Source organism: Platichthys flesus, chromosome 9 (assembly GCF_949316205.1).
Source record: "Platichthys flesus chromosome 9, fPlaFle2.1, whole genome shotgun sequence".
Classification (NCBI taxonomy): domain Eukaryota; kingdom Metazoa; phylum Chordata; class Actinopteri; order Pleuronectiformes; family Pleuronectidae; genus Platichthys; species Platichthys flesus.
This window is the reverse complement of record NC_084953.1, coordinates 218237-289945: the sequence shown is the minus strand read 5'-3', so window position 1 is coordinate 289945 and position 71709 is coordinate 218237. Positions and strand designations below refer to the sequence as shown.

Sequence of the window (71709 nt, the reverse complement as noted above, 5' to 3'; positions counted from 1 at the left end):
GTTCGACATGAAAACACTCAGAGTGAAGAATGATTCTCCTGTTGCTGGATGTGGACACATTCCTCACACAAACACACACGTGCGCACACACACACACACACACACACACACACACACACACACACAGTGATCTGAATGCCTGGACTTTGTTCCTCCATCAGTCGGCCCACCCAGGAACCAGGACTCTGTCTGCACACTTCTAGGAACTCCACCTGAACTCTGACAACGGAGGTGTGTGTGTGTGTGTGTGTGTGTGTGTGTGTGTGTGTGTGTGTGTGTGTGTGTGTGTGTGTGTGTGTTTGTGTGTGTGTGTGTGCCTGGCTCAGCTGATGGGATTCTAGGAAACCCTCTTGAGAGGAGCAGCAGTGTTTCTGCAGCAGTGGAGAAAAGTTACACATGCAAAGAGAATACATATTAACATACATCTCCAGACTCACTCGATGTATTTGTATTATTATTCAGCTGAAATGAACATGACATGTCTTCAACAAAAATCTAACAATAAAAACACAACAAACATGTGAAACCAGTCACACACACACACACACACTCTCTCTCTCTCTCTCTCCGGTTACCAGATGTGGCTGATGATGTCACTGTCTAAGGTCTTCTCCTTGATGAATCATCCCACACACACACACACACACACACACACACACACACACACACACACACACACACACACATTGGGGAAGCGACCATATAAACAACAACCTGTCATCAGCTGACTCATCTTTCTTCTTGTGTGTCCTGGTTTGTGTCGTCCTCTCGGTGTTTGGTGATGATCAGTGATCAAGTCTCTGTCGTTAACACTGATCAGTGATCAGCACCAGCTGGGGGGGGGGGGGGTCATTCAACCTTGATTTTAACTGAAACACTCGACCTGGTTCAGATCTGAGTTCAGAGAAAGAGAAAACTTGAGAGAGCTGCAGATTGTCGTCATGTTGCAGCTGCTGGTGAGAGAATGTGTGTTTGCTGAGCTCAGTGAAAACACACATTACCTGCAGAGTGATCATTAGTGTGTTGTTGGCTGAAGATCTGCACATCAACACAACCTCAGGTCATGTTGCAGCAACAGGAAGAGTGTGAGAAGCTGCTCTAACTGAAAATACACAACTTAAGCCTGAAACATGCTTCTGCGTTTTCACGGGCCCGTAAGCGCAAGAGCCCTTCCGGGTCCCTTACGTGCTTCTGTTTCCTTCCTTACGTGCTGACGGGCGTCGACCACCTTTTCTAAAATTCACGGCAAAGCAAGCTCACTCAGCCCGCAAGGCTGTGATTGGTCTGCTCTACATCCCGAGGAGCCGCAGTGGCTATGTAAATAAACAATCGACGAAGAAGAAAGAAGGCGTCTCTAAGGTCGTCTCGACCAAAAGCTCTACTCCGCCTAGTGTTGTGGCGCGGAATTGCTTTGTAAGACACACAACGGTTGGGGAAGCTTGAATGAAAACGAGTCTTGCGCCACAGCGGCGTGAAAAGACGTAGACTCAGTCGCAGAAGTATGTTTCAGGCTTAATAGTAGACGAGGCAGGTGTCCTGGTCTCAGGGACAAGGACCTGTCTCTGTCACATGACAGAGACAGGTGAAAACATAACTCAATAATAAATCAAGTCCTTTCCTGTGTCCCTCTGTGTCTCTGTGTCTCTGTCTGTCCCATCGGTCCAGGGAGAGTTGATTGGACAACTGGTCTCAGCTCAGCTCATCATCTCTCCCTGGTTCACCATCTGTCTGATTCCTCCACTGACTTTTTTCTTGGGCGTATTTTGATCCCCCCCCCCCCCCCCCCCCCCCCCACACTGACTCTAACTCTCCCCCTCAAGCTGCTTCAGACCTGAAGTCCTCAGTTCTCTGGAGCTTCTCTGGAGCTTCTCTGGATCTTCTCTGGATCTTCTCTGGATCTTCTCTGGAGGATCACGTGTGAACACAAAGAGTGAGACGCAGTTTCTCTTTCTCCTCCTGAGCTCCTTTATAAAGTCTAAAGAGAAGTGTGAACACAGCAGAAGACGACATGTCTGAAAACAGACACACACAAAGCTGTCAGTGTGTGTGTGCGTGTGTGAGTGTGTGTGTGTGTGAGTGTGTATTATAGTATTGAGGTTAACTGAGTCACATGGTCTCATGACTCGTCTTTGTTCTCGTGGTTCATGATTCTGATCTTTTTCTATGAATCACTTGTTTTCAAGTGTCCAACATGTTAATACAACACAAAACTCAACAACAACAACCTCACATCTGTTTTCAGTAGTGATATTCAGTCTCTTACTTCTAGATTCAGTCCTGAGATTTATTTTTATTATTGAAGAAAATGAAATAAGTTTTTTTATCCAATTTATTTCAGATGGAATCAATTTGATAAAGTATAAAAGAAACACAAAAAAATCAAGCGACAATAGAAAAGTGTGAAGACGTTTGTGCGTCTGGCTGCATCATGAAGACGTGAAGCTTCAGCTGATCACGAGACGAAGACACGAGACGAGGGACGAGTGGACGAGTCACAGGTCAGGAGCCAAAACAAGAAGACATGGACGTAACGTAATGCATGTGATTGGTTGGTCATGGTGTCACATGCAGCCTCATTGATGGCTCTGTGTGTGTGTGTGTGTGTGTGTGTGTGTGTGTGTGTGTGTGTGTGTGTGTGTGTGTGTGTGTGTGTGTTTCCCCTGCAGCAGTTTGTCAGCAGTCACAGGGTCAGGAGGAGATCTCACTGGGGCACAAACAGTCAACTGACACATGAACTGACCCACAGGCTGAAGACACACAGAACAATGAGGCTCAGTAATAAAGATCTGATCTGCTCCCAGCTCGGACCTCTTCATCTTCACAGGAACATGATGAACCAGAGAACATGCAGCTCCACAGACACACAATCATACAACACACACTATGTTTATATCACGATAATAATACAATTCAATCAAATACAGAACAACAGTGAACACATGAAATCATCACAGGGATTAAACCTTTTGTTTCAGGTTCTGATCTGAGATCTGAAGCTTCACGTCTTTGATCCATGTTTCCTTTGATCTGCTCTGGTTTCACGTTGTAACTTAGAGACTAAAGAACCAACGTCCTGTCGTCATCACCTGCGTGGGCGGAGCCTACCTGTACTCGACTCCGATTGGTTTGTAGACTGCATCTGACATGGGCATGTTGTCAGGTGTGTGTGTGTGTGTGGGGGGTTTTTCTGTTTGAATGGAGGAAAGGATCAGCATCTGCCCTTTTCAGGTGCAGTACTCCACAGTACTACAGTACTCCACAGTACTACAGTACTCCACAGTACTACAGTACTCCACAGTACTACAGTACTCCACAGTACTACAGTACTCCACAGTACTACAGTACTCCACAGTACTACAGTACTCCACAGTACTACAGTACTCCACACTAATTCAAATGCACCAAATGAACGTCCTCGTGGTTCAAACAATATATTACATTATATTACATGTCAATTAGTAGACTCTACATTCATGAGGGGCCACTTAGGGGTTCAGTATCTTGCCAAGGACACTTTGGCATACAGATGGGGAAGAGTGGGGATTGAACCGTCAACCTTATTGTTGGAAAACAACCACTCTACCCCCTAGGCCACACTGCCTCGTCGGAGGTGAAGCTGCAGCTGCTTCTTCTTCTTCTTCTTCTTCTTCTTCTTCTACTGTTTAATTCTGTCTCTACTTCCTGTGATTGGTCCAAAAGTCCAAACTGTCCGACAAAGTGTTTCCACTGCAAACCAACAGAACCAGGTTCAGTTTGATCCAGACCCAGAACTCCTCTTCTGCTCTGAGGAACCGTTCCAGGTGTGAAGGTTCCTGAGAGTTTGTCTCAGTTATGATTCTGATTCATTGAGAGACTTTAAAGCTCAAAGACGGAAAGAGACAGAAGTCAGATAAAAACTAAAAACTATAAATATTAGTTACAGAGAAAATCTGCTGATCTGAAAACGTGTGTTTTGAAGGTTTGACATTTGAGTGTAAACATTCTGATGTTGTCACACAAACATATAACAACATGACCTTTGACCTGTGTGCAGAGCGTTGATGGTTTCACTTTAATCTGAGGTACAATCTGAAAACAGTTGTTCTGCAGACGCATCTCGTCAAGTGGAATAATGAGTTAGCGTTAGCGTCCCTCAGCGAGCGTGTGTGTGTTAATCCGCTCAGACATCTGGTGTGTGTCTGCCCTGACAGCAGTGTGTTCAGACTGTTTGGCTTCACACACTTGTTCACTTCACGCCTCATTAAGTGTTCAATGAGGAAAACAGATTTCTCTGTTTGGTCATTTAAAACGTTTTCACATTTTAAATCAGATTTAAAGAGTTCGTCAGTCGTCAGGAGAAGTTTCTTTTACAGAACTTTTATATCTGCTACACAGGAGCAGACGAGTGTGAACAGTGGCAGTTCTCTCCATGACTCAGCACCCCCCCCCCCCTCCCCCCCCCATACACACACTGAGGGATTCTGGGTCACTCACTCTTGTTGCCGTGCCAACTGACAGCCACAGCTCTCTAATTGTCCCGTAAATATAAAACCCTCACAGCTCTTATTTTGGCGACTTTCTTATTTTCTTATCATTTGGGGTCTTTACAGAAAGTTATATAACGTTATTAACATAAATATTAACCTGTTTTTTCATCTTTATAAAAAAAAAAAAATGTTGTTCTCATTTCCAGATGATGCTGTCACTACAGGAGCCATTTTGTTTCAGGGTTAAAGGTCAAAGCAGAAACAAAGAGGTTTAATCAGTGACTGTTCAACTTCCAGTGACCAAATAAGGAAACTGTTGGCTCAGTGTGTGTGTGTGTGTGTGTGTGTGTGTGTGTGTGTGTGTGTGTGAGGAATGTTAGGAATGAACTGGACGATTCTCTGGAATCAGAACTTCCCATAACTCTCCCTCCTCCTCTCTCTCTCTCGCTCTCTCTCTCTCTCTCTCTCTCTCGCTCTACCACTCACTGTGAAGCTGCAGTCTGTGGACAGATTCGTCTTCAGCTTAATAGATCGAATTATTTGAACCTTAACTTAAAAGAATGTTTTGTACATGAACACAGGTACATCGTTTTGAGGTATTTGTACTTTACCTGAGTATATTACATTTATTTTGTTAACTTTAAAGCCCCTCTGCTGTGGAACCATCTCTCACTTTCAGTTCGGGAGGCAGACACCATCTGTTCGTTTGAGAGTCGGCTTCAAACCTTCCTTTTTGATAAAGCTTGTAGTCAGAGCTGGTCCAGTCTCAGACCTGCTCGTAGTTCTGCTGCTGTAGGTCCAGAAGGTCGAGAACCTCAAACTGGCGCTATGCATTGATTAGTGCGGCAGGACGTTACTACGATTTGTGGATCGTGTATCAGAGGTCGCGGTGGTGGATCCAGTTTGATCCAGTTTGATCCAGTTTGATCCAGTTTGGTGGATTCTGTATCGTGCTGGCTGATCGTAGTGGTAATGGTGGATCCTGTGTCGTTGGCGTCAGATAATGGTGGTGGACCAGGACCGAGGTGGCAGCTGGTTATGGATCCTTACTGGTGGCAGTGGACAATGACTGTGGACTATAGTGGATCTGGTCTGGATGGTGGATCATGGTCTTGCTGGTTGCTGACCACAGACTATGATGCATCAGGATTGATTGACATATAGTATTGAAGTTATCCTTCAAGATGTCTACCCTCATCAATGCTGCTAACAACTTTAATCCTGATGATGTTTCCTTCACTTGACATCTGTTGACTTGTGTCAATGACAGAGGACGTCTCACCATGTTAAAGCCCTATGAGACGAATTGTGATTTGTGAATATGGGCTATACAAATACAATTTGATTGATTCTAAGTTGAGACTTTATTAATGGCAGATGTGTGCCGTGTCGTTTTAAATGACTGAATGCATCTCAAGCAACCTGAATGCACCTGAATGCACCTTCATCAGTAAGTGTGTGTCCATGTGAAGACGTGAAGACAATGAACTGATGGAGTCGTTCAGAAGCAGCAGGACAACTTGACCTGATCCAACAGCTTCGTGACCACGAGTCCAACACAGTTACTGAAACTGTGGAGGATTACTGTCAGTGACACACACACACACACACACACACACACACACACACACTCCTCCATGACAGTTTCCTCTTCCTGCCTCTGCAGCTCGGAGTTCCTGTGAAACACTGATCTGACGACTGTTTGTCCAGGAAATCCATCAAGTCATCTCACAGGAATGCAGCAGACACGACTCCTGCAGCAGGAGACGACCTCCAGATGTCCTCCACCCTTGGACACTGTGGCATGAGGAGGAGTTACCCATGATGCACATGGCCTCATCATGCAGACAGCGTTTTCCTGAACTTTAACCAAAAACAGGAAGTCTAAAGAATCTCAAATCAACCGGAGACCAGGAGCTGAACAGCTTCTCTTCAAACACGAGAACTGAAACATTAGAATAAAACACTATCTGAGTTCATGAGGAAGAGACATGTTGTCAATAATATCTGTGTGTGTGTGTGTCTGTGCTTCTGTTGTGTGTTTTTGTAAACATGTCTCTCATGTGTTCTTATTGTGTTTGAGCTCCTGGACCAAAGACACAAAGATAAATGACACACAACAGAACAAAGTTATAAACAGTCATCACAGTCTCCAGGGAAACTTCCCCATGTGTTCAGGCTGTGGGTCTCAAACCGCCGGCAGCTGCACCAGAGGCCCAGCGGACGACGGTGGGGGGTGGGGGGGGGGGGGGGGGGGGGGTGAAGGCACCAATTAGCAGCTGATGGTCTGTTGTTAGAGAAGCAGCTTGGAGCAGAGACGGCAGGTTGCAGAACTCAGGAAGCTGCTCAGAGTTTCATCTTTAAATCCTGTTCATTTCATTTCCCTGCTCCTCGATGGAAACGAAGCATCTGTCTTCTGATTGGTTCTCTGAGCTCCTCATCTTCAGCCTTTCACTGCTCCTCATGCTGTCAGGTCCAGGATCAGCTCGTCACGTGAACACACAGAATAAAACAACACAGCGTTTAGTCTTCAAACATCAGATAATACAGTGTCAGGTTTTTCTCTTTGTTTTAAAGAAAACTGATCATTTGAAACAATTCACAATTTTAAAATGTATCTCTTAACAATGTGATAAAATGTCATCATGTTCGAACTTGTTTGATAAAACTAAAACTTTTTTCTGACATGAAATATTTTAATTTAAAGTTAGTTTCAGGCTTAATAAAAAAAATATAAGAACTTGAACAGAAAAATGATGATTCATTAAAGCAAACAGTACGAAAACACATTTATTAACTATAATATTCTGATAATAATACAGCTTGATTTATTAAACACTGACTCTGTCAAATAAAACTAGAAACTGTTTCCTTGTTATGATAAATCCAGCTCATAAATATTCTACTTTTATTCCCATGATGATCAAAACGAGCTCCAAATGAAACTGAAACAAATATAAAAACTGTTTTCTACAAAGAAAAGATTTTGTTGCTGTGGTCGTTTCCTGTTTTAAATGAGATTCATTATCGTTTGTAGAATTTAAAATATCTGCAGACTTTTCATTTGTTTCCCTGAAGTTGTCGTCTGAGGCTGAAACAGGAAAGTTGTTTGAGTTCGAGTTCGTCTCAGGATCTTCTCATTTCTCATCTTCTCGTGTGTTTGTTGGATTTATCCTCCAGGAGAAGTTGCTCCTGTGGTTTCTCCTGGTCGATGAACGGGATCGTGACCCAGGAAGAGGTTCACCGTCCAAACATCTCAGACCAGCAGGTCCTGTGTCTGATTCCTACAGATCCATTATTCTATATTCATATAGACACACATACATATATTTAATCTCTCACAATGTCATTCATTTACACATTAAGGTTGTAATCAAAATATTTTAGGAGCAATGCAATAGAATATGTATATTTTTAAGTCTTTAACCCGTTTGTTATCGATATTCTGAAGTCCACACGCTGCAGCTGAACCCAGCGTCTTTATTAACCTTTGAACTGTTTTAGCTGCTTCGAAGTTTTTTATAGTGACTGTTGCTCTTCAACCCACAGAAGTGATCTGCTATGTAAATGTAGATTTACTCTGTACTGTCATTTAATGTTGTTCTGCTGAGTTGAAAGAATATAAATAAAAGTGTAACTACAGAGAATAAATAAAGAGTAAACATCACAAATCAGTTTTAAGGTCAGAGTGGTTTCGATAGGAAGAGTCCTTTCATTCATAACCCTCATTTCAAATGTTAAAATCAAGAAGTCTTGATTTGTCAGGATGAAGACGAGTCCGAGTCACGAGGTGATGAAGAACCTCCGATCCTGCACGACTCCCCTGTCAACCAACCAGCCACACCCAGCTCCCCTAACCCCCATCACCACACTCCTCTCATGGTTTGGTAGAACGCTGAGGGGGGTGGGGGTTGGGGGGGCTATAAATAGACTGAAACCGACCCCTGACCCCCACCACAGCAGCCCCCACCCTCATTCAAGACCCTCCTCCAACCACCAGAGCAAAACCACAGCGGCCAGGCCACAGGCCCCGCCCTGCACCAAGAGGGAGGAGCTGCGACCACAGCACATCCAGAGAAGCCCCAGCCCCACCCTAACCCCCCCCCCCCCCCACCACCACCACCACACAGCAGCACAGGCATGTACTGCAGATAGATAGATATACTAATCACATATATATAGATATAATATATACATTTGATCACAGCTGGAATCAGGTGATCATGAGCTGATCAGGTCAGGTGATCAGGTCTGATCAGGTCAGGTGATCAGGTCAGGTGATCGTCAGGTGATCACAGTTGGAACCAGGTGATCAGGTCTGAAGAGGAGGTCAGAGGTGAAGTGGGTTTGACGCTTCAGGGTTTTCAGTTTCTCCTGCTCTGAAAGGCTCGAGGTGTGAAACTGCCTCCAGCTGTTGACCTCCATGGGTGGGGAGGGGGGGGGGGCACAGGGACAGTCAGCTGATCCTCTGGTTTCTGCCACATGGCTGTGTCACATCCACAGAGGAGACAAAACCCAGTCACAGAAAACTAGAACATGTGAGATGTTCAGAGACTGAACTGAGGACAGAACAGGACAGATGCCTCTTGTTCATGAGGACACAACGTCTCCTCGTCTCCTCGTCTCCTCGTCTCCTCGTCTCCTCGTCTCCTCGTCTCCTCGTCTCCTCGTCTCCTCGTCTCCTTGTCTCAGTGGCTCAAGTGACAAACACCCTTTCCATCGAGCCGGTTCCAGGACCAGTTTAGAGCCGGTTCCAGATGTGGAGCCAGTTCTTTGTGTTTCTGATCCAAACAGAAAATCTTTTTCCAAAGTTGCACCAACTTGTTCTGGTCTAACAGTAAGAGCTGTAAGCGGCTGGGGGCGGAGTTATCCTGACCAACAAGGCCAATCACAACTTTTTGTTTCCTCTTGTGATTGGACGTCACTGCTCCGTGTGTACAACACCACATTCGTGCTGGTGAACATCAGACTTCCCTTATCAAAGGAAACAGTTACTGTAACTAAAAGTAGTGACAAGCATAAAGTAGTAAAGTGTGTCGGTCTGTGTGTGTGTGTGTGTGTGTGTGTGTGTGTGACGTGTGTTGAGCAGCGGCTCTGTGAGGACACACACCTTCACAGCTCTGTGCACACAGAGCACCAGTCTGGTGCATCGAGCTCCGACGCCTGAATCACTGTCTGCACATGAAGAGTGGGAGTCAGACTGTGACTCGTGTGGTCCCTCCGCAGATTAAACTCTTCACCACACGTCTGGAACACGGCGGCTCAGACGGGTGGAGTCAGGGTGGGACAACCGTCTGAGCCGCCGACACACGGCTTCATGAGGACCTGGAATCTGCAGCTGTGGTTGATCCAGGACCTTCTGTGAAGAACCAGAAGAGACAGAGTCCTGATGTGTGAACATCTGACTTCACAAAGAGTCTTCAGGTTCAAAGTCAGCGCTGAGTCAAGAGAGAATAACAGATTTAGGACTCAAAGTGGGTTGCAGAGTTCTGTAGTACTGTAATACTGTGGAGTACTGTAGTACTGTAATACTGTGGGGGTATTGTGGAGTACTGTAGTACTGTAGAGTACTGTGGAGTACTGTAGTATAGTAGAGTACTGTAGAGTACTGTGTAGTGCTGTATTGTCTCAAAGCTTTTAGAACTGAGATCCAATCTGAGGACGCTTCAGAGAGGAGACACAACACGAATGTCTTCTTACATGAGGATCTTGTTGTGTATCTAAACACAAGTCCAACCTGGTTGTGTGTCAGAGGCTGGTGACGGGGCTGATGGGAGACGGAGTCCTGCTCGGACTCGTCTCAAGCTGCTCGTCTGCATGACGTTTGGTCTCATTTGCAAACAGACACATTCCAGCTCAGAGTCACTCTGCTGCTGCATGGAGCTCCGGGGAGCGCGGGGGGGGGGGGGGGTTACAGTGTGAAGATAATGAAGCTTCATCTGTGGTTCATCGCTGCAGCAGAGGAACCTGCAGGGATCAGAGGCTTCATCACAGAACATGTTCCTGAAGGAGCAGGGACACAAACACAAGAATCAGGTCAGAGTTAAAACACCTGCTCACCTGATTGGCCGGCTGCTCCACTCTGTTGTGATTGGTCAAGCTGCATGTTGTCATTTGCATATAACACATATCTTGTGACATCTGATGCCCCATATTTGCATAATTCAGACCGAGCAGATAACAGGTAACCCACACAAACACACACTCACACAAACACACACTCACACAAACACACACTCACACAAACAGACACTCACACAAACGTACACTGACACAGACACACTAACACAAACACACACCGACACACAGACACACACACACACACCGACACACAGACACACACACACACACATCTCATTCAGTCAAAGACAAAGATGGGACGAGATTTGAATCTAATAATGAAATCAAACGATGGAGAGAAGTGACCACAGAGAAATGAACAGAGAAGGTTTCTTCTGCTGTGATCAGCCCAGCACAAAGAAAAGAAACACACTGAGGCACTGACAGTGGTTATGGACTTACACACAATCTATACATCTATATACATATAACCACATCTGATCCCAGAGGGTCGTTAGAAACACGTCTCTGTGGGTTCTTCATCGTAACGAGCTGTCAATCAAACATGTGGTTTGATATCTCTGAAGCTCATAAAGCCCTTTGATGCTCAGACTCTAACGTGGGTCCAGGTCTGGACTCAGACTGCTCCGGGTTGTGGTCTGCAGACAAACAGCAGCAGGGCAGAGGAGGGAGGGGACGCTGGGTTTCTTCATCACAGTGTGGTGGGTGGGTGGGGTCACACTCGGAGGTTCACACCACAAACAGTCTGTAATTCAGTCTGTGCTGCTGATGAAGAGCTCTGATTGGATAATACAAGTTTTTAACTTAACTAACCTCTGACATCACGGTATGAGCGTCAGGTGAACTTTTTTTCTGGACTTTATGAAAAGAAACAAAAAAGAAAGTAATTTATCACTATCATGTGTGTTTTATAAATAGCCAGTAATGTCTGATTTCTTTAATTCAAATTCTCTTTCATTTCTTTTTCATTAGTTTGACAGAAAGTTCACTTTGTTGTTTCCTGGTTCACGTCACACAATCGAATAAGAACTGATTCTAAAGGAAACGAGGTCAGAGGTCATGGATCAATGCTTGAGTTTCAATGTTTCTGCTGTTTGACCTGCTTTGAGAGTGAAAGCAGCTTCATGTCTAAACTCTCTACTGTTCAGAGAGGGAGGAGGAGGAGGGGTCAGAGGAGGAGAGGAGGCGGGGCCTGTTCTGTGGCAGGACAGATGCCCAGTGATGTAAATTTAGCCGAAGCCAGGATAAAAATAGCCGCGGTGGTTCAGAGCAGATATTAATAGATCAGAAAGCGCTGCAGCTCCATCATGGAACAGGAGTTTTCTGGAGTTCAGCTTCGTCTGATCACAGAATCTAGACGACTGACTCAGGACAAAGTGACTTCATGTTCTAAATCAATCTACAGAGGAAGTTGTGTCTCTGTCCACCAGGCTGTGATCCAAACCTCCTCTCTGCTGCAGCTCCCTGTCTCACAGACGATCACACAGGACGGACTTTCATAACCGGATGATTAATGTGTTGCTTCAGAGAGAGAGAGAGAGTGTGTGTGTCGACCGCCCAAAGAGAGACAAAAAGAGTTAGTGAGCAAGCGAGCATGAAGCTTCATAGAGAGAGAGAGAGATTCAGTCACTGCTGTTATCAGTGAGAAGAACAAAGACTGAAGGAGGATTTCTTCTCCCTCCTCCTCATCCTCTTCCTCCTCTCATCCTTATATGGTCAGAGGGATTCTCCTCCGCCACACGTTTCCACGTCGTGATCAAACCGCCGCTCTGTTTCCATGGTAACGTGACTAGCCCCCCCGTGGATCAGATATCAGCTGTAGTGACTCTGAGCTGCTGCTCAACCCTCAGAGTCCAGAAATAAAGAGCAGTCACGTCTCTGAATCAGATGTCAGATCAGTTTCATCAGCGTCCTGTCACTGTTTGTGTTTTACACTGAGTCAAAGTGTCGTAGACACACACACAGGTTCTGCTTGTTGGGATCAAAACATTGAGTTGATGGTCATGATGGTTGTGATGGTTGTGGTGGTTGTGGTGGTTGTGATGGTTGTGATGGTCGTCGCCTCTGGTCCTCGGTCCGTCACAAAGATCCTTTAAAACACACAAACGTTTCCTCGAGCAGAAAATATCCAAAATCAAATCCACTCAACACACTGGGCTCACTGTTTCCATTGCAATATGCACACAACCTCCTCCTCCTCCTCCTCCCCCCCGATGAAGCACTCGTAATCGATCGTTTCTGCTTCTATCATTTATTGATCATTAATCAACAGTTGAATTGAACTTTGAACATCTGACATCATCACGTCACTTATAATAACACATGACATCACACTCTCTGACAGGTGAGCAGAACTCCTGCAGCTCAGGTGAGCTCCGCCCCCCCTCAGTCATTGGTCAGTTCAGTCACTTGACAGCCAGGTGCTGCCAATCTGCATGTGACGTTAACTCTCCCGTCTTCTCTGGACCCGAACCCTTCTGGTCCACTTCCGGGACATCATGTGCACCCGGGACCAACTTATCCACCAATCGGGAAGCAGGAGGTCCCCCCCCCCCTCCCTGTCCTCTCCCCGGGGCTCGTCCTGTTCGGTCCGTGACGTCACTCTAACAACGGTGTTCCTCTTGTAGATGAGGCCGGTTGTGGGACTGGTTCCTGTGTCTCACCGCTGGGCAGCGGTCTGGTCTGGTCTGGTCCGGCTCGGCTCAGCGCTCCTGCAGGGCCACGTACGGGACCCACTGGTTCCTGCAGCGACTCTCGTCACAGAAGCTGCTGACGTCCTGCAGGGCCGCACACTGCAGCGGCTGCACCGGGGGGTTCTGCACAGGACACAGGGGGAGGAGGTCGGTTACACCGTGCACCGTCATCACAACATCACAGGGACATCAAAGGAACATCAAAGGGACATCACAACGACCCAGCTGGGGACTCAGTGGCACAAGGACTTACCGTGACCAGGATGCAGTGCAGGTCCCGGGGCTCGTTCCCGTTACCGTCCTCGGTGTCCTCCTCCAGCACGTGAGCGAGCCTCCTGACGCCGGACACGCGCATGATGTTGATGTCGTTGTCGCAGCAGAACGCCTGAAGCAGCGTGAAGTGGATCTGCAGCGCGATGTCATCTTCATCCTCCTCATCGGTGGCGAGCACGCAAAGGACCACGCTGTCTGGGTCCCTGTGGGGCACGAGCGGGGGGGGGGGTCAGTTCACGTATCATCACACTGCTGTTCAAGGTGCTAATAATAATAAATAATAAAGTGATGCATTGTGGGTCTTTGAGGAGAAGTATAGATACTTACACATTCATGAGCTTGGCGGACTCGTACACGCCCACAGTGAGACAGTTCTGCCGCTGGGCCGCGACCAGCAGCTTCTCCAGGGCCGCGCGCACCGTCTCCATCCTGCACGCACACAAACACACACAGGGGTTAGACACGTGACCCACACCGGTCGTGACACCTGAAACATGCACCCGCACGGGACGAGGACCGGGTCCCCCCCACCCGGAGGGGTCGTGCGTCACGAGCTGAAGTCACGAACCTTTTCTCGGAGCAGTTCGGTGCGACCTCTTCCTCCAGAGTCATGCTGACGTCAGACAGATAATCCACCAGGTCCAGAGTAAAGATCATGAAGATCCGGTTCAGTTCCGGTAAAGTTCCGGTGACCGTTAATCCAGTTCGTCCAAATCCGGGGGAATGCAGAGTAAAGTTCCGTGTGTTCGATGCCTGAGCGGAGTGCAAGCGGAGTGTGAGTCCAGCCTGCGGAACCCGGAGCTTTATCTTGTCCGTCACCGACACCCCGCGCCCTCATTGGTCTGCTGGCAGCACGTCCCCCGGACTCTGCGCTCATTGGCTGAACGAGCTGCAGACGGAGGAGAACCCACGTGGGGAATCCCCTCTCGCTCTGCACCCCCCCCCCCTCTCTCTCTGCCCCCCCGCCCCCGTCTGTTACAGCAGCAGGTCCAAATGAACACAAGAGAATAAAGACATTTAACGACCTGTGGATAAAGTGTTATAGAAGCGCTGATTGAAACCTCCTGTTCTCTGTGGTGCTTTGTGTCCAGGACGAGATCACGTGTCAGCTGGTTTCAGGGGTTTGAACATATTTTTTCTCTAATTAAATCACCTCACTTTCATTTGGTTCTCAAAAAGGATCTTTAAAAATTCCAGATCTAATTTTCAAACTTCAATCTTACTTCCCTTAAATACCTGAACTGAACCTATAACTGATTTCACTTTGAAGCAGGTCAGCTCAATATTTAATGAGAGAATCAGTAATTAAATAATATTTCAGATTTCACATAGTTGATCTTAAAGTTAAAGACTTTAAGTCACTGACGTCACAGATGTTTACATCAAGTTTCATTGAGCTGACGCTTTTATCCAAAGTGAAACAAACTCAGAACAACAAAAATCAAGAAAGTAGAATTTGACCCTTATCTTAACATAAACAGATCCTTATATCTTAAGTAGAAGTTTAAGGGTCATTTTGACATTAGGATAAATGTTAAACATAATATGTTGGAATAAATTGTGCAAATAATATTAAACTATGAGACTATATTTAAACAAACTATATAACAATATTAAGCAAACTATTTAATATATCTAACAATATGAAAACATATTTCAACAAACTGTGGATTTGTATTTAATCAAAGTGTTAAATCGTTTAAAATGTTAACGATTGAAAGTTTCAGCTGGTGTCGGATTCTTTGTAGTCTTGTGGCGCCTCCTGCTGGTCATGGTTACGTCCTACAGGAGAAAGATTTGCTTCTGTTCATTTTAATTCATCGTCGTTTGTTTAAACAAATTACTTCCAACTGACAAATGAAGGAACGGATCGATTCATTGATTTGATGATTGTTTATTTGTGTGTGTCTGTGTGTAGGTTAAACCATCTCTAATCGCACAATGTGTCAATAACATGAACATTTAAAAGCTTTGATTTGTGTAAATATCAAGTTTCTGCAGATTAAAGTTTCTAAGTTGTTGCTGCTTTGTCTGTGTTGAATCTGATCATAAATTGATGACGTGATGGTATGACTTGACGTCACTGATCACTGAATGAAACGTTCTTCATCAGCAGCAGATTGAAGATGAAGAGGAAGTTGCATGTGACAGAAACCTGACGAACTAAGACAGGATCACAGGATCGATCAAAGGGCTCAGGATCAGCCAATCACAGCTGCTGCTGTCAACAGGTGATCAACTGCAGTTTTGATCAGATCAGTGTGTGAAAGCTCCGGTCACATGACGTCATCGGTTTCATGGATCGTTGTTTGTTAAAGTTCAGAACAAAAGAAACAGAAACTTCACACGTTTTTATTCAGGATTAAAACGCTCAATTTGAAATCTTTCAAATCAAATGTACATTTTAAACTTGAGCCTATTATGTGTCAATATTACGTTTGTGTGTCTTTACAGGATGAAGTCTTTTTTTTAACGTTTTTGTAATTTAAACTCAATAAATGTAAGATTTATGCGACAATTCAGAGAAAACAATCAAAGCTCCAGGGATTTGAACTGTGAGATAAGTTCCATGGGTGAACTATTGACTGTAATATTAAGGTTCATGTTAAAAAACTAACAATATGGGCTTTACAAATACAATGTGATTGATTGATTGAAGAACTTTTCATAAGTTTTTTTTATTAAAAGAACATTTTGATTAATTAAAAGGAATAAAACAAAGGTTCTTGAATTTAATGTCGATGTTAAAGTAAAATATTAGTTAAAATGTGTTAAACTGAAGTTTGACTGTTTATTTTCATTTACATTAGGTTTATTTAATTTAAACTACTAATATCCAAGTCTTTTAAAGTTTTTATATGCAATATTAAAGTGTTATATGTGAAACAAGTTTGTATTGTGCAGCAGCCTCAAACTGAGAAGTGGGATCCTCGCTGAGCTTTAATGTGTTTGTGTTTCTGTGTTAGCAGGTTAAAGACCTGCTGATCGGAATGAATAGAGGAAGACGAAAAAGATTTGACCAAAGGAAACCAGAGAGATGGGATGTCATCGCCTCGTGCCTGAGACTGCACGTTACTGCCCCCATGTGGCTGAACCTAGAAACAGCTCTGATCACTAGCGTGGTTCTGGATCAACTTGATAGAAGGTGTGTGTATGTATGTGTGTGTGTGTGTGTGTGTGTGTGTGTGTGAGTGAGTGTGTGTGAGTGTGTGTGTGTGTGTGTGTGAGTGTGTGTGTGTGTGTGTGTGAGTGTGTGTGAGTGTGTGTGTGTGTGTGTGTGTGTGTGTGAGTGTGTGAGTGAGTCTATGTGTGTGTGTGTGGGTGTGTGGGAGTGTGAGTGTGAGTGTGTGTGTGTGTGTGTGTGTGTGTGTGTGTTTGTGTGTCATCACACTGAACAACACAGTGACGACAGAGCTAATCACGTATCCCCTCACTTCTGACTCTGCCTCAGTACCCAGAGGACGGTCTGACGTGTCCCTCCACCCGGTCCGAGTCCTCCAGCACGTTGGTCAGTGGCAGGATGCTGCTGCTGAGCGCCTCCTGCTGGCTGCTGTCGGGAGCTGTGAGGAGCTGAGAGAGGAGCGACCACATGAGGACGACGCCTCCAAGATTCAGGAGGAGAAAGAACTGGTGAGTTAGAACTGAATGTCTCACATTTATCCACACAGCTGATCATTATGGAATTGTTTAAGGGACAGTTCTGATATATATGATATGATTTATATATATATATATTCATACTATAAAATAAAGGTTTTCATAGCAACACTGAGTATGGCCAACTGATTTGTTGGTCGGACTCGATTTCTCAGCTCCCGACTCATTGAGGAACATCTGTAGATGTTTTGAGGAGCAGGGGAAGATAGAGACTCAGAACTTTGATTTGACTTAAATCTTTTAAATCCATTTCGCCCACAGGTTGAAGCTCTACAGGAAGTTCTGGAGAAGTTGAAGAGCAAACAGCTACCGGAGAAGAAGCTCGGCTGGCCTCCTTCAGTGAGAACCTTTTGTTTCTTATATGATGACGTTAAGGAAATGAAAGGTTCAGTTCACTCAAATTCAAACGTCGTCAGAAATGACAATTTATTCAACAGGAACAAACTAAAATACACATTTTTATGTTTTCCGTCTTCCCTCTGAATAAAGGCAGGTTTTTAAAAACTCCACTCGTCTTCATGTTTATGTTCTTTTACTGTGAAAGTGTTCTGGTGCTGCAGCGACGACACACACACACACACACACACACACACATTTCTTCATGTTTAACAGTTTCCTGCTGAGTATTGGAGATAAACTCTATTTGTTAATAACTTGTGAGTGTTTTTAGCTGATCTCAGTTCAGCTTCACTCTTCAGCTGCAGCTGGTTGTGTCTGTGACTCTCAGTCAGTTGTTCTCACAGGAGATGGAACCCACTCAGCAGCTATGGGGTTCCGTTTGTAAAGCAGCTCACGTTGAAAATAACAGCAACATTTTGTCACATTTAGCTTCAAACCATGTTTAAAAAACTGGTGTGAATTTTTGAGAGTCACTTTTTAGCACATTTACAACAATATTTGTCAACTTATTATTTTAGGATATTTTAAATATTTAGATCCAAATGTTAAATGTTACACTTTAATGTTAAATGTTAAATGTTAAATCTAAATGCTAAATCTAAATCTAAATCTAAATCTAAATGTTAAATTTAAATCTAAATCTAAATGTGAAATCTAAATGTTTAATCTAAATCTAAATCTAAATGTTAAATCTAAATCTAAATCTAAATGTTAAATCTAAATCTAAATCTAAATGTTAAATTTAAATTTAAATCTAAATGTTAAATTTAAATCTAAATATTAAATCTAAATGTTAAATCTAAATGTTAAATCTAAATGTTAAATCTAAATGTTAAATCTAAATGTTAAATCTAAATGTTAAATCTAAATGTTAAATCTAAAAGACTGGGTGAAACTAAATATTTAAGTAATATGCAAATTCAAATGAAATTCAGATAAAATGTTGCTGTTATTTTCAGTGTGAGTTGCTTTACAAACGGCACCCCATAGCAGAGTAACACAGAAACGACGCTCGGGGAGAGAAGAGGAAACTTTCTCTTGTTCACACTAGACATCAGAATCACTTTCATCCAGCTGCTGCTTTCAGGTAGAAAAGTTTAAATAAAGTTGATTTATATCAGGTTCGTGAAATGTAGCAAAGAAAACACTCGACATAACAAACTCATCAGGTTTATTCATATGAATGACATCAATCCCACAAACAAAAGTATATTCCCAACCAGCATCAGATAAAGTAAAAAGCCGAGTCATTCTTCAGCTGCAGTGACGAAGCTTCAAGCTGCGAGTTTTCATTTGTTAAACATCATAAAAAGCACAGAAACAAAGTCGAATCTGAATTCCTCTCACACTCACTGCTGAGATATGAATCAGCGACTTGGTAAAACCAGGTTTACTCTTTAAAAATCCTCCATCAGGTTTTAGATTCACTTCATCACAGACGTCATCACAGCAACGACAGGTTTGATTCAGTTTCCTCTGAAGCCGATCAATAATGATTGAGTGTTGATCGATTCGCCACCTCTGCTCTCAGGAGACAGAGGACTGGTCAGTGGGCGGAGCTTCATACGGTTTGATAGGAGGTGACTGGTCAGTGGGCGGAGCTTCCCTCCACAGGAGCCGAGGATGGACACGATATGTTACTGAACGTTGTGATGAACTTGGTGATTGACAGTAAGGATCTGAAGTCGTTTAAAAACTGATGCAGGACTGAACAGACTAAAGCATCAGGAAGCCAGCAGGAAGTAGAAACCAGCAGCAGGAAGTAGAAACCAGCAGCAGGAAGTGGAAACCAGCAGGAGGATGTGGAAACCAGCAGCAGGGAGTAGAAACCAGCAGCAGGAAGTGGAAACCAGCAGCAGGATGTGGAAACCAGCAGCAGGATGTAGAAACCAGCAGCAGGATGTTGAAACCAGCAGCAGGAAGTAGAACCCAGCAGCAGGAAGTGGAAACCAGCAGCAGGAAGTGGAAACCATCAGCGGTACGTTGAAACCAGCAGCAGGATGTGGTAACCAGCAGCAAGAAGTGGTAACCAGCAGCAAGAAGTGGTAACCAGCAGCAGGATGTGGTAACCAGCAGCAGGAAGTGGTAACCAGCAGCAGGAAGTGGTAACCAGCAGCAGGAAGTGGTAACCAGCAGCAGGATGTGGTAACCAGCAGCAGGAAGTGGTAACCAGCAGCAGGAAGTGGTAACCAGCAGCAGGAAGTAGAAACCGAGATCTCTGTGAAACGTTAATAATTCATAAACGCGAACGTCGCAGCTTTTCCACTTGAAGTAAAGTTTGTGTCCAGTCAGCGTGATGTCATCGTTTCCATAGCATCTGTTAGTTGTGTAGGAAGTTTGTACAGCAGTCATTAGGTTGGTCCAGGCTCCGCCCCCTTTTGTCCTGGACCACAGTACTCTCAGACTCAGAAAACACACAGCTCCTGAAAACACACAAACACACAAACACCCCCCCCCACACACACACACACACAGTTCAACGTGGTCTCATGAAATGGTTCGTAAGATATCGTACTAAAGTTATGTCTCTCTGGGATTCATGTGGTTTTCATCTGGATGTGATTCAGATTCATGTGTGAGGGATCATCAGACTCTGAGACACTCACAGGTTCTCAGCTGCAGAGCGAAGAAGAAGAGCAGCGCCGGGGCGCCAGCGAGGGGGGGGGCAGCCGACTTCAAAGAGGTCCGCTGCGCCGGCGTCGTCTGCTGAGGAGGCTGAGAGTCACCAGCTTTACACTTGTGACTGGAGAGAGAGAGAGAGAGAGAGAGAGAGAGAGAGAGAGAGAGAGAGAGAGAGAGAGACAGAGAGAGAGAGAGACAGAGAGAGAGACAGAGAGAGAGACAGAGAGAGACAGAGAGAGAGAGAGAGAGAGAGAGAGAGAGAGAGAGAGAGACAGAGAGAGAGAGAGACAGAGAGAGAGACAGAGAGAGAGACAGAGAGAGAGACAGAGCGCTGTGAGTGACTGTCCAATCACAGGGCTGCAGATTTGAACTGCTGATTCTGGCCCCCCCCATTAACCCTGACTCTGTTCCATGATCAAACAGCGGGTGGCGCTGTTGCCTCACTCACAGCTGTCTCTGCAGATACTGCTGCTTGGACTCGCAGGCTCTGGTCTGGATCTGAGCTGCCTCCATCTGACTCTGAGCGGCGTCCTTCAGACTGAAGCAGGACTCGGTCTGATGAGAAGTCTGAGTCAGGTTCTGCTGCAGGGCGTCGATGAGATCTGAAAAACACACACAGGCCTCAACATCTGGACCCAGCTGCAGGTCAGAGATACTGAACATCTGGACCCAGCTGCAGGATAGAGATACTGAACATCTGGACCCAGCTGCAGGTCAGAGATACTGAACATCTGGACCCAGCTGCAGGATAGAGATACTGAACATCTGGACCCAGCTGCAGGATAGAGCCACTGAACATCTGGACCCAGCTGCAGGTCAGAGATACTGAACATCTGGACCCAGCTGCAGGATAGAGATACTGAACATCTGGACCCAGCTGCAGGATAGAGATACTGAACATCTGGACCCAGCTGCAGGATAGAGGGCACCCTGGGGCACCACGTGCTGCTCTACAGAACCCTGGGCACCACGCCCTGCTCTACAGAACCCAGTGGCACCACGTGCTGCTCTACAGAACCCAGTGGCACCACGCCCTGCTCTACAGAACCCAGTGGCACCACGTGCTGCTCTACAGAACCCAGTGGCACCACGCCCTGCTCTACAGAACCCAGTGGCACCACGTGCTGCTCTACAGAACCCTGGGCACCACGCCCTGCTCTACAGAACCCAGTGGCACCACGTCCTGCTCTACAGAACCCAGTGGCACCACGTGCTGCTCTACAGAACCCTGGGCACCACGCCCTGCTCTACAGAACCCAGTGGCACCACGTGCTGCTCTACAGAACCCTGGGCACCACGCCCTGCTCTACAGAACCCAGTGGCACCACATGCTGCTCTACAGAGCCCAGTGGCACCACGTGCTGCTCTACAGAACCCAGTGGCACCACGTCCTGCTCTAAAGAACCCTGGGCACCACGCCCTGCTCTACAGAACCCAGTGGCACCACGTGCTGCTCTACAGAGCCCAGTGGCACCACACCCTGTCCTACAGAACCCAGTGGCACCACGTGCTGCTCTACAGAACCCAGTGGCACCACGTCCTGCTCTACAGAACCCTGGGCACCACGCCCTGCTCTACAGAACCCAGTGGCACCACGCCCTGCTCTACAGAACCCAGTGGCACCACGTGCTGCTCTACAGAACCCAGTGGCACCACGCCCTGCTCTCCAGAACCCAGTGGCACCACGTGCTGCTCTACAGAACCCAGTGGCACCACGTCCTGCTCTACAGAACCCTGGGCACCACGCCCTGCTCTACAGAACCCTGGGCACCACGTGCTGCTCTACAGAACCCAGTGGCACCACGTGCTGCTCTACAGAACCCAGTGGCACCACGCCCTGCTCTCCAGAACCCAGTGGCACCACGTGCTGCTCTACAGAACCCAGTGGCACCACGCCCTGCTCTCCAGAACCCAGTGGCACCACGTGCTGCTCTACAGAACCCAGTGGCACCACGTCCTGCTCTACAGAACCCTGGGCACCACGCCCTGCTCTACAGAACCCTGGGCACCACGCCCTGCTCTACAGAACCCAGTGGCACCACGTGCTGCTCTACAGACTGTGAACAGGCTGCAGCTGCTTTGACTTATAAGGAGACTCAATGTTATCTGTGAGATATGTGAGGAATGGACTCCGCTGCCAGCATCAACCTTTTACCCTCCTCAGCTGCTTCATGAGCTGATTCTGGATCAGAATCAACCAATAACGAAACATTCTGCATCTGAAGCAGAACTACGTACTGTCGACTTATTAGAACCAGTGAAGAGCTGAGAGCCTCTGAGAACGATTTTACTTCCACAAACACAAACTGATCAGTGTCTCTGATGCTTCACGCCTCAAATCAAACAGATTTTTAAATGTTTCTGTGTTTTAGTGACAACTGAAATATTTTATTTGTTCTATTTTGTGTTTCTATCATCAGAAAATAACCTCAGGTTTCAAACAGTGCCTCAGTTTAAAAAGGTCTTAAACTTCTCTGCTGAATGTTTCCTCTGTTTCAAAGTGTTTCTGTTTGCAGTCAGACGAGTTCACACTGAACGTTCATATCTGCTCCAACCAGGATCCAATCGTTTCCCCCCCACTGTTCACAGCAGGAAGTCACCTTCATTAAAGGGCCGGCCCACTTCCCATCGGGCCCCTGTTCGAGCTCCGGCTGCTGCTGGACGATTTCATCAAAACGGAAAATATCTTTTTGTCTTTAACGAAGAGCCTGAGTTCAACAAACACTGCAGCAATAAAAACACACAACAGCTCATTACTTCCCTGAAAGACTCCGATGGGAAAAAATGATTTGATTTTTAATAAGAAAGTGAATTCATCAGATTTTCTCTGTGATCAAAGATCATTTAAAATCCCCCAGAGTTCTGTGATCCTACAGGACAGTTCAGCTCGTGTGAACTCTGAGCTGTTAGCGTTAGCGTAGCTCAGTGACATCATCACAGGGAACTCTCTGGACTGACTTACACATTATTAACTTTCAAACTTTCATTTGTAAGAAATCAACTTTATTTTCAACTTTTTTCTTCCATTTCTTTCTTCCTGATTCTCCTTCAGTCTCTCCACCTTCTTCCTTCTGTTTTTATTTCATACCTCCTCTCCTTTGTTTGTGAATGGACTTGCCCATTCCTCTTCTCTTTTCATCAACCTTCACTATCCTTCTTTCATAATCCCTCCTTTTATTTTCATCTTTTTCTGTCACTTCTCTTTTCTTCCTGTATCTTTCTTCATTTCATTCCATCATATTTTCTTTGAGGAAAGTTTAGTAATAGTTTTCATTGTTTGTTTATTAACCCTCTTTCTTTTCTTCCTTTTTTCTGTAACTGTGTATTCCTTCTTTTATCTTTGTTGTTTCCGTTATTCTTTAACTCTTTTATAATTTTTGTTTTTCTTATTTCTGTCCCTCATATGTTTTTCATTTGTTATTTTCTTCCTCTTCCTTTTGACTTGGTTTTTATTTAAACTTAAATCGAATTTGTGGTTTTGATTTTTGACATGAGACTCTTTTCTCTTTGAACATAACAACTCTGCTGTTTGTTCATTTTTTGAATCCGTCCAATCGGGTGTGTTTATTTACTATGAGTCACAGTGGTCATGGTAACGGTAGGAGGGGATGGGGGGTGCAGCGGTTAAGAATGCGGCTGTGGAGAAAGTCTCCTTTCATGGCAGCGATGGAGGTTTTCCTCTCGTTACCTTCCTTCAGGCCGAGCTGGGTGGTGAGGTTGCTCTCGGTCAGCAGCAGCCGCTCCACCTCGTCCTGACGGAGGCTGAGGTTCCACTGCAGGACGCCCTGCAACACAAATCAAACGCACACAAGCACAAAGTCGTCACCATCATCTGCTTTAGGCTGACAGAAAAAATCAATCACTGTAAGTTAATATCAATTATGGAACGTGTCTCATTGCATCATCGTGACGTCACATGACATCAGGAGGCCAGCCACATTGGGCTGACACGCCCCCTAACAAGAGCAGAGGCCGATCTGACCAATCACAGCAGACTGGGCCTTAAAGAGATAGGAGCTAAAACCAAGTGGTCACCTGCTCAGGGGGTGTTGCCCCTTCCTTCTGACCACACCTTATTATTACTACAACTGTATCCAGTATTTGTACCTGAGTAATGGTAACTAGAAGAGTACCCTGCTCTACATGACCCTCAGATGAGCCGTGCCAGGCCGTGCCAGGCCGTGCCAGGCCGTGCCAGGCCGTGCCAGGCCGTGCCAGGACTCCTGACACGGCTGTCAGAGCTGATTGAAAACAGGAACACTCCAGATCGACTTCTAGAAACATTCCTTCGGTTGGATCATCAGCTCTTAAAGGAACATCCCAACAAATATCTGACGTACGGTACACTGTGTACTTGTACTGTTATAATAGTAATACTGACAACACATCATGAAAACCTGCTGCAATATCCTGAAGAAACTCTGGAAATGTGTCTGGGACCATGAGAAGTTGATGAAGAACTAAAAAAGTGGACTGAACTGAACATGAAATCATCTTTGACCTGAAAGCAGCAGCTGGATGAAAGGTCACTGTGATGTTGAGTGTGAACAGGAGAACGTTTCCTCTTCTCTCCCTGAGCGTCTGTTCTCTGTGACTCTGCTGAGTGGGTTCATCTCCTAGAGAACAACTGACTGAGAGTCACAGACACAACCAGCTGCAGCTGAAGAGTGAAGCTGAACTGAGATCAGCTCAAAACACTCTGAAGTTATTAACAAACAGAGTTTATCTCCAATATTCACCTGGAAACTGAACTCTGAACAGTTTAGTGGATTTGTTTCAGTTTCTATCTTCAAGGTTCAATAACACGATCAACAACTTCTTCAATGTTTTAAAGTTCTGGAACAGACAGTAGTTTGTAGATGCTCTCATCAGTCGGCTCAGACTCTCAAATCCACAGAGAAAAGTGTTGAACTTTAAACTTCCTGTTGTTTACAGGTTTGAACAGGTGTGAACACGATGGATGACAAGAGGAGTGTCCCCATCCAATTAGATCACAGCTGGACCTGAGCGACGACTCGCATGATGTGTGTGTGTGTGTGTGTGTGTGTGTGTGTGTGTGTGTGTGTGTGTGTGTGTGGAGGATCTGCGTCGGGTTCAGGTTGCAGCAGCGTGTCACACGTCAGATCCAAATATCACACGAGCTTCAGAAGATTCACAGCTGAGGTGTCACCACGGAGACGTCCGTCGTAGCTTCTACAACAACACGTTTTTAAAACGTCTTCCCAGCATGCAGCGGTGTAACGTGCGACGTCAGGTGACCTGCAGGTGGAGTCTCCCACAATGCACTGGGCTGCTTTTCTTCATCTCCCCCTGTAGTCGAGACCCGTCGTCTTCCTGTCGGTCACTGGTGGGGGTGGTGGTGGTGGTGGTGGTGTTGGTGGTGGGGGGGAGGGGGGGGGGGGACTCTTCAGTGTTTGTTATCAACAGCTGGTCACTCAGGAAAACTCTTTTCAGATATGAACTCTGTGTATCCTGACATGTTGTGTAGTCAGTGTTTGTGAAGCAGCAGCAGGTTGTCGGGTCCGACTCGTTCAAACAGGAACTCGGGGAACATCCAGGTGAGGGGCGGAGCCTGTAGAGCAGCAGGAGGCGGAGCCTGTAGAGCAGCAGGGGCGGAGCCTGTAGAGCAGGACATGATGTGTAAACTCTGCTGTGGAAGGATCAGTGTTGTTGTTTCCAGCTCGTCCACACCGGCGTCGGCCCTCATCACCAGAAGATCTGGAACCTCCTCGTGTCTCCAAGAGGACGTCTTCGTCTTCAGCGTGTCCAGCTCCTCTTCTTCTGTGAGAAATCCTCCTTCATCACAACATCATCCAGCGTGAGCGTCCTTGCAGACAGACAGACTGCAGAGGTGTGTCTCTGATATGTAACACAACGTTTTTGTGGAGATTTGAGATCCAACACTTGAGACGATCGGATCGAGTCCCTCTGCTGTGATTCGTCGACAGCTTCCGCACACAGGAAGTGTCGGCCTCTCTCTTCACTGGGATTGTTCAGGGGGCGTGTCAGACCAGCCGACAAGGGCTCCTGGTGTCGTCATGTGACATCACAACTTTGTGCTTTTTAACTTTGCAGAACCTTTATAAATTTAACATGTTTCCTTTAACCACCTGATTCTTTTTAAGACCTCTCATTCGATGAGCTGCTCTCACGCAGGGGATTCTGGGTAATTAACGGTCGTCTGTGAGCTGCAAAAAGAAACGTCTCCAACATTCACACACTTTCTGCTTCTATAAATAAAAGTAGCGTTCGAGATCGTCCACAATCCACAGGCATGATGTGAGAGTTTCCCTCCTGAGGAGGAGGAGGAAACGCCAGAGGAGGAAAAAATAAGGAGGGAGGGAAGGAAAGAGGGGTGGGGCCGGGGGGAGGGAGAGCAAACACTCACTTTTTCCAACTCTGAGAATATGAAGCTGGAAACTGAACTGTGCAGAGAGGAGAACGAGGGAGGAGAACCAGGGAGGAGGTGAAGCCAGGTCACACGAGAACAGAAAGTGAACTGATCCAGATTCAGATCATCAGTGTGACGAGGAAACGAGCGGTCGGTCACGTGACTCATTTTCCTGAGGTTGTGTTAAACTGGCGGTTTTGGTGAGGAGGGCGGGGCTACTTAGGTTTCTATTCTCAGTAATGTCACACTGTAAAAAAACGAGGAGGTAGAAGTTCACACATCCGTTACTCCTGTTGTAGTACAGATACTTGTGTTTAAGTACAAGTACTTTTAACCTCTTTACTGCTGCATCAGTGAAACCTTTCCCTCTGAAGTAATTTCTATCGACTGTATCTGAGACTTCTATTTAGTTTAAAGATGATTTTCTTTCTTCCAGCTTGTTTCTCTTCATCACAGAGAGACGCTCCTCTTCATCACAGAGAGACGCTCCTCTTCATCACAGAGAGACGCTCCTCTTCATCACAGAGAGACGCTCCTCTTCATCACAGAGAGACGCTCCTCTTCATCACAGAGAGACGCTCCTCCTCGTCACAGAGAGACGCTCCTCTTCATCACAGAGAGACGCTCCTCTTCATCACAGAGAGACGCTCCTCTTCATCACAGAGAGACGCTCCTCCTCATCACAGCGAGACGCTCCTCTTCATCACAGAGAGACGCTCCTCCTCATCACAGAGAGACGCTCCTCTTCATCACAGAGAGAAGCTCCTCTTCATCACAGAGAGACGCTCCTCCTCATCACAGAGAGACGCTCCTCCTCATCACAGAGAGACGCTCCTCTTCATCACAGAGAGACGCTCCTCTTCATCACAGAGAGACGCTCCTCCTCATCACAGAGAGACGCTCCTCTTCATCACAGAGAGACGCTCCTCCTCATCACAGAGAGACGCTCCTCTTCATCACAGAGAGAAGCTCCTCTTCATCACAGAGAGACGCTCCTCTTCATCACAGAGAGACGCTCCTCCTCATCACAGAGAGACGCTCCTCTTCATCACAGAGAGACGCTCCTCTTCGATCTGTCTGAACGAGTCACATCAGAGAGTCGTCCTCTCTGTGTCTGTCTTCATGTTGGGACGGTGACGCTCGATGATGCAAATTGAAAAATGAAACCGATGTTTCTTCTCAAGTAGAACAAAAGTATCGAGGAACAGAAAGTTCAGATAAAGTGTAAAAATAAAAGACAAAGAAAAGAAAAACGAAACCAACACGTCTACACAGCCGTTACCATGGCAACAGTCCTGACACCGACACAGGGAAACAAACCGTTGATTCACTTTAGATCTATTCAAAAGAAAAACTTACTGTAAAAATAAAAGTGGATCTGACTCAGTATGTTTTTACAGTGTGACTCACGTTCTCCTGCAGACACGCCTCCAGCGAGGCGTTGGTGGCGTTCAGGCGTCCCAGCAGCAGCAGGTGGTCGGCCGTGAGGCGAGCCTGCCGCTCCCTCTCCTCCTCCACCTTCTCCTCCAGCGCCACCCGGTCCTGCCCCCACACCACCTTGGCGCCCTCCAGCTTCTCCCTGGTGTCCTGCAGCTCGAGCCGACACTGAGCCGAGCTCTTCAGGTCCGGAGACGTCGCCCACACCACGATGACGACCAGGGACACGATGGACCACAGCGCCAGCAGGGCGATGGCCACATTCTTGGCCTTCTGGGAGGACTTGGAGGGGGCCGCCATGAGGGGGAGAGCTGAGAGGGAGGAGGACGATGAAGACCGTGAAGATGATGAAGATGATGAAGACGATGAAGACGCTAAAGACACTGAAGACGAGCTGCTGCTCTCAAACTCTCAGGATGGAGTGAGCTGGACTTTCCCTTCAGTTGAGTTCAGGAGGGAGAGGCTCCTCCAGCCACACCCCCTGCCCCACCCCCTGCTCCACCTCCCAAAACCTCCCCTGTCTCCTCCTCCTCCTCCCCTTCCTCCTCCCCCCCTCCTCCTCATGTTAGTGTTGAGAAGACGAGAGAGAAACTCTAACATGGTGTGTGTGTTCTGAAGACACTTCAAAGCATTTGTGAGGACATTCTGTGTGGTCCTCACTTCTTCAGAGGACTGTTTGGGTTAGAGTTCAGGTTTAAGTTAAATTAAAGTTTAGGTTTAAGTTAAATTAGAGTTCAGGTTTAAGTTAAATTAGAGTTTAGGTTCAAGTTAAATTAGAGTTCAGGTTTAAGTTAAATTAAAGTTTTGGTTTAAGTTAAATTAGAGTTTAGGTTCAAGTTAAATTAGAGTTCAGGTTTAAGTTTAATTAAAGTTTAGGTTTAAGTTAGAGTTCAGGTTTAAGTTAAATTAGAGTTCAGGTTTAAGTTTAATTAGAGTTTAGGTTCAAGTTAAATTAGAGTTCAGGTTTAAGTTAAATTAAAGTTTAGGTTTAAGTTAAATTAGAGTTCAGGTTTAAGTTAAATTAGAGTTCAGGTTTAAGTTAAATTAGAGTTCAGGTTTAAGTTAGAGTTCAGGTTTAAGTCAAATTAGAGTTCAGGTTTAAGTTTAATTAGAGTTAAAGTTAAGGTTAAGGTAAGGGGGTAAGAAGGTGTGTGTGGGTGTATCTCTTCAGCTGAAAGGAAGTGATGACCTCATTTCCTCCAGACACAGGAAGTGCTGTGAAGTCAGATGAGTTCACAGACGGCCATTAAGCATTAGCTTCAGGCTCTAACATCAGATCAGAATCAGTGCTGACAGGAGGCAGCGCCACCATGAGGCTGGAACACATCATCACATCCTCCACACGGACCTCAGAGCAGTGGTTCAGCTGCATCACAGCGCCCCCTGCTGACAGGTTACTGCAGCTCAGTATCACCTAAAATAAAACACTTCATTATAGATTCATTATAGATTGATGATGATGATGAAGATGATGATGATGATGATGATGAAGATGATGAAGATGATGATGATGAAGATGAAGATGAAGATGATGATGATGATGATGATGATGATGATGATGATGAAGATGATGATGATGAAGTTGATGTTGATGATGATGAAGATGAATATGAAGATGAAGATGAAGATGATGACGATGAAGTTGATGTTGATGATGATGATGAAGATGAAGATGAAGATGAAGATGAAGATGATGAAGTTGACAGGCAAGCTCCTTCAAATTAAAACGTCCTGTCATCAGTCTGTGCTGAGACAAACAAACTGAAGTGAACTTGATATTATTGATTATTGATTATTAATCTGCACTGATCGATTCAGCGGATGTTGAGTTTACAGGAAACTATCAACAGAAACAGGAATTTATGAATTTATTAGTAAATTGAATATAACATCTGTTGATTGCGGCAGAACGTTACTTGTTCTATTTTATGACACATGACACACGGAGCTTCTCTTTCCAGCTTCTCCTTCCTCTTCTCCATCCCTATCCCCCTTCCCCGGAATCCCTTTGCTTCATCACCCGCAGATCCAGGGCCTCTGTGGCTGCACCATGGATTGCAGTTTGTGGATCGTGCACCGGGGGTTGCGGTGTTGGATCCAGTGTGGCGGATTCTGAGTCATGTGGGCTGATCGTGGTGCTGGTGGCGGACCCTGTGTCACGTTGGCATTGGGTACAGGAGATGGACCAGGACCGCGGTGGTGCTAGAGACTTTGATTATTGATGATGTTCTCCTACACGTGGCATCTATTGCACTTCTGTTCCGTCCTGGGAGACGGGTCCTCACATGTGTCTCTGAGGTTTCTATGTATTTGTACCTGTTAAAAGGTTTTTAGTAGTTTGTCCTGACTCTTGCTGAGGGTGAAGGACAGAGGATGTCTCACCATGTTGAAGCTCTATGAGACGGATTGTAATTTGTGAATATGGGCTATACAAATAAAATTCGATTGATTTATTGATTGATTGATCGATTGATTGATTGACTCTTTAAACAACATTTTATTTCACGTTTACATTTTCGTTTTCTACAAACTGTATTAATACTGTTCATCAGTATAAACACGTGTGAACAGCCTCAGTGGAAAGTGTCTGGTTCCAGCAGTTGAATCAGTTTCCTGTTTTTCTGTTTTTCTCAGACTCAGTCAATCCACAGGAGGATCCGTTTCTGTCCCACATGAAAAACTGACTGATGCTGAAGAGACAAACTCACTGAGCAGGTAAAGGCTTTTATTTATTCAAAGTAAAAACAACTGATGATCAAACCTTTAATATATAAATTCTTCTAAATACAGTAAATATAATCAAGACTTTAAACGAAATACAATATATCGTCTTTTAAAGAATATTACGTGATTCAAACTGATCTTAACCATCATTGTGAAGATTTCTATTTAGGATTAAATCACAATCAGTTTAATTCAAGGTACAAATACACATCAAAACAAATATAATACAAATTATATTGAGGTTAAAGAATAAGATGATTTCCTAAGAAGATATTATTTAGATAGAAAACCTGAATTTAAAAGAGATAAAGTCATCCATACAAGTGACTATTTATAATAAAAATAAAAAGATTGTAAACTTGGTGGTTTTAATTAATCTTTGACAGAATAATAATGCCAAGACCTCATGATGATGGATTAATCAACACTAGAGGGCGCCATTCTAAAACCATCTCAGATCTGGTAGATTATAGATTTGTTAAAACTTTATAACAATTTTTTTTATTCTAAATTAAATGTCTGAATTTAATTGTATTCAACAACAAATTCAGTTTTTTATGAATAAGATATTTATGTGCTTTTAACATAACTGTGATGACGTCATCATCATCATCACTTGAGTAAACGTTTAATTTTCATTTTGATCAGGATGAACTCGTCGCTGACCTTCATCTTCATCATCATCATCCTGAGGTGAGACACAACAAAGTTTGTGTTTGTGTAGTTCTCTGTGTGTGTGTGTGTGTTTGTGTGTTTGTGAAGTTGTCTCTGTGTGTGTCTGTTAGTGTGTGGTTCTGTGTGCGTGTGGTTCTGTCTGTGTGTTGATCTGTGTGGGTGCATTTGTGGTTCTCTATGTATGTGTTTGTGGTTCTGTGTGTGTGGTTCTGTGTATGTGTGTGTGTGTGTGTTGATCTGTATGGGTGTATGTGTGGTTGCCGGAGAGGCGGTGGTCTAGTGGCAGAAACTTGGACTATGGGCAGAGAAGGTCTCTGGTTCGACTCCACGGAGAGACAACAAAAGACGAACCTGGATTGATCTGTCCAAAAATCCAAGAGTCTCCCTACCCTGTCTAGTGCCCCTGAGCAAGGCACCTTACTCCCCCAACATCTGCTCCCCGGGCGCCGTACATGGTCGCTCACTGCTCAGTGTGTCCTGAACCAGATGGGTTAAAAGCAGAGGATAAATTTACCTACCTGCATGTGTCTGGGACAAATAAATGCATCTTATTCTTAATCTTGTCTATGTATGTGTGTGTGTGTGTGTGTTGATCTGTGTGGGTGTATGTGTGGTTGTCTATGTATGTGTGTGTGGTTGTGTGTATGATGCTCTGTCTGTGTTCTTCAGTGGAGGAACTCAGCTGTCGTTTCTCTACAATGAACAATCATGTGACTGTGAGGAAGATCATCATCATCATCATCATCATCACATCACTGCAGGTTTGATTCCTTTTCTAAATCTTTGTCTGAAGATATTTGAAATGTTTGTGAGGACGGAGCTGAAACACTTGAACGAATGAATGGATTGAAAATCACTTTCTATGTATAGATATACGAATCTTGTTGCTCTAGATGATGACATCATCTACAGCCAGAGTCTGTTGATCAAGGGGTGGAGCTGTGGTGTTGAGGTCCCGCCCATACTCATCCTCGACCAATCCAGAGTCAGTCTCGGCTGTCGTTCATGACAGAAACATCTTTACAAACATTTGCTTAGTCTACTTAGATTTTTTTGTTCGGTTCATGTCCCATCTGCTAACATGGAGGTTTATACCTATACTGCCGCCGGCCACCAGGGGACGATAGAGATGATTTAGCTTCCGTGTTTTAGAGCCACATTCTGTGGGTCAAACATTCTCTCAGAGTCGATCTTCTTCGTCCTCAGCTCCTTTCATTCAGATCTTCAGTTTCTCGGCGTCTCAGTATGCAGGACGCCACCTCCTGATCTGTCTTGTCTCTGGACTGAGATCACCTCCGCATGACGTCCTGTGGTGGGTCGACGACACCTTGGGGACATCAGCTAGCACGTCTCTGTCAGAGGAGGAGGGCGGAGCCTACCGTGCCACCTCAGTGTGGGAGGTGCCGGCAGCCGACTGGAGGAGCGAGTCTGTGTTTTGTTGTGGGACGGTCCAGGAGGGACGGGTCTACAGACGGAGACTGTGTCCACAGGACCGACATGGATCAGACAGTCTGGTATAATTTAGTATGAGGTTTCAGATGGCGCCCCCTACTGACTCAATACTGAGTCCAGTGTCTAAACTTGTGATGATTTAAATAAACATTGTTTAGACCGATGTCCTCTGAGCGTTGTGTTCCTATTCGTTGGACCAGGTCACCTGTGCGAGTAAATATACAGAGGATCCTAAAATATGTTATGTTATTTATTATATTGATAATAAAGTCAGCCTTGGAGATTACGTTACACTGTAAAAAGTTTAAACTTCAAATTAGTGATTTTTCTCCAGTTGTTTTAACTCATGAAACAGGAATAAACTAAAGTTCATTTGAGTGAAGTGAACTTTAGTTGTTGGATGTTTTATGTTGGTTGGATGTTGGAAATGGTTGGATGTGTGATTGTATGTTTGGTTGGATGTGTTCGGCTGGATGTGGTTGGATGTTGAGCTAACCCTGGTGGATAAGATGAAGTGAAACTGAACTCAGATCAGTTCAACCTGCTTTAATCTGATTGGATCAACAAAATTAAATAATACATGCAATGACAGTTTATAGGTCATCCTTCAAAATAAAAGAGCTACAGGTTTCATCCTTCAAAATAAAAGAGCTACAGGTTTCTCAAACACAAGACGATACGTTTACAGGCAAGGCCCCGCCCACCCCAACCACGCCCCCACAGGCAGATTAATATAAGTAAAATATTCATGTTTGTACAGAAGAGTAAAGATTCGCCCGAGTTTCTCACCTGAGGAACACACACCTCTGTCAGAGCTCCTCGACCAATCAGAGCCCCTCAGCCTCAGGTCAGAGGTCGAGAGCTTTGTGTGTTCACTTCCTCTTTAAAGGGACCAACATGTTTGTACGGTGGCTGAGACAGAACAACACACAGCGATCACCACCACAGCTCGACAGCTCCGCCCCCTTAAACTGGTTCAAACTGGTGTAAACTGGTGTTAACTGGTCTTGTTTCAGTCTGAACAGAAACTGGGACTTTAGTTAACGATGACGCAGACGTTCTCTTCCTGATTGGTTCTGATCAGTCACATGACTCGACTAAGCTTCGCTGTGCAGGTTGAAGTGTCCCAGCCACCGTTGGTTTGTTTCCTCTATTGGAAGCCCCTGTAGAAAAAGAGGTAGAACGTGTGGTTTCAGATCAGATGAGAAGTTTGAATCTGTAATGTTGGAATCACACTGAACGAGTCTCAGTCCTTTTCAAACCAGCTCTGTACAAACACCAGGTTTCAATAGAAGCTCACGAACACAACATGTCACTGAGGCTAAAACTACGACATCTACTCAGTCAACAAGAGTAGAAAGGATAAAAAAGTCCAAGTCGATTTTTCTCTGTGAAAAGCAGAAATCTGTTATTTTCACACTCATGCTCCGAACAGAGACAAGAAGAAGGAGGAGGAGGAGAAGAAGAGGAAGAAGAAGAAGAAGAAGAAGAAGAAGAAGAAGAAGAAGAAGAAGAAGAAGAAGAAGAAGAAGAAGAAGAAGAAGAAGAAGAAGAAGCTCTCACTCCTTCATATCACTGTCCACATTTTCCATGTTAATAAAGTTTAATAAAATACAATCACTCATCTCCGTCATGAACGTCTGAGGAAGAATTCATCTTCTGAACCAGAAGAAGAAGAAGAAGAAGAACTCGGACTCGTTCACACCTGGTTGGCTTCAGAGCTTCTGGACTTGAGCATCAGGTGTGAACGGTTCTTCAGAGCAGAGGAGGAGTTCTGGGTCTGGATCAAACTGAACCAGGTTCTGTTGGTTTGCAGTGGAAACACTTTGTTGGACAGTTTGGACTTTTGGACCAATCACAGGAAGTAGAGACAGAATGAAACAGTAGAAGAAGAAGAGGAAGCAGCTGCAGTCTTCACCTCCGACAATATAATGTTTGAACCACGAGGACGTTCGTTTGGTGCATTTGAACTAGTGGAGTACTGTAGTACTGTGGAGTACTGGGGAGTACTGGGCGAGGGGTAGAGCGGTCGTCCTCCAACCAGAAGATTCAATCCCCAATCGTCCCCATCTGCATGCCGAAGTGTCCTTGGGCAAAATGCTGATCCCCAACTGCCCGTCATAGAACAAGAAGTGCTGCTAATTGATGCTCTGTTTGAATGTGTGTGTGAATGGATAACTACTGTCAAGACATTGAGTGTCATCAAGGCTAGAAAAGTGTTTATAAATACAAACCATTTAACATTCAGAGTACTCTGGAGTACTGTAGTACTGTGGAGTACTGCGCCTGGAGGGGCTGATGCTGCTAGTCACACCATCATGATGTTACCATGGCAAACAGATGAAGCTTCACTCCTTTCCTCCATTCAAACAGAAAGACTACCCCCCCCACCCCCAGCTGACAACAGGAACATGTCAGACGCTGTCAGACGAACCATCAGAGTCGAGTACAGGTAGGCTCCGCCCACGCAGGTGATGACGACAGGATGTTCGTTCTTTAGTCTCTAAGTTACAACGTGAAACCAGAACAGATCAAAGGAAACATGGATCAAAGACATGAGGCTTCAGATCTCAGATCAGAACCTGAGATCTGCTCCCAGCAACATAACGTTATGAACCTGAGTTAACAGGAAGTGGATTCCACACGTCTCCAGAACCGTTCACTTCACTGGTTCACATTCAGTTGTTAAACGTTTCTTAATTTGGTAAGAACCAAACTCCGAGACTTAGTTTGATCTGAGCCTGAAGAGTCTGAGGGTCTCATGTTCATGATGATGTGCTCATGTCGTATGGTTCAACCCGTGAGTTTACGTAACCAGCCTCCGTCTTCTTACATTTTGTGGCAATTGTTATTAATGGAAGATAAACCACCAATAAAATCCAACATTTACAATATAATTATATGTTCAGAGACAAATTTAAATCTCTTGACTCAATCAGCAATGTTTTACACATAACTGGAAAATTATCATTTATGATAATATCACAACTGTATTCAACAAGAGGTCAGAGTTTAGCAGAAAAGTTTCCTTACTATTGATATGATGTGAGCAGTCTATGTGAATGCTGCCCTCTGGTGGTTGTCACCGCCACAGAAACAGAGACTATGAACACTGACTCGTTTCCATGGAAGTTCACTTTTCATTGATAACAAAATGACATTTTGTAAAGTTTCTTGATTTTCATTTGGCTTTGACTCTTCTCCGGGTCAATGAGTCATTTTTGATTTCCTGCAGCGTGTTAGCCCTAAACCTAAAAGGAAGGTCATTTTAGCATCCATGTTGCTGTTGCCTAGCAGCATTCTGCTCATACTTGACCACTCCCACTAACGTTAACACTACTTCTCACGTCATAACCACGAGAAACCGGGTTTCACCCGAAGGCTGCGTTTAGAGGATGTTTGGGAGGTTTCCGGTTCAGTTAGCCTTTAGCCTCAGCAGCTCCTGTTAGCTTAGTTTGTGACGTGTGCTAGCTGCTCTGGGGTTTTTCTTACCACAGTAAAACAAACAGCTCGTATGATTCCTGACTCCTGAAACTGGACAAACCTCGAAAAACCAGCAGCTCAACCGCAGGTAGAAAACAACTGTGAGGGTATAGCTGTTAGCATGTTAGCAACAGCTGATGGCGTAGCTTTGGAAGAGGTGGCTACAGGAAAAATGTTTTAAATGAATGACGTTGGAACCTCATGATTGTTGTGATAGTATGAAACTGGGGCCACTCTGTCAGGTGATCACTGGCCGTGGGGCATCTTACTGACTGGTTCCACCACTGGCGTGAAGCCATTGGTGAGGCTGCCGGGACTCGAGGGCGTGGCCTCAACTCTGGAGGTGGGCTCTACCATGGAGCAGCTCTTTTGCGGCAGTCGGGGTTGGACCAGCACAGTTTTAGGACAGACGGACGCCTGCCGCAGCCCGTCAGCCCGCAGCGGCGGCCTAGTGGGGGGGGCCTCAGTGGCCGTGACATCAGAGCTGGGGGGTTTGAGAACACGTGGAGACGAGGGGCTACGAGCACTTTTGTCGGTGGGCTGTGATTCGGCGTCTTGTGGCTGTTGATCTGAGGGCGGGGCTTCATGGTCTGAAGGGGCGCCGTCTGTGGAATCAGAAGGCTGGTCCTGCTGCATGCTGCTCTGCCTTGAAGCCCCTGAGCCTGGAATCTCACAGCTGTCGGTACGACGCCGCGTTCCCTCGTGCATGCGGCTGGTGGCTACGACGGCCTTCATGGCAGCCTGTCCACACACAAACAGTAATCATCTGGTTTATGAGGTTGTTGGTGGTTTTACTGTTTGGTTTCTAACTCTTCTAATGGAACTGACTCAGTGGACAACAAACAGAAACTGGTGGATTTGATGTGTTGTATGAACTTTGACCTCTAGATATGGTCGTCTCACCTTGAGCTTACGCCGAGCATTGAACTCCTGTAGTTTCCTCTGAGTGGTGTCCATGTGTGAGAAGCGGGCGGCCTTCCCCAGCACCCAGGGATGGTGCAGAGCCTCCCGGACACTGAGGCGCTTGTGAGGGTCCAGAACGATCAGCTTGCTCACCTGATAAGTGCAGATTGAGTCTCAAATCAATATAAACTAAAAGGTTCTGACGTCATTACAGACAAGCTCTGGTCCACTAATGTCTCAAGTCACTCCAGAAATGTTTAGTTTGAATTCTTTACAAGTTCATGTCCAGGACCACACTATTTAACCAACAATGTTAAATCACAAGTTGTTCCAAACGTGTCCAGGACTCGTCTAGTACAAGTTCATGTCAGGTCAGAGGTTGTTCCAAAAATAATCAGAAGAACCAGATCAAGTTCTGATTCAAGTTCAATTCAAGTTCAATCAAGGCAAGTCTCAAGTTGGTCCAAATAGAATCCAAGTCCCTGCTGAACCAGGTCTGAAATCCTTCTGAAACATGGTCTCACATCAGGTCTCGGGTCACTGAGATAAGACCAAAGATTTGGATTCAAAGAATCAGTATGAAGCTCACATCATTTACACAAGTCTGAGTCGTTTGAGACAAATTAAGTATCAAGTCGCTCCAGCGACGTCCAAGTCATCTCGAGTCCTTTCACAAAAATCTAAAGCCGTTTCCAGACACTGTAGTGGGAACTTTCTCCTGAGTTTGAGTTTCTCTGGAGACATTCATCCAGGAAACGTAGAAATTCTGCTGTGGAAAGATCCGTGTTTTTGTTTTCAGCTCATCCACAACTATTTGTATTCTTTCAGTTTCACGTCCGTCACGTGTTAGAAAACTCCCCGGCACGTCCACTCGTCCCCTGACGTGTTCTCACATTGACTCGTTCAGACATTATCCTGAGTTTGTACTTGGGTTAGGGTTAACCCTTACCTGGAGGAAGAAACTGCAGAGAAGGTCTGCAGATGACTCCACCAGAGAAGCTCAGGACTTTACCCAGAGTTCAGTGCAGGTCTGAAAGCAGCTTATGTCATGTCTGAAGTCTTTTAAGACCGGCACCAGTCAAGTCCAAGGGCACATCAAGTCTCAAGTATATCTAGATTCTAGACAAATGTAATTTAAAGGAAGAGGAGGCAGGACACACTGGTGTCCCTCAAAACACTGGTGATCATGAGAGGAAAAATGTGAGGATAACTTATGTCCAATAATAATGACGTGAAGAATGGGCTGGTCAGAAAATGGGTTCAGGTTCATTGGAATACTTTTTTTTTCTCCATTTTTCCACATGACATTAGTTTTGCACATAGGTTTTCCTCAAATTCTTTGAAGCGTAGTTGAAGTTTCCAAATCGAATCACCTCAGACCTGGATGTAACAGTCGCACGTTATTAACCTTCATCAACTAAGAATGCATGTGTGTCCTGGACGAAGGCGGTAGGTGACTAAAGTTAGAAAACATGTGTTAAACATATGTAATATTTTGGCTAAGACACATCTTGGACTATTGAGTGAGATAAGATGCGTTAAACTTCATGTTGAGATGAAACTCACCAGGTCCTTTGCATTGAGGGAAACCTCGTCCCACCACGGAGACACAAACTCGTAGTCACAGTTGAGGATTCTGCTGTACATGTACTGATCGCCCCTCGGGTCGAAGAAGGGCTCGAACCCACACAGTCTGTAGACAGGAAGTTTAGATTATCTAAGTACTTAGAATATCTCTCACATGGTTATCGCACCACTGTACATCCGGAAGGATATGGAAAAAAAACAATATTTACACAAAGGTCAATTTCTATTTAACGCCAACAACCATAGTTTTATGGTGATGGGGGCGGAGCCAAAAAACACTGATTTAAATCTGGAGTGAGACATGTTTGACTCGATTCAGATTCAGTTAAAAGCTTCAGTGACGGAGGTTAAACATGTTTTTAACACGTGTGTGTGTGTGTGCTCTTGTAAAGCGATCAGTTTGAATAAACAACCTACAGAGTGAGGACATTTCAATCCACTTTAATGGACTGTTAGGGGTTAAGACTTGGTTTTAGGTTTAGGCATTTAGTTTGGATGTTAGGGTGGGGGGCTAGGGAATGCATTATACCAATAAGTGTCCTCACTAAGAAGCTGTAAACCATGTGTGTGTGTGTCTGTGAGTGTGTATGTGTATGGGGGGGTCTGTCTATGTGTCTGTCTGTCTGTCTGTCTGTCTGTGTGTGTGTGTGATTGTGTGTGTGTGTGTGTGTGTGTGTTTGTGTGTGTGTGTGTGTGATTGTGTGTGTGTGTGTGTGTGTGTGTGTGTGTCTGACTCACAGGATGTAGAGGATGACGCCCACTGACCACATGTCCACTTCAGGTCCGTAGGCGTTTCCCCTCAGAATCTCTGGAGCTGAAGACGGAGCAGAGGGACGGAACTGAGAAATCCCACAGAGCAGCACCTGCCTGAACGCAACACTGCCTGATACCACATGACTACTACTGATCTAGTACTAATACTACACCATATACTACATCTGGTACTGATACTACACCATCTACTACATGTACAACTGATAATACACCATCTGCATGTATTACTGTGTGTACTGTCAATGGTGGAGCACTAACCGCAGTATCCCGGGGTACCACAGACCGTCTTCATGGTGACTTGGTCATCAATGATTTTGGAGAGACCAAAGTCGGCTGAGAGAGGAAGAGAAAGTTCAATTGTCAGATCTGAACGAGTAATAACGAGTCATGATAACTACTCTGTCATCGGTTCTAACAAGTTCCTGAGTTCTGCTCCTTTTCCTTCTCAAGTCCGAAGAAACCAGGACGCTGCTGAGTTGTGACAGTGACGGTGAAACCAAACTGCAAATGGCTCTCGTCATATTTGCGAAGCTTTGTCTTCTTCGCATCGGTTGCGTGACTTTTACGAATCAGAAACTTGTCCATAGTTGTGTTTGTTTGCTGATACAGTGTGTGTGATGTTAATAAAGTTCTAATTGCAACGTCGTGGTCTTGTGAGTGTGTTTGTACGTGTGGCTGTGAGCGACTTGCACACGAATAATGAATAAGGCTGTGCTAGGCAATGGTTCCTAACAAAACGAACAGTACACAATGTAGACAGGGACCGCACAGAAACGTATTCAAGTGCTGGTGATTTATTTGTTGCTACACGTTGATGATTGAAGATGTAAAGGTCGGTGTGAAGGAGAAACGGGCTAGCTGCAGTTGGAAGACGTTAGCTAGCTAGAGGGCTAGCTCTTTGGGCTATGAGCTTTCTAAAAAGACTGTGGAGCAAATTACTCCTTAGATTAGGCTACGAATAGGCCTGCTGCAAGTGCAGGACGGTTTTACTAAGGAAGGAGTGAGTCTTTAAAAAGACTGTTTATTAAGCAATGAATATCTGAATGATAGAGGAAACAAGAGCAATCACACAAGCTCTGCAGGATGTCGTCTCAGTGAGGGTGAGCGCTGACCAGCTGCAGTTACTTTGATCCTCGGACGCGTACGTGCAACTCGCGTTCGAATGATAACACTCCTCTTTCGATTGGTGGATCAGGAACGAGACAGTATTTGATTGGCTTGTGTCAGTCCAGACCCTAGCATTTCACCACTGAGGGAGCTTCACTAACCAGTGACCGTCTGTGACATCACGCCCCCTCTGGAGAGTGTCCGCACCCCCCCCAGGGGGGCGCACCCCCCACTTCGAGAACCCCTGCTTCAGACGGTCCTCACCTATCTTGAGCGGAGCGTCCAGTGACAGGTCGGCATACAGCAGGTTCTCTGGTTTCAGGTCACGGTGCACCACGCCATGTTCATGTAAATACTGAAACACAAATACACAATGTCACTGAACTACACATTGAGCACTAACAGCGCCTCCTGCAGGAGATACAGCTCCAAGTAACAGATCAGACAGGAACAAAGAGCCTTCAGGTGATGGTGGTGATGGGGGGGGGGGGGGGGTCTATGGAGGATCTGGCAGCACGGACTTAACCACATAACAAAACTGAAGTGACGATTGTTCTCTTCCTGCCCCCTGTAGCCTCGCCCCCTGATCTTATATCAGCTGGTGCTAAAGTTTAGCTAATTTCTCTAAAAACCTTGGATCCAAATATATGAGGTCCGTTCAAATATAACAATTTAAAAATGTGACTTCAAACTGATGAGTTACTGTTGAGGATTCAACCAGATCCATGTTAACACAACAGGTCCACGTGGAGGGACACAACCCAGATCCATGTTAACACCACAGGTCCACGTGGAGGGACACGACCCAGATCCATGATAACACAACAGGTCCACGTGGGAGGGACACGACCCAGATCCATGATAACACAACAGGTCCACGTGGGGGGACACAACCCAGATCCATGATAACACAACAGGTCCACGTGGAGGGACACAACCCAGATCCATGTTAACACCACAGGTCCACGTGGAGGGACACGACCCAGATCCATGATAACACAACAGGTCCACGTGGGAGGGACACGACCCAGATCCATGATAACACAACAGGTCCACGTGGGGGGACACAACCCAGATCCATGATAACACAACAGGTCCACGTGGAGGGACACGACCCAGATCCATGTTAACATAACGGGTCCACGTGGGGGGACACAACCCAGATCCATGATAACACAACAGGTCCACGTGGAGGGACACGACCCAGATCCATGTTAACATAACGGGTCCACGTTTAAAACAATGTAGATGTGTTCAGGGTCTGCAGGATGTTTCGGTGATGCAGATTAATGCCACACAGATAAACAGGCGCATGTTTTTCTGCATGTTAAATGTAGGTCAGTGTGTGTGTGTGTGTGTGTGTGTGTGTTAATCCACTGGTTTTAATCTGTTCAGCAGGAAGATGGAAGCAGCTGTTACATAAGAAACCTGCAGCTGCTAAACAGTGCTGCCATGAGCAACAACAGTACTGACAACAACACCTTCAACTACAACCACTACGTTAACCACAACAACACTAGTAACCACAACAACACATGTAACTACAACAACACCTTCAACTACAACCACTACGTTAACTACAACAACACTAGTAACCACAACAACACATGTAACTACAACAACACCTGCAACTACAACCACTACGTTAACTACAACAACACTAGTAACCACAACAACACCTGTAACTACAACAACACCTGTAACTACAACAACACCTGTAACTACAACAACACCTTCAAGTACAACAACTACTGTTACTACAACAACACCTGCAACTTCAACAACTACGTTAACCACAACAACACTAGTAAACACAATAACACATGTAACTACAACAACACCTGCAACTACAACCACTACGTTAACTACAACAACACTAGTAACCACAACAACACATGTAACTACAACAACACCTGTAACTACAACAACACCTGCAACTACAACCACTACGTTAACTACAACAACACTAGTAACCACAACAACACATGTAACTACAACAACACCTGTTACTACAACAACACCTTCAACTACAACAACTACTGTTACTACAACAACACCTGTAACTACAACAACACCTGTAACTACAACAACTACTGTTACTACAACAACACCTGTAACTACAACAACTACGTTAGCTACAACAACACTAGTAACCACAACAACACATGTAACTACAACAACACCTGTAACTACAACAACACCTGTAACTACAACAACTACTGTTACTACAACAACACCTTTAACTACAACAACACCTGCAGCTACAACAACACTAGTAACTAGAACAACACATGTAACTACAACAACAACAACACCTGTAACTACAACAACACCTGTAACTACAACAACTACTGTTACTACAACAACACCTGTAACTATAAGAACTGTTACTTCAACAACACCTGTAACTACAACAACTACTGTTACTACAACAACACCTGTTACTACAACAACTACTGTTACTACAACAACACATGTAACTACAACAACACTAGTAACTAGAACAACACATGTAACTACAACAACAACAACACCTGTAACTACAACAACACCTGTAACTACAACAACTACTGTAACTACAACAACATCTGTAACTACAACTACTGTAACTACAACAACTACTGTTACTTCAACAACACCTGTAACTACAACAACACCTGTAACTACAACAACTACTGTTACCACAACAACACATGTAACTACAACAACACTGGTAACTATAACAACTGTTACTACAACAACACCTGTAACTATAACAACACCTGTAACTATAACAACACATGTAACTTTAACAACACATGTAACTACAACAACTACTGTTACTACAACAACAACTGTAACTATAACAACTGTTACTACAACAACACCTGTAACTATAACAACACCTGTAACTATAACAACACATGTAACTATAACAACACATGTAACTACAACAACTACTGTTACTACAACAACACCTGTAACTATAACAACTGTTACTACAACAACATATGTCACTACAACAACACGTGTAACTACGACAACACCTATAAGTAAAGTAGCTAAACCATAAACATCTTATTCACAGTTGTCAGCATCGTTGTATATTTTTGAGTAGTGATATTATTGTTTTCCTGTCTCAGAGAAGAAACAGTGAATGAATTATCTTACCGCCACAGCCTCCAGGATTTGTTTGATGACGTGAGCAGCGTCTCTCTCGCTGTAGTAACCTCTTTCCACGATCCTGCAAATAAACATAATGTTCAAATATCACATGATGTCTGCGTGTACAAAATACTTCAATGGGACAGTGTAGAAATACTCTGTTTGTCACCAGTCTCTATTTAGAGTCTATGGCGGGCCGACTCAAATGGTGGCCCAGAAGCCACCAACCCCGAGTGGCCCAACCAGACAAGCAGAGAATAACAGAGGAAGACATGTTCAGCCTTCAGAAGCTAACCCTAACCCTAACCCTTACCCTAAACCTAAACCTAACCCTAACCCTAAACCCTACCCTTACCCTAACCCTTACCCTAACCCTAACCCTAACCCTTACCCTAACCCTAATCCTTACCCAGTCACGATCTGTTCTAGACTCCACGTAGCCTAGCAGCATTCAGCCCAGAACGCAGCATGTTGTTGTGAAGATGTGTCGGCTAGTGGTGATGTTGTTCCTGTGATACCACCTCTAGAAACATGTCTGTCTCAATGCCTGACAAATACTTGCTTTTGTGTGTGTGTGTATGTGTTTGTGTGTGTGTGGGCGCACCTGTCAAACAGCTCTCCTCCAGTCACGAGCTCCAGAACCAGAGCGATGTCAGTGTCCGTCTCAAAGATCTCCTTCAGCTGGATCTGATCCAGAATCAGACATTAACAATAACACACCTGATCCGGGATCAGTGGGTTCGAATGGAGAACAGCTTCTAAACCCCACTCCCACAATGACATCTGAACCCACTGATGACATCACACTGACCCACTTCCTGCTTCACTGATGACATCACACACATACACAGTTTCCAGACACATACAACAAACAGCAGCGAAACACACGATACTCACGATGTTTGGATGCGTCAGACGCAGCAAGACGCCAATCTCTGTACGAACTATTTTCTTGTCAATCTGAAGCAGAAGAAACAAAGTCAGCAGGAACTTCAGAACCTGTTTGACCCCTGACCCCTGGTGGAGGATGACTGACCGTTTTCTTGAGGACTTTGACGGCGTAGAGTTTCTGAGTCTGTTTCTCTTCACAGCGATAAACGATGGACGTGGCTCCTCTGCAGGAAACACAAAACAACGAGCACCGAGTGGATCGTGAATGCAGCACGGACACAGAACATGTGACATCATGACGTCATTCACACTGTACGGTGACATGATTGATTCGTCTAAATAAGATGTCAAAAGTGTCTCCAATCTGCTGCATTACTTTACTATTATGATGTCATAGTGACATCATAATGACATCCTTCCTACCATGTGACCTTCTGATTGTGTCCATCATCGTACAGGATGCAAAGGTTTTGTTGTGTATGATGTCACTGATCACATGACATCATATAATGAAGAAGAGTTCTCTTATTCTTATTCAGTTTGAGACAAATTTATAATCCTGCAAACGTAACAACACATCGGTTTGTTTCAATCACTAAAAGCTGTGTGTGTGTCTGTTTGTGTGTTTCAGCTGATCGACATATTAGATCACAGCTGAGTGTGTGTGCGACAGTCCGGCTGTCACGTTGTGTCACTAGCTGGTCCAGCTGTTGTGTCGTCTAGAAACAAAGCTACGTATGAAAGTGTTCTTCAGTCGATTGAATTTGAAAAAATACAACTTTTTAAAAATAGAGTGTGAGTGTGTGTCTGAGTGTGTGTGTTTGTGAATGTGTGACTTTGTGAGTGAGAGTGTTTGTGTGTGTGTGTGAGTGTTTCTGTGTGTGTCTCTGTGTGTGTGAGTGTTTCTGTGTGTGTCTGTGTGTGTGTGTCTGTGTGTGTGTGAATGTCTGTTTCCACAGACACACACACAGCAGTGGCTGGTCTCCATGGCAACAGGTCACCTGGTAACGGATGGTGACATCATTTCACTGTTTCTGCTGAACTGTTGTTGTTGTTGTTGTTGTTTACATAGGATGTGTAAACACACAAACAATAAACTGTCTGTACAACAGTAATTTTATAGTAATTAATAGTATTTTATATTGTATTTGTATTTATAACCCCTAAGCCAGATCTAGTAGAGCGCCCCCTGGTGGCGTCACAACATGAGTCTGCTCAGGCTTCATTTGATTGGTTGTTCATCATGTCTGTCCAGTGTCCTGGAGCTGGACGGACACAAGACGCCAGCGTCCAGGACCTGTTGTTAATAGAAAGTCAGAGGAAGCGGAGACGTGATTAATGAAGACAACCTGCTGAGGGTCCAGGTCCACCTCCTACCAGAACCCAGTCAGACCCCTTTGCCTGCAGGGCCCTGGATCTGGATCACATTGACTGTAATCCAGACCCGTCCCCCTTGTCCCCCTCATCAGTGTGGTACAGACCTGCCCGTCCCCCCGATCATTGTGGTCCACCCTGTCCCCCCTATCAATGTGGCCCAGACCTGCCCCCCCCCCCCCCCCCATGACACCCCTGATCATTGTGGTCCCCCCTGTCCCCGTCATCAATGTGGTCCAGACCTGCCCAGCTCGGAGCTCAGGGTGTAGAACTCCTCCACCGTCCCGTCCCGCCTCGAACCCTCGACCCAGAACTCCACCGGTTCCGAACCAGGCCGGGACGTCGGCATGATGACAGCAGAGGAAACCAGGACCAGAGAGGACCAAGGATCACACCGGGACCAGGACCGGTTCAGAGCGGGTTAGATGCGACCCGATCAGAACCAGGAGCAGACTAATCCAGATCCGATCTCAGATTTAAATCCTGATTAGAGGAGCGGAGGCGGATGATTCATGATCGTTTTAATCCAGACCAGCACGCGGACGAGGATCCGACCGGAACCAAAAAACACCGAGACCCCCCCACACGGATCAGGAACCGGGATCCAGACGCTCCGGGTCCGGATGTGTCGCAGCTTCCATCGGGCCTCAGACCCTCAGATGTCGGATCGGTTCAGTCCATCCCCTCCCGGGGTGAATCCGGATCTCCCGGTTGAACTGGTCGAGTTGCTCGGTCCCTCCGGAGCCGCGTCGCGCTGCACCGGAGCCCGAACAGAGTGCGGAGCCCGAACTGCCTCGGTGCCGGATTTCGCTGTTTGATTCCCTCTAGATGTCCCCAGCTGTAATCTCGGAGCCCCGCCCCTCTGGCCCCTTCACCAATCACAGCGCTGCTCTAGAGCCGAGCCGCGCTGCCATTGGACAAACAACCTGTCAGTCACCGGAGCCTCTGACAACAACCTCAATACTGAAATAAGCTAAATACACAAATGTACGTTTGCTTGACATCTGGACGAGATGATCCTGCGGGAATCAAACCCGCAACACACCGGAAACACGTGGTCCGTTTATTGTTGTTTTATTTATGACGTTATTTCAGATTCAGAAATGAACTGAGGAGCAACATTTATCTTTTATTTCATTTAATATTTTTATGATGAAACTTTAAGAAACGACTGATGTCTGGTTTTAACATTAAGTACATTTTAAAATTATGATCAATATACATATTATAAATAAAACAATTTAATACAAATACTTTATTTAATTTTGTATTTTTATTCATCCAATCACTTGAATCTGGTAACATAGCAACCTCACAGCTACCACCCATAACTACCAGCTACTGTCAATACAACACAATAATAATAACCCTATTATCATTATTATTTTCACAAATATCAGAAATAAAATGGAAGAAGTTTGAGTAAAATATTAACAAATATCGTTGTCATATCTTGGAAAATAAATATTAATAGCAGAACAGCAAACGACATTGTTGATCTTAACACAACTGTAGAAACAACACAACAGAAGCTGTGACAGTTTGTCTACGTCTGATCGTGAGGCAGCGACAGTGACGTCAGCGAGGTGATGGTGGACTCACGGAAGATCTGTCCGGATGTAACGCTGTGACGTCAGTTCATAAACAAACACAACATCTACACGTTAAAACACGACAACAACAAACACACACCAGCAGGTCCAGAGGTTCAGAACAAACTTCAGCAGGAAGCAAACAGAATGTTCCGACCGATTCATATCTGAATATCTTAGTTGTGAGGCTTATTGTGATTGACAGATCAAAGCTGTACAGGTGAGGTTGATTGACAGGCGGCCCACCTGCAGCCCAACGCAGGGGGAGTACCCACGTGCCTCTACGTCATCAGTAGTGGGTGTGAACTTCCTGGTTGTGTGTGTAAACAGTTCCGTTATCGTGAAGAAGCTCAGCTCCGGTACCGGACCTCAGCGGCTCCTGTCCCCGGTGTGAACATGACCTGTCCGCTCCTCCCGGTGCTCCTCCCGGTTCTCCTCCCGGTGCTCCTCCCGGTGCTCCTCCCGACCTGCTGCCTGGTGTTTGCCGGGGATGTGAGCGGAGGCTCCGGCGGCAGCACCGCGGCTCCCCGGCCCTCCGGCTCTAACTCCAGCCGGCCCAACTCCACCCTGAGCGGGCATCCGCTCAGCGGCTTCTCCGTCGACAGCTCCATGATCCAAAGGAGCTTCTACGTCCTCATCGGGGTCTCCGTCATCGGGCTGCTCTACTTCCTGGTCCGAGCCGTGAGGTCAGCAGCGTCCCCGTGACGTCACAGCCACTCACTTTACACTCACAAACTAAGTTCAACAGTTAAACTGTGTCAGTGGAGGGTTAGTTACAGGTTAGTAGGTTAACTAGGTCAGTTAACTTAGTTTGTAGAGAATATAAGAACCACAAATATTCTGCGATCTTTACCAGAATAAAGAATAAAACATTTATTCAGTAAATATTCCTGAAGCAGAACTAATGCTCTCTGGAGATTCTCTGGAGTTTTTTAACATGGAGCGCGACTGAACTTCTGAAACATACAATACACAGTTATCAGTTATTAGTTATCAGTTATCAGTTATCGTAATATTACATCTGTATTCTTGAAATCTCAGATATCTTTTCTTTAACATGTTAAAGTGAAGTTAGTTTGAGTTGAATCCAAAGTCTTTCACTCAGGGACCATCAATAAATTCCTGTTTGAATATGAGATAACTGTATTTGTTTTTAATACCTTTGTGTCATGTGACCCACTGACTCAATTCAGATGATACTGATACACTAAACAAAGTTTAGGTTAGTGTGTCATCCTGTTAACTAACTAGCAAACTAACTAAAAGACAAAGTGGTGAAAACTGTGTAAGCTGCTCTTCAACATGTGACTGATGAATTAACGAGTTGTCAGGAGATGACATGTTTTGAAATGTAATGAGATCGTGAACCGACTGTGTCTCATGTTGATGATGTCATCAGGCTGAAGAGACCCGGCCAGAGGAAGAAATACGGTTTGTTGCTGAACGACGCGGTGGAGATGGAGGAGGTGGAGACGGACGAGGACGACACACTGTTCGAGGCTCGCAGCCTCCGCAGGTCAGCAACACAACTACACAATAACAACACAACAAGTACATCTGCCTTACTCCAGAACGCGTGAAGATCATTTACATGTGTGGGAACTCGCTGCTTCCAGAAGGTTTAACACTTGTTAATATTAGTTTCTAGTTGGATTCTCAGCCTGAACTGTGGTGGCGCTGTGTAACGTCCTGATCTGATTGTGTGTCTCTGCTCAGATGAGTCCAGAAGAAGACGTGGATCGGGATCAGGGGAGACAGGACTGATGGACCAAGCTTTATTATTATTCGTATTAATATCACCATGAATGCAGATTAATGCCAAAGCTACAGCTGCTCCGGGAGCCGAGCAGGATAATCAATATTTTTTTACGTGGCGTCGGATGATGTGATCCGGGTTGCCATGACGACACACTGAGCTTCTAACCTGTGACGGACATGTTGGAGGCGTGGTCAGACTGAGGAGGCGTGGAGCTCCGCCCCCAAGGACTACACAACCACACACAGAAACAAAAACACCCCCTTCATGTTTTTCTGTTCATTCAAATAAAAGTCTGAAGGTTTTTCTCGTTCGTGTTTGAACAGTTCAACAGGCTCGTGCATAAATGATCAGAAGTCACATGACCTTCGCTTGGTGCTGAAGGACAGCAGATGAAATGTTCAGTGGACCAATGAGGAGAGGGTTCCTTCACCTTTCATCACAGTGTTTTACTTTAATCTTTGATTTGGTCAGTGATCATCTCTTCTTCTGCAGTGGTGAATCAGCACCGAAGGTAACAGCAGCGCCACCTACTGGTTATCTCCAGCTCCTGATGTTCACAGGACGCAAGCTATTTGATTTTGAACTTTTTCTAAAATCTCAGTTACAATCTCTTTCTGAATAAAATCAATAAAAATTGATTAAAATCATCAAACAAACAGTTCAGTGTTTTGTCGTTGGATCAGAAAATCTTTCATCAGTCACATGTTGAGAAATAAACGTGTTCTGATAAGAACCTGAAGAACCGACCTTTGACTGGTTGATCCTGTTTCGTGCTGGGATCTGATGGTGGTGGACCACGATCCAGGTGGCAGCTGATGGTGGATCCTGATGTTGGTGAATATGGGCTATACAAATATAGTTTGATTGATTGACAGATAGGGTTTAACCCGACCCCCCCTGTAGTTACACACAGGTCTGACGACACAGTAAATAAACGGATCAGGTTGTAAACATAATTAATTATAATCTGATCATGCTTCATTGTTTAATAGAATAGATTCATAATAATCTTATAACGTGTTATTAAATAAGATAATAATCATTAATAATAAATAACCTGATGTTCTTCAACGATTTAGTATCAGAACGTGAGCAGCAGATGTCCCAATTCACAACCAACAGAAAACAGTAATAACATTATACTTATACTTTACATTTCATTGAGCTGACGACTATCCAGAGCGACTCACAGGAAGTGGATCAACCTCGAGGAACAAACCAGAACAACAAGGATCAAGAAAGTACATCTTCTTCAACAAAGCAAAACTACAAAGTTCTATCAGTAAATGGTTTTTGTCTATTATCTAATAAGAATCTTTATCATAATTAGCTTGTCACACACAAAGAAACACAAACACTAATAAACCGAAAACATGTTTGTGTTCAGTTTGACCTCATGTACGATCTTAAGTTGAGTTAGTTAGTTAGTTAGTTAGATTGTTGGTAAGTTTGTTTGTAAGTTTGTTTGTTAGTTAGTTAGTTTGTAGTTTCAGGAACAGCAGATTTGATGATATGAGTTTCTTTTCATCATTTTCTTGTTATGGTTTTAACACAGTAGAATAATTTTTTTTCTTATTTATTATTATAATATTATTATATTATTGTTTACCAAATATTACATATTCTATTTATATTATATCCCCATTAAATAAGGGAATTGATCTCTAATCAGTTTTCTTCCATAACAAATTGAAGTTGACTTGTGTAACAGACAGAATGTCCTTATTGAAACGTGTGTGAATGTTTCTCACGTTTGTTTATCATTTATTTTCTGTCACATGACCCTCAGGGGACCCTTTCACATTAAAAGCTCCAGATAATAAAACCTCTTCCTCCTGTGTGAGTTGACGCGATGAGTTTTCCCACAGTTCAGTCTGACAGGATCCCAGGAGGGGGCGGGGCCCGCCACTGTAACAAGACATTGATGAGTGGGCGTAGATCATACGACTGATAAACATCTGCAGCCAATCAGATGACACCAAGAGAGAGACACCAACAATAACAGGTCCCAGAGGAGAGAGAGGGGCGTGTTTCAATTAAGCTGCTGTCAGCCCTGAATCTCCTCTGGAGGGGGAGGAGCCTGTGTGAACTCAAACTCAGGGGGGGGCAGGTTGGTATAAAACACTGAGGAGAAACTGAAGCTCAGACACTGAACCTGCAACCTGCAGCTGAGGAGCCACTGAGCCAAGAGTCCTTCATCACCAGGTAAGATTGAATTTCACAGGTTACAGGGTCAAAGGTCATTTTCAGAGACAAACTAATGCTAAGGTTTAACTTGATGACACAAATACTGACATGTATGTGTGTGTTTGTGTGTCTGTGTGTGTGTTCCAGGTCATGAAGACTTTCAGAGTTTCTCCGTGTGATGAGATGAACGATGAGACAGGTACGGAGGCTGAAGATGGACAAAACTGTTTGATTGTAACTGATCAAATATAAACATAATGCTTTGTTATGAATCATCTATCTGATCGTTGATCAGCTGATCGTCCTGATCCTCTTGTTGACCCCAGCTGACCTCTCCTCAGGTTCCGGTTCTCAGGGCGTCCAGCGGATCTTCACCAACAGTCGGGAGCGTTGCCGACAGCAGAGCGTTAACGGAGCGTTCGCTGAGCTGCGGCGGATCATCCCCACCCACCCCCCCGACAGGAAGCTCAGCAAGAACGAGACCCTGCGCCTCGCCCTGCGGTACATCGACTTCCTGGGCCGGCTGCTGACGGAGCAGAACCTGGGGAAGGCCCCCCGGGGCCGAGCGGAGAGCCTGGAGCTGGAGGACGGGCTGCAGGGGGCGCTGTCGCCACACTCCAGCTGTGAGAGTCTGACGGAGGTCGACTCTGACGGAGAATCTGGGTCCGAAGCTTCAGCAACAGCTGATTGTGTCCGTGGACACTGGGAGGTCCTGATCCGCCATGTTGGCTCCAGAGGAGTCCAGTCGCACCTGGAACCTGTTTAAAAATCCAGAACACAACTGTGTGTGTGTGTCTGTGTGTGTCAGAGTGTTGACATGTTGATATAAAGTTCTGTGTGGAAGCAGAATCCTCAGTAACCATGTGAAGTTTCTGTTAAAGGAACGTTTGGTGATGTTATTTTTATTCTTCTATTAAAACCTGTGGTTTGTTATCGTAGCAGATTTTCTCTCATTGTTTAAATTGAACAGTTTTATTCTAACAGCTGATTTCATGTGTTTGTGTCGTGATGCGTTCAGGTGCGTCTCAGGGGCTCGGACTCTGACGTCATTAAACTTGTGAAGCTGTTACACCTTCATAATAAAAGCCTCTAGAGTAACAACAGTGATGGGACTTTATTGTGAAATTTAATTCTGTTTATCAGGATAAAGATGGAATGTGATTTATACCTGTGATCGTGTGTATGGGGGGGGGGGGGGGGGCTTCTTCTCCACTATGTTGTGTATTAATGAACCCATCAAATTTGCTGTTTCATTTGTTTTTATTTGTAAAATAAAGGAAAATCAAAAATCATTTGAGTTTTTATTGAGGTTCCTGTTCTTGTTGTTACAGTGTGTATCTGTGTTTGTGTGTGTGTGTTTCTGTCTTACAGTTTGTGTGTGTGTGTGTGTGTGTGTGTGTCTTACAGTTTGTGTGTGTGTGTGTGTCTGTGTCTTACAGTTTGTGTGTGTGTGTGTTTGTGTCTTACAGTTTCTGTGTGTGTGTGTGTGTAGTGTGTGTGTGTGTAGTGTGTTTGTGTGTGTGTGAGTGTGTGTGTGTCTAGTGTGTGTGTGTTTGTCTGTGTGAAATGAATTCAGATTAAATGATTTAAATGAATGTGACCCAGGTCTTTATGACATCAGAGGGGGCGGGGCAGGTGTGTGAGTCGCCTCTCTGGATTTTTCCCACAGTTCAGTCTGACAGGATCACAGGAGGGGGCGGGGCCGGCCACTGTTACAAGCCAATGATGTGTGGGCGTAGATTCGACGACAGATAAACATCTGCAGCCAATCAGATAACACAGAGAGAGAGACACCAACAATAACAGGTCCCAGAGGAGAGAGAGGGGCGTGTTTCAATTAGAGAGTGAGAGTGTGTGTCTTTGTGTGTGTGTGTGTGTGTGTGTGGGGGGGGTGTTTGTGTGTGTGTGTCTCTCTCTCACTTTCACTCTTTTGATAGGAAAGCACAGGAAGTTTAATCTGTTCAATCAATCAATCAAATCTTATTAGTATAGTCTCATATTCACAGGTCCCAGTTTGTCTCAGTCTTTAACCAGGTGAGACGTCCTCTGATCTTCAAGAGTCAAACTACTGAGACCTTCAACAGGTGAAGAAGGTGGACACCTCAGAGACACATGTGAGGAGCCGTCTCCCAGGACGGACACTAGTCCAACAGATGTCCAGAGTAACAGAGAAGATCAGAAAGATCAGAGTCTTTACAGCTTTGATTAAACAGTTTGTAGCAGAACTGAAGATCAATGACCTGATGGATTATTGTCAGTAATGGTCGAGTATCTGAGGAGAAATATTATATATCAATCAGACTTGTTGTGATCAGAGTCCGCGATCAGGATCCACCACCACGATCAGATGCCAGAGGATAGGCAGGAGTAGGAAACAGTTGAAGGTGCCATCTTAAGAACTTACGAGCTTGTTCCTGAGGCCAAAGCTCTAGAGGCCTCAGAAGCTTCTAAGAAGAAGGAGATCTGCTTCAGTAGAAGGTGCAAGTCACAGAGGGCAGGACCTGAGGACAACCTGACACAACTAGTCCTGATTGAAAAGTTTAAAAACTGTCCGACGAAGGTTCTTATCTCAATGAGCCAATAGTGAAAACCCTAACCCTTCATCCTCCGAGTCTTCATCCTCAAAGTCTTCCTCAGGACTCATCTGATGAAGACTTGGAGGATGAAGACCAAGGAGTCTTTCTTTGGAGGCTTTCGGGGGGGGGGGGGGGGGACACAGAACGCTGCTCTGTGTCCTGTTATTTGAATGTGTGTTTAATTTCCGTCCCATGATGAAACAAAGATTAAATAAAATATTAGTGATTTTGAGTGAAACAGGTTTTTATTGGTGGTGAATTTATCAGAACACAGATTCATTTGTTTCTTCACATTTTCTCTTTGAATCTTCGTCACTAAATTATAGATTTTTCCACTCATGCAGCACAGGACCTGATGACCTCTGACCCCTGGGTGGCTCCTCAGCCAATAAGATCAATGCATTCTTTACAACAGGAATGTCATCAGCATAGATAAGAAAATATACAATGAGATTTTGGTCTTTAAACATAAAATATGGAAACTTTACAGACAAATGAAGATATTGTAAACCAGATACAGCAGGGAGGTCTCACTCCCTCTTGATAAACTGCCATCAGAACTTTTATTCTTTAATGTAGACATTACGAAAAACTGATGAAAACTCACAAACCTTGTAGATCCACACAACCTGAACACAAAGGACTACAAGGACCAGAATGCACTGTGATGGATGCAGAAAAAAAGAGTTAACAACAGATTTATTCCTTCATTTCTCACATTAATCGTTTTTCCACAGAAACATTAAATATGAAAACAAGGAAACGTCGACATCAGTTCGTTTCTGTCTTGAGTGTAAGTGCTACGTCACAGTGCGCTCCTCGGTTATACTGCATTTCCCAGCATGCCCCTGCTCGTCGAGTCAAGGACACACTCCCCTCCATCAGCAGAGATGATGGAGGGATGATAAAAAGAGATGACAACAAAAACCATGAAGGATGTGATGAAGATCTTCACCTCGACCACATGGTGTCGCTGTTTGTCCTTCACAAAAGATTCAGCACCAGTGGAAAAGGCCATTTGATTTGTATTCTGCAAAGAAACAAGGTGACCCCCCCCCTTGTACATTGAGGGGTGGGGTTAGTGCTACACCTATTTTGAGTGTCTTCAACCCCCCCCCCCCCCCCCCCCCCGCACACACTTAAGAAACAATGAGTAGATAAATCAAAGTCTTTGGCAGATTTACAGGAAAGAGGCTGGAGGTGGACGATAGATATAGACAGACAGACAGAGAGAGAGAGAGAGAGAGAGAGAGAGAGAGAGAGAGATTGACAGAGAGAGAGAGAGAGAGACAGGGTGAGAGAGAGTAAGAGAGAAACAGAGAGGGAGATAGAGGGAGACAGAGACAGAGCGAGAGAGAGACATCATCTAACAATCAAAGAAGGAAACAAATGAACATTAAAGTCATGTTTGTGTTATTTTTGTATACAAAAAATAAGACATGATCTTGTTCAGTTATAAAAAGTCAGATTTGATCTTTAACTTCACCTCCAGCTTTGCATTTAAATGTTTTATTTAATTTCTCCATTACTTCTTTGTTTTAATATTTGAAAATTATTTATTTTGCTGTAAATAAAGTTCAAATAAGGTTTAAATTTAATGAAGAATTTTTGTTGTGTTAATATAAAATAATAAGTTTTAATTTATTTAAAAAATGAACAGCTGTGGTATTTGGAGCCACCTGAGCTCCAGGCTCCTCCCACCATCAGTCTCTGCCTCCTGAGTGGCTGAGCTGCTGAGTTGACCTCAGATGAAGGTCAGAGGTCGGGGAGACGTGTTCCTGCCTCGTGTCCGGTCTGTCAGAGCGACAGGAGGAGGATGAGGAGGAGGAACTATGACGAGGCGAAGAAGAGGACGAAGAGTGTCGCGAGCAACATGGTGAAAAGCAGGGAGAGGCGGGGCATGGCGAGGACGCAGCCGCCGGTGGTGTCGTCCGTCAGAAACGGCTCCGGAGACTCGTACACAGAGTCGTCTGCAAGACAGGAAGCCAATCAGGTGCTGTCTCTCACGACCAATCAGAGGACTCGATACATCAGATTCAACAGACATACAGAGAGAGAGAGAGAGAGAGAGAGAGAGAGACAGAGAGAGAGAGAGAGAGAGAGACAGATAGATGAACGAAAAGGTGTCTCCATTAAAGAGAGGGTTTACATTGAAAACACAGATAGATAAATATATAATAATGAAACAGTGTTCAGGTCTGTCAGTAGCTCATGTCAGTAGCTCAGGTCAGTAGCTCATGTCAGTAGCTGATGATCCCTGACAGTGACCAGTACACCATGTCAAATGTCCCTTTGGAAACACTTGTTTGTGAACTGTGTCCCTGCTTGTGAAGGACGGGAAACTGAGACTGAAGCTGATCAGATGATCCTGGACACGGTGAAGAAGACGAGATGATGAAGAGCAGACTTACTCGTTGGTTTGACGTAAATCTTCAGCTTCAAACAAGGTTCTCCAGCCAAATTCAGATGAGGAGACGCTGCAGAGAAAAGTTTGTTTTACTCACAAATAACTCACCAATAACTCACCAATCACTCACCAATCACTCACCAATCACTCACCAATAACTCACCAATCACTCACCAATCACTCACCAATAACTCACCAATCACTCACCAATAACTCACCAATCACTCACCAATCACTCACCAATCACTCACCAATCACTCACCAATAACTCACCAATAACTCACCAATCACTCACCAATCACTCACCAATCACTCACCAATAACTCACCAATAACTCACCAATCACTCACCAATAACTCACCAATCACTCACCAATAACTCACCAATCACTCACCAATCACTCATTATTAACTGATAAAATATTCATAATAATTAGTACTCACAGATGTAATATAACTCTCAGATATAGCAGTAATCTCATATGTTACCGTAGTCTCAGATATAGTAGTACTCACAGATGTAATATTACTCCCAGATATAGCAGTACTCTCAGATATAAGGAGTACTCTTAGATGTTACAGTAGTCTCAGATATAGTAGTACTCACAGATGTAATAGTACTCTCAGATATAGTAGTACTCTCAGATATAAGGAGTACTCTCAGATATAGTAGTACTCACAGATGTAATATTACTCTCAGATATAAGGAGTACTCTCAGATGTTACAGTAGTCTCAGATATAGTAGTACTCACAGATGTAATAGTACTCGTGTCCTGGCCGGAACTCGAAGCCGAGGCTAAACGGAGTGAACAGCTGGAACTTCTCGGAGAACTTGAGCGGTCCGCTGGCGCTCAGTGGGCGGTTACACTCCCAGCGTTTGAATCCCTTCCTGCGGTGGTCACACGTGGTGTAACCGTCGTAGTTCACCATGTACAACACGTACTGCTCCGTGCGCTCCGATGACTCCGCCCCCTCGTAGTGCGGACAGTAAACGTCCAGGTAGTCGTTGATCGCCACCTCCACCGTGTACTCGCCCCCGAAGAACCTGAGGAGCAGAACAAGACGTAGAATAAAATCAATTAAATAAAATCAATAACTGATATTAATATCAATCCGAACTCTCAGATATTTAGTTTTTGCTCTAATGACCTAATATGGTTTGTTTATAAATAGTTATTAATAATTCCCCTTGTGTTTGGGGCGTCATCTTATCTTTTTGTTAGTTTGTTTATTTGTTGTTGTGGATCCGTAACATTTATTTAAAGAGAAACAAACAGACACGAGTCACAAGAACATGTTTGTGTTTATTCACTGAGACAACTCTTCATCACTGAGTGTGTGTGTGTGCTTGTGTATGTGTTTGTGTGTGTGTCAGACTGTGTTTGTGTGTAAGTTTTTGTGTTTATGTGTGTCCTCTTTGTCTTTGCTAAAACCATTAGCAAAGTGCGGCTAACTCAGTTAGCTTGAGTGACTAAGAGCTGGAGAGCGGAGCTGCGTCCTCTGACCTCTGACCTCTGTCGTCCTCACGTCACCACTCATCTGTCTAATGGACCCTGGCTCGCTGTCCGTCCCAGCATGCCGCAGGGTCATCTTCATCTACACCCCCATCTTCATCTACACCCCCATCGTCATCTTCATCTACACCACCATCTTCATCTTCATCTACACCCCCATCTTCATCTACACCCCCATCTTCATCTTCATCTACACCACCATCTTCATCTTCATCTACATCCCAATCTTCATCTTCATCTACACCCCCATCTTCATCTACACCCCCATCTTCATCTTCATCTACACCACCATCTTCATCTTCATCTACACCCCCATCTTCATCTTCATCTACACCACCATCTTCATCTTCATCTACACCCCCATCTTCATCTTCATCTACACCACCGTCTTCATCTTCATCTACACCACCATCTTCATCTTCATCTACACCCCCATCTTCATCTTCATCTACACCACCATCTTCATCTTCATCTACACCCCCATCTTCATCTTCATCTACACCCCCGTCTTCATCTACACCACCGTCTTCATCTTCATCTACAACACCATCTTCATCTTCATCTACATCCCCATCTTCATCTTCATCTACACCACCGTCTTCATCTTCATCTACACCCCCATATTCATCTACACCCCCATCTTCATCTACACCACCGTCTTCATCTTCATCTACAACACCATCTTCATCTTCATCTACACCCCCATATTCATCTTCATCTACACCCCATCTTCATCTACACCACCATCCTCATCTTCATCTACACCCCATCTTCATCTACACCACCATCTTCATCTTCATATACACCACCATCTTCATCTACACCACCGTCTTCATCTTCATCTACACCACCATCTTCATCTTCATCTACACCCCCATCTTCATCTTCATCTACACCCCCGTCTTCATCTACACCACCGTCTTCATCTTCATCTACAACACCATCTTCATCTTCATCTACATCCCCATCTTCATCTTCATCTACACCACCGTCTTCATCTTCATCTACACCCCCATCTTCATCTACACCCCCATATTCATCTACACCCCCGTCTTCATCTTCATCTACACCACCGTCTTCATCTTCATCTACACCCCCATATTCATCTACACCCCCGTCTTCATCTTCATCTACACCACCGTCTTCATCTTCATCTACACCCCCATATTCATCTTCATCTACACCCCATCTTCATCTACACCACCATCTTCATCTTCATATACACCACCATCTTCATCTTCATCTACACCCCCATCTTCATCTACACCCCCATATTCATCTACACCCCCGTCTTCATCTTCATCTACACCACCGTCTTCATCTTCATCTACACCCCCATATTCATCTACACCCCCGTCTTCATCTTCATCTACACCACCGTCTTCATCTTCATCTACACCCCCATATTCATCTTCATCTACACCCCATCTTCATCTACACCACCATCTTCATCTTCATATACACCACCATCTTCATCTTCATCTACACCCCCATATTCATCTTCATCTACACCCCATCTTCATCTACACCCCCATCTTCATCTACACCCCCATCTTCATCTTCATCTACACCACCATCTTCATCTTCATCTACACCCCCATCTTCATCTTCATCTACACCACCATCTTCATCTTCATCTACACCCCCATCTTCATCTTCATCTACACCACCGTCTTCATCTTCATCTACACCACCATCTTCATCTTCATCTACACCCCCATCTTCATCTTCATCTACACCACCATCTTCATCTTCATCTACACCCCCGTCTTCATCTTCATCTACATCCCCATCTTCATCTTCATCTACACCACCGTCTTCATCTTCATCTACACCCCCATATTCGTCTACACCCCCATCTTCATCTACACCACCGTCTTCATCTTCATCTACAACACCATCTTCATCTTCATCTACACCCCCATATTCATCTTCATCTACACCCCATCTTCATCTACACCACCATCTTCATCTTCATCTACACCCCATCTTCATCTACACCACCATCTTCATCTTCATATACACCACCATCTTCATCTACACCACCGTCTTCATCTTCATCTACACCACCATCTTCATCTTCATCTACACCCCCATCTTCATCTTCATCTACACCCCCGTCTTCATCTACACCACCGTCTTCATCTTCATCTACAACACCATCTTCATCTTCATCTACATCCCCATCTTCATCTTCATCTACACCACCGTCTTCATCTTCATCTACACCCCCATCTTCATCTACACCCCCATATTCATCTACACCCCCGTCTTCATCTTCATCTACACCACCGTCTTCATCTTCATCTACACCCCCATATTCATCTACACCCCCGTCTTCATCTTCATCTACACCACCGTCTTCATCTTCATCTACACCCCCATATTCATCTTCATCTACACCCCATCTTCATCTACACCACCATCTTCATCTTCATATACACCACCATCTTCATCTTCATCTACACCCCCATCTTCATCTACACCCCCATATTCATCTACACCCCCGTCTTCATCTTCATCTACACCACCGTCTTCATCTTCATCTACACCCCCATATTCATCTACACCCCCGTCTTCATCTTCATCTACACCACCGTCTTCATCTTCATCTACACCCCCATATTCATCTTCATCTACACCCCATCTTCATCTACACCACCATCTTCATCTTCATATACACCACCATCTTCATCTTCATCTACACCCCCATATTCATCTTCATCTACACCCCATCTTCATCTACACCCCCATCTTCATCTACACCCCCATCTTCATCTTCATCTACACCACCATCTTCATCTTCATCTACACCCCCATCTTCATCTTCATCTACACCACCATCTTCATCTTCATCTACACCCCCATCTTCATCTTCATCTACACCACCGTCTTCATCTTCATCTACACCACCATCTTCATCTTCATCTACACCCCCATCTTCATCTTCATCTACACCACCATCTTCATCTTCATCTACACCCCCATCTTCATCTTCATCTACACCCCCGTCTTCATCTACACCACCGTCTTCATCTTCATCTACAACACCATCTTCATCTTCATCTACATCCCCATCTTCATCTTCATCTACACCACCGTCTTCATCTTCATCTACACCCCCATATTCATCTACACCCCCATCTTCATCTACACCACCGTCTTCATCTTCATCTACAACACCATCTTCATCTTCATCTACACCCCCATATTCATCTTCATCTACACCCCATCTTCATCTACACCACCATCTTCATCTTCATCTACACCCCATCTTCATCTACACCACCATCTTCATCTTCATATACACCACCATCTTCATCTACACCACCGTCTTCATCTTCATCTACACCACCATCTTCATCTTCATCTACACCCCCATCTTCATCTTCATCTACACCCCCGTCTTCATCTACACCACCGTCTTCATCTTCATCTACAACACCATCTTCATCTTCATCTACATCCCCATCTTCATCTTCATCTACACCACCGTCTTCATCTACACCCCCATCTTCATCTACACCCCCATATTCATCTACACCCCCGTCTTCATCTTCATCTACACCACCGTCTTCATCTTCATCTACACCCCCATATTCATCTACACCCCCGTCTTCATCTTCATCTACACCACCGTCTTCATCTTCATCTACACCCCCATATTCATCTACACCCCCGTCTTCATCTTCATCTACACCACCGTCTTCATCTTCATCTACACCCCCATATTCATCTTCATCTACACCCCATCTTCATCTACACCACCATCTTCATCTTCATATACACCACCATCTTCATCTACACCCCCATCTTCATCTTCATCCCTCCATCAAGCCTCATTGGAGGAGGAAGAGGAGGAGGGATGTGCTTGGGTGAAGGGATTTGATTGACATTCAGCTCTGACCAATTGAGACGGACCAACAGAGCGAGAAGCCGTCACCTGGCGACCACGAGGGAAACCAGTCAAATCAGAGCTGTCAATCACAGAGAGAGAGTCAGTGCTGAGCGTTGAGTGGGCGTGAAGCGGGGGATCTACTCAGCATAATGCAGAATGAGGGGGGGGGATATGGGAGAGGCAGTGGTATTTAAATGAGTGTTTTACATGACTGGTTTCTGTCATGGAGCGCTACTGGGAGCAGAGTAAAATGGAACTCGTTGGAACTGGAGGTGTCGTGGAAGAGGAAAACAAACATGTTGTTGAGCTACAGCCCAGTAATATTCATAGAAGTCAAAGTATCTGTGAGGAAGTGAATCCTGTGACTAAAACAAGAACATGATATTAAGAGACGATGGAATCAGAAAAGACCTGAAGGACAATAGATCATAATAAAACCTCGGGGGGGAGGTTAAAGAGATGGCTGCTGAGGTAAGAGCAGTGTCCTCTGTGGCTGTGACACAGTTAGCTGGTCAGTGCTGCAGCTGGTCAGTGCTGCAGCTGGTCCTCTCCCATGATGCACTTCTCTATCTCACACACAAACTGTTTTTCTAATCTCTATGATGACATGAAGATAATTCAGGAAATATTTTGCCCAAGGAGCCTTCGGCATGACGATGGGGATGACTGGGATTGACCTACCGAGCTCCTGGTTAGAGGATCACCGCTTTACCCCCTCAGCCACAGCCCTCTGCAGGCGGCGGCAGCATGACCGTGACCAATCAATGAAGGGGGGAGGACCCCACGGGGCCCGGAGGACAAACTGTTCCTGATTGATGAACTGTCCACTGGTCGTCATCAATAAATCAATACATCAACATCATAGTTTCAGATTCTGACATTTGGAGATTTGTTGTGTTGATCAAACTCGTTTCTGTCTGAGCAACATGAGAGAAGAAGTCTCTGAGCTGCAGCGTCTGTCTCCTGTTTCAGACATGAACTAAAGTCCTGACGTGCTCCTGATATGTTCCTGACATGTTCCTGACATGTTCCTGATATGTTCCTGATATGTTCCTGACGTGCTCCTGATATGTTCCTGACGTGCTCCTGATATGTTCCTGACCAGCTCCTGATATGTTCCTAACATGTTCTACAGGTTCTACAGGTTCTGGATGTGAAACCAAATGTCTGAGTCAGTGTCTGTGAACCTCTTCTGGAACCTCTCCTGCAGCCTCCATGTGAAACCTCAGTGAGCCCAAGTGAGAACAAATTAAAGTCAGATTTTCATAAAATCAGAAATTCATCACTGAGCAGATGATGACGAATACTTTTTTTACATTTAATATTTCAGAGATTCTAAAATGAAAATTTCTGGTTTTCAGATTCATTCCATCATCTGATAATTAATAACACCGAAATTAATTTTGATCACTTCCGACATTGATCGATTATTTCAATCATTGATGATAATGATGAGTCAATTACTTAAAAATTACGTAATTTAATATCAATTGACAGTTTTAAGTTTCAGGAATATTCTTATTTAAAAAAATTATATTTATCCCTGATCTGATATTTATATCTCAACACAGACATTAAGAATAAAACGTAAGTACAAAACGGTAAATTAAATTATATTTTATTTTTATAAAATATAAATGTATATTTCTGTTATATTATAAAACTATATTAATATATTTATAAACTGATTATTACACTGCATTTTACTCATCACACACACAGACACACACACAGACACAGACACACACATACACACACACACACACACACACACCTACTACAACAATCCTTTAAAAACTTTATTTCTTAAAGTTCAAACTCTACAAAATGTAGGGTTAATGTAATTCTTACTGACGTTTTATATCTTTGTAATATTTATAGAATAGTGAAACATTTTGAAAACACATATTTTAATATATTATATATTATTATTACCTGTTTATCAGTTAATAAAACCTTAATCAAAACAAAGTTATCGTTGTTAAAATGATTTAATATCAAACAATAACAACAATTCAAGAAATGATAAAATTGTTGACTAAACATTTTTGGGAAATGAAAATAAATTATTATAATACTTCGATTATTACATTATTTTAGAAAATATGGGTGTATAAAGGATCATAATGTATATTTTATTAATATTCGTTGCTGCAAAATAATTCATATTTTGACATAAGATGTTATTATTTCATATTCCAATTTTAATTATCATGAGAAACTGGATTGTTTATTTATTTATGATGATAATTGTCAGTAAAGAAATCAATATCAAAAAATGTATTTGATGAAATTAAACATAAAAAAGTGTAAATATTTTTGTGTAAAGTTATAAATAAATGATTTCTACGTCTTAGGGAAAACGCTTCAGATCCTTGTGGGGTGGGGTGGGGGGAGGGCTGTGGGTTAGTTCTGCTCGGCTGACCATCAGCCCCCCCCCCCCTCCTCCTGTGATTGGTGGACACGCTCCACCAATCACACGCCTCTCTCCACAATGGCTGCATTTCCCATAAATTCCCTGAGAGGACAGAGAAGTCCCTCCAAAGATCCTGCAGCAGCACGAGGTCTCACTCCGACTAAACCTGACCGACCACAACTCAGCGCTTCAGCGACTCGGCGCTTCAGCGACTCGGCGCTTCAGACGACTCGGCGCTTCAGTGACTCAGCGCTTCAGTGACTCAGCGCTTCAGCGCTTCAGACGACTCGGCGCTTCAGTGACTCAGCGCTTCAGTGACTCAGCGCTTCAGGCGAGGACGACCGACAAGAAGACGTCTGTTTTCTTAACTTGAATGAAGACAATTAAAATGTATAAAAAGTGGTGGTGTGATATTTAAACACTGGGACGAACAGATTACTGTCCTGTGGAAGTAAAAGCACTTCCTGTTCCCTCGACCAATCAGAACCTTTCAGTGAGGTCGGGGCCTAAGCAGACCCCCCCTCTGCTTTTATCAGCACAGGACCTGGATTACACAGCCCCAGTGGCTGCTGGGAGTTATATACACGTGTGTGTCTGTGTGTGAGTTAGTGTGTGTGTGTCCGTGTGTGTGTGCATGATTGTCCCTGTGTGTGTGAGTGAGTTTGTGTGTGTGTGTCTGTATGAGTGTGTCCCTGTGTGAGTGAGTGTGTGTGTGTGTCTGTGTGTCCCTGTGTGTGTGTTTGTGTGTCCCTGTGTGTGAGTTTGTGTGTGTCCCTGTGTGTAGTTTCATTGGAGACGGCGACAAACTGTCCAAATCTTTTCAGGCTGAAGCAGCTTCACACATTAGTGACCTGAGCCTGTCAGTCAGAGCAGAGGGACACATGTGACCTCATGACCTCACCGAACAGACACGAGAAGAAGCTTGTTTGTGTTATCGTCACTCGGCCGTCAGCTCTGACCCCCCCCCCCATTCAAAATGACCAATAACAAACAGTGGTGTTTGTTGTTGTCTCTGGGACCTTTGACCCCTGTGCTTTCTGTGGGACGGCTGATCCTTTGTCTGTGATTGGTTAATGAAGGGAGCTGCTGATTGGTGGAGACGGCTCTTTGTCTCTGATGGTTGTGATCACGTCACGCCGCTGAGCGTCTCCTGTCATCCATGTTTGATAAACACTGCTTCACAGGATTTAACGTTAACACACAACGCTGCCTCATTAATCCAACAGGAAGTGGATCTGTCCTGATGGGCAGAGGAGGCGGGTGTGACTGACTGTCGGGGGAGGAGGACGAGGAGGACGAGGAGGACGAGGAGGATGAGGCTTTGAGACTGATATATATACGAGGAGTAGGAAGTAGGAAAGAGTAGGAACTGAGATCATGTTGAAAATACAGAGTTTAAAGGAACTAAACAATAAATTGTTGTAATGTGGATAATTAGAGGAAAATGTTCTGTCTCTGTAAACTACTGTTGCATCAATAATTGTCACCTTTAAGATCTGTGATGAATAATAATCTCATATTCTATAACAAATCAGTAACAGCTGAACCAGTTATGATTAATAAAGTTGTGAGCTGCTTGTTGTACTTCTTGTTTATAGGAAACGACAGAATGTTTGTCCTGGTGTGCTGTCGCTTCTCGCTCTGCTAGCTGCTGCTAGCTGCTGCTAGCTGCTGCTACTAGCTGCTGCTAGCTGCTGCTAGCTGCTACTAGCTGCTGCTAGCTGCTACTAGCTGCTGCTAGCTGAAGAGGACACACTCCGATGTGCAACCTGACGTCTGCTCATCGCGGCTCATCCTAGCCATGATAGTCATGCATGCTAGGCCGTCTAACATAGGCAGGTCCTGGAAGATACATACAGCGTCTTGGCAGTTTAGGAACAGAAAAGCGGAATAGACATTTTTTTACAAGTTTCAACAACACTAGTGATGAGTGACACACACACACACACACACTCCCACACACAAGACGTCTCCTGATGTTGAATCACAGCTGGATTGAAACTCGAGCTTCATGTTTCAGTTGGTGAATGAAGGTTTCAGGGGGAGGGGTTCAACAGAAGTTAGACCGTCCAATCAGTGAGCTAGATGAGACTCTGCACGAAGCTGTGAAATGTGTCCAAACTAATGTTCTGTGAGGAGCGCTGCAGCCTGCAGGGGGCGCTGCTCAAGTGAGAGTGTGAATCAACTTCAGAGTAAAACTCAGGACAATGATCAGATCCAGATGTTTGCAGCTAGACTCCACAGATCCCCCGCTGCTCTCTGATTGGTCAGCCACCCCCACCCCCACAGTCCTCCCTCTGGTTACTGTTATTACGTGATATCAGAGCGTTCAGGTGTGACTGTCAGGGAGTCGCTCACTCATGTTCACGACTCATTTCTGCTTTTATTTGGAAAATAAACAATCGGACGAGCTGATTCGTTAGAAATGTATTTTCGTATTTGAGGACGCGACTCAAAGAGGCTCCTCAGTGTGTGTGTGTGTGTGTGTGTGTGTGTGTGTGTGTGTGAAGCAGCTGCGTTCAGTCATTACTCTGAGGTGAAGTCAGGTGGGACGACTCATTTCCTGTTAGAGGGTGAGAGGTCTCATCCTGAGGTGAAACTCGTCCTTCATAACTCACGGCCGGTATGTCCCACAATGCACTGCTTCCTCGTCCTGAGGCCGCACTGAAGGTTCCAACGTGGACGTGATTCGATGTAGAAACTGTGTTTTTCTAAACGTAGATAAATCTTCTCATTGATTGACTTTTTGAATTTGAACGTCTCGAACGTGTCAGCGAGTTCACGAGGTCACTGATGACCTGAGATTCAAAGCTAAGACGACCTTTGACCTCTCAGCGTTGACAGAGAAGAAGAAAACCTTCACAGTACGAACAATGGGCCTCATTTAATAACAGTAGTTCCTCAGAACATGGGTACGCACAGATGACGAAGGACCGGCTGTCCTGGAAAATGTAAACACACCTTTTAACTGAATGAACAACATATTCAAACAATAATGGAATTTACCAATTTATTGACCAAAGGTATCAAATAACCATGAAACTGACGCCCTTAGTTTTCACGACCCACACAGAACCACAGAGAACCACACAGAACCAGAGAGAACCACACAGAGCCTCAGTGAACCACACAGAACCACAGAGAACCACACAGAACCACAGAGAACCACAGAGAACCACAGAGAACCACAGAGAACCAAACAGAACCACACAGAACCACACAGAACCACACAGAACCACACAGAACCACAGAGAACCACACAGAGCCTCAGTGAACCACACAGAACCACAGTGAACCACACAGAACCACACAGAGCTGCAGAGAACCACAGAGAACCACACAGAACCACAGAGAACCACAGAGAACCACACAGAACCAGAAATGAACCACACAGAACCACAGAGAACCACACAGAACCAGAGAGAACCACACAGAACCATACAGAACCACACAGAACCACACAGAGCCTCAGTGAACCACACAGAACCACAGAGAACCAGAGAGAACCACACAGAACCATACAGAAACACACAGAACCAGAAATGAACCACACAGAACCAGATAGAACTGCAGAGAACCGACAGAACTATGACTTATGATCCTCCAGATGTTTGTAAATCTGATGACTGTTCCACTCCGGTCCAGCAGGTGGCAGTGACACAGAAGATGTGGGCCCAGTTCTTGTAATCAAACACTAAACGAGTTTCCTTTGTAGAACTCAATATGTTGAGTTTTATGGAAACACAGAGAACAGACTGTCGCTTTAATAAATACGTGTAAAATAATAAAATGCATTATTGAGTCTCTTTGGACCTGAAGCATAAAATAATTACCGTGGCAACAGTGAGGCTGCTGATTGGACGAGGGGAGGACATCATAATGTCTTCTCTCTGTGGGACGTCCCACTCGCCTCATTAACGACCCCGCTGCTTCCTGTTTGTCAGAAACCGTCCCGTAGAAATGCGGCGACTTACCACAGCATGTCCACATGCAGCCAATCACAGCGCAGGGAGGGGGGGCATGAGCGCGAATTAATGAAGTGGAGAAACGAGGACGGACGAGGACACAACTTCAAGGACACGCAGAGGGGGACACAGTACAGAGTACATACTATACGCACACTTTACACGTAGTACACACACAGTACACACACACACGCAGAGTGAGGGATAGATTTCATCATCACTGACTCCTCCTCAGCATGAAGGGGCGGAGCCAGAGAAACACGATTTTCACGTCTTTGGCTTCATGTTGTTCTCGATATAACATTGAGCTGATTGGCTCCTCCCTTCTGTCATGTGACCATTGTTCTTCATGTCGTGGTTTGATTCCCACGTCCTCCGCTGTCGACCGCGCTCACGGCGATCCGTACGACCACAAAGACAGACTCACGTCCCGCGGCGATGAGGAGGAGGAGTTTAGTTTCTCTTTGTGAAGAAGACAAGGATGGATGATGAATGACAAGATGAAGGTGTGTTCCCAGCATGCAGTGGGAGTGGAGGAGGAGGACGCCACATGGCGTCGGTTTTGGAGGGAGAATGGGCTCGACAGGTGCTGTTTAAACACTGTGAACACAGCGGTGCAAGGCATCATGGGAGGCCGGAGTGATGGGGGGGGCCGTTTATTTATTCATTGAATACTAAAGTGATTTTCTGTGACTCCGCCCACTGCATCCTGAGATGATGATGGAAGCTGATGATCATTAACCAGGGCGATTATTAAACGTTAAACTACATGACACATTAATACGTTTATTAATGAATCATTAAAATCCAAAATTTTTATCATTTCCCTATTTACACCTGATTTGATCCGTCACATGAATTATAGTCGACAGATTGTGGGCATGAGCTCCCACTCGCCTCCCAGCTGGGGCTCAAACCACCGACTGGTTAACCACCGACTGGTTAACCACCGACTGGTTAACCACTGACGGTGAGCGGCTGAGGTTCCTCGTTTCCTGGTTTGGTTTGAGTCGTGTGTGTCTGGGTTAGTGTGAGTCCGCAGGACACTCAGGAGTTTTGAGTTGTGTTTTTTTTGTGTTGGACAACTGGACTGATTTGTTTGTGGGGTGTTTGTAAAAACCCTGAAGAAGATTCAGTGAAGTTCTCAGGTCAGTGAGGTTCTGTGTGGAACCACATGTTCCTCAGGAGTCAACGAGGCAGCAGAGGGAGAACTACAGCTCCCAGCATGCCTTGGGAATCACTGCAGGTACTAACAGGATAGACAGACTGACAGGAACCCGGAGCTGCCACCCCCCCCCCCCCCCCCCCCACAAGTCATGGCCACAGCAGCCGGCAAGGAGGTCGCCATGGCAACACCCTCCAAGGAGTCCAGATCTGTTTCAAGTGAGAGTTGGGGGGGGGGGGGGGGGGGGTCTGTCAGGAATGTAGACGTGTCCCGAACAATCGGAGACACGCGTGTTCACCTGGTTTCTTATTATTACTTATTGTATATGTATATAAATGTATATATCATATTCAACTGATGTGTTTTAACAAGTCAGTACACAACCTTTACACACTGACACACACTGTGTGGACGAGAGTGAATGAATAGATTCAAAGGAAACAAGGAGAGAGTGAAGGAAATGGAGAGGAAAGGAAGAAAGAAGGGAGAATTAAAAGAAGAAGAATCATAAAAAAAAAAGTAAAAAAAAATAAAGTGATGACCACTGCAGATGATGTATTTATGGAAACAAACATACACACCATGAATTATTACTGGCTGCTGGAAACCATCTACAGACCATCAACCAATCACAGAGCTCTATAACTCTCAGCCAATCAGAGAGCAGGGATCACAGTCACCAGGGTCAAACACCTCTCATCCTGCTTCCTCTCCTTCCTCTCCTCTACCTCTCCATTTCTTATCCTCTCCCTCTCCTGCCTCTTCCCTTTCTCCTCTTCCTCTCCACTTCTTCTCCTCTCCCTCTCCTCCCCTTCCTTTCCTCTCCTCCTCACCTTTCCTCTTCTCTTCCCTTTCTCCTCCCCTCTCCTTCCTCTCGTCTTTCCCTCCTTCTGTCTTCCGTCTTCCTTTCCTCTGCCTCTCCTATTTCTTCCTCTCCTCTTCTCTCCTTCCACACAATCTGAATCAGGATCAGTTCATCTTCGCAGCTCGACTCTCAGTATGAAGTTTTTCCTGATGAGTTGAGCTGCAGCAGAAACACACAGAGACATTAGATACACAACAGCTGCTCACTGTCTGACTTCAGCTTTAAACCACAAACACACATACACACACCCATCAGGAGATCCTGAAACGTAACAAGTTCCTAAAACATCTGCATGTTTGTGTCTGATCAGAACTTCACTCAGAAACACATGAATAGAACCTGGAGGAAGACGGAGGTCAGAGGTCGACCTGGGGTCAGAGTGTTTGGATGATCTAAAACAGCAGGTGTGAAAGGAGCCTCGGACCGACGGAGTAGAACCCAGGTTCTGATCTGAAGCTTCATGTCTTTGATCCATGTTTCCTTTGATCTGTTCTGGTTCCACGTTGTAACTTTGAGACTAAAGAACGATCGTCCTGCGTGAGCACCTGCATGGGCGGAGTCTACCTAAACTTAACTCTGATTGGGTTGTAGACGGTGTCTGACGCGCGGGGGGAGGGGGGGTACTCTTTCAGTTTGAATGGAGGGGATTTATTTGATTGCCATGGTAACGTCATGATGGTATCACTACCAGCATCAGCACCTCCGGGTGCAGTACTCCACAGTAACACATTACTCCACAGTACCACACATTACTACAGAACTACAGTACTCCACAGTACTACAGTGCTCCACAGTACTCCAAAGTACCACATTACCCCACAGTACAACACATAACTACAGAACTACAGTACTCCAGTACTCCACATTACAACAATCCTACCAAGTACCCCACAGCACTACAGTACTCCACAGTACTCCAAAGTACCACATTACTCCACAGTACCACACATTACTACAGAACTACAGAACTACAGTACTCCACAGCACTACAGTACTCCACATTAAATCGTTGGAGGTGAAGACTGCAGCTGCTTCTTCTTCCTCTTCTTCTTCTTCTACTGTTTAATTCTGTCTCTACTTCCTGTGATTGGTCCAAAAGTCCAAACTGTCCAACAAAGTGTTTTCAAACCAACAGAACCAGGTTCAGTTTGATCCAGACCCAGAACTCCTCCTCTGCTCTGAGGAACCGTTCACACCTGATGTTCAGGTTCAGACTGAACTGAAGAGTCTGA

The 71709-nt window shown here is 44.9% G+C and overlaps 5 protein-coding genes across 5 annotated transcripts in view; 1 reads left to right on the top strand and 4 right to left on the bottom strand.

The window, feature by feature from the left end:
* Positions 1–12782: 12782 nt before the first annotated feature.
* LOC133961290 (growth arrest and DNA damage-inducible protein GADD45 beta-like) lies at positions 12783–14295 on the bottom strand. The gene is made up of 4 exons (XM_062396378.1): positions 14082–14295; positions 13841–13942; positions 13494–13716; positions 12783–13363 (listed from the first exon to the last, which is right to left on the bottom strand). Exons 1-4 carry the CDS (start codon positions 14168–14170, stop codon positions 13250–13252), a joined length of 528 nt encoding a protein of 175 aa, XP_062252362.1. The 5' UTR covers positions 14171–14295; the 3' UTR covers positions 12783–13249.
* Positions 14296–18723: 4428 nt separating this feature from the next.
* On the bottom strand, positions 18724–28456 carry si:ch211-1a19.3 (uncharacterized). The gene is made up of 5 exons (XM_062395353.1): positions 27993–28456; positions 23880–23976; positions 20640–20793; positions 20176–20312; positions 18724–19992 (listed from the first exon to the last, which is right to left on the bottom strand). Coding segments are annotated over exons 1-5 (717 nt in total). The 5' UTR covers positions 28320–28456; the 3' UTR covers positions 18724–19990.
* Positions 28457–33401: 4945 nt separating this feature from the next.
* Positions 33402–47184, bottom strand: si:ch73-60h1.1 (calcium/calmodulin-dependent protein kinase type IV). Its single transcript, XM_062395352.1, has 11 exons — positions 46376–47184; positions 44905–44983; positions 44766–44828; positions 44473–44555; positions 43875–43947; positions 40989–41079; positions 39876–39950; positions 39582–39657; positions 38823–38949; positions 37257–37409; positions 33402–37094 (listed from the first exon to the last, which is right to left on the bottom strand). The coding sequence occupies exons 1-11, from the start codon at positions 46480–46482 to the stop codon at positions 36600–36602; spliced, it is 1422 nt and encodes a 473-aa protein (XP_062251336.1). The 5' UTR covers positions 46483–47184; the 3' UTR covers positions 33402–36599.
* An 829-nt stretch (positions 47185–48013) lies between these two features.
* fam174c (family with sequence similarity 174 member C) lies at positions 48014–50140 on the top strand. The gene is made up of 3 exons (XM_062396136.1): positions 48014–48411; positions 49125–49241; positions 49442–50140. The coding sequence occupies exons 1-3, from the start codon at positions 48122–48124 to the stop codon at positions 49443–49445; spliced, it is 411 nt and encodes a 136-aa protein (XP_062252120.1). The 5' UTR covers positions 48014–48121; the 3' UTR covers positions 49446–50140.
* Positions 50141–55410: 5270 nt separating this feature from the next.
* LOC133960881 (ephrin-A2-like) overlaps positions 55411–71709 on the bottom strand; it is a 24885-nt gene continuing 8586 nt past the window's right edge. The window contains exons 2-4 of the mRNA XM_062395737.1: positions 57407–57699; positions 56659–56724; positions 55411–56217 (exon numbers count right to left, since the gene is read on the bottom strand). Of these exons, the coding sequence (XP_062251721.1) occupies positions 56078–56217; positions 56659–56724; positions 57407–57699 (499 nt within the window). The 3' untranslated portion in view covers positions 55411–56077. The remainder of the gene's footprint in view (positions 56218–56658; positions 56725–57406; positions 57700–71709) is intronic.

Bases quoted from the DNA above. Each gene is read 5' to 3' on its own strand.
- si:ch211-1a19.3 (XM_062395353.1), bottom strand. From the start codon at position 28,319: ATGGCGGCCCCCTCCAAGTCCTCCCAGAAGGCCAAGAATGTGGCCATC. The intron at 20,794-23,879 runs GTAACGAGAGGA...TGTGTTTTTCAG, and splicing joins CCAGCTCGGCCTGAAGGAAG to ATCTCATCGACGCCCTGCAG. The intron at 20,313-20,639 runs GTGAGTGAGGCA...CTCTCTCTCCAG, and splicing joins CAGTATCTGCAGAGACAGCT to TCACAAGTGTAAAGCTGGTG.
- si:ch73-60h1.1 (XM_062395352.1), bottom strand. From the start codon at position 46,482: ATGCCGACGTCCCGGCCTGGTTCGGAACCGGTGGAGTTCTGGGTCGAG. The intron at 39,951-40,988 runs GTGAGGACCGTC...TTCCTCTCTCAG, and splicing joins GGACGCTCCGCTCAAGATAG to CCGACTTTGGTCTCTCCAAA. The intron at 37,095-37,256 runs GTGAGACGACCA...GTGTGTGGACAG, and splicing joins ATGCTCGGCGTAAGCTCAAG to GCTGCCATGAAGGCCGTCGT.
- LOC133961290 (XM_062396378.1), bottom strand. From the start codon at position 14,170: ATGATCTTTACTCTGGACCTGGTGGATTATCTGTCTGACGTCAGCATG. The intron at 13,943-14,081 runs GTTCGTGACTTC...GTGTGCGTGCAG, and splicing joins CCGAACTGCTCCGAGAAAAG to GATGGAGACGGTGCGCGCGG. The intron at 13,717-13,840 runs GTAAGTATCTAT...CGTGCCCCACAG, and splicing joins TCCGCCAAGCTCATGAATGT to GGACCCAGACAGCGTGGTCC.
- fam174c (XM_062396136.1), top strand. From the start codon at position 48,122: ATGACCTGTCCGCTCCTCCCGGTGCTCCTCCCGGTTCTCCTCCCGGTG. The intron at 48,412-49,124 runs GTCAGCAGCGTC...TGATGTCATCAG, and splicing joins TTCCTGGTCCGAGCCGTGAG to GCTGAAGAGACCCGGCCAGA.